This window comes from Rutidosis leptorrhynchoides, chromosome 3 (assembly GCF_046630445.1).
Source record: "Rutidosis leptorrhynchoides isolate AG116_Rl617_1_P2 chromosome 3, CSIRO_AGI_Rlap_v1, whole genome shotgun sequence".
NCBI classification, from domain to species: domain Eukaryota; kingdom Viridiplantae; phylum Streptophyta; class Magnoliopsida; order Asterales; family Asteraceae; genus Rutidosis; species Rutidosis leptorrhynchoides.
The window spans coordinates 673801443-673873531 of NC_092335.1; the positions used below are offsets into that span (position 1 = coordinate 673801443).

General features: G+C 33.8%; 1 protein-coding gene across 1 annotated transcript; it reads left to right on the forward strand.

Moving 5' to 3' along the window:
• Positions 1 to 26920: 26920 nt before the first annotated feature.
• LOC139899383 (monothiol glutaredoxin-S2-like) lies at positions 26921 to 27229 on the forward strand. Its single transcript, XM_071882213.1, has one exon. It carries the CDS (start codon positions 26921 to 26923, stop codon positions 27227 to 27229), a length of 309 nt encoding a protein of 102 aa, XP_071738314.1.
• Positions 27230 to 72089: the final 44860 nt, after the last annotated feature.

The window sequence follows — 72089 nt, forward strand, 5'->3', positions numbered from 1 at the left end:
GCAAACGAACAACTCAGTTATAGACTAGACTCACTAATGCATCCTAACTATTCATGTTAGTCACACTAATGTAACCTAGTTCCCTATAACCAGAGCTCTAATACCAACTTTAACACCCCGCCAAAATCGCCATTGACGCGGATGTTAACTCTGGTCCCAGTGCTCGGCTTGACTTCTAAGTAATAGCAGAGTTCTACAGCAGAAGCAATATATCTAAGTACCTGAGACAAAACATGCTTAAAGTGTCAACCAAAAAGGTTGAGTGAACAACATAGGTTTAATATATATAGTTTTAGACCACAAGATTTAGTTATCAAAAGTAAATGCTGAAGTTATGATATCGAAACGTAAACAAAGTTACCCCTGGACACCTTGAACTGTCAGTGTCGTAATCATTATTATGTAACCAAAGACCAACGGTCAAATAGTTAGAGACGTCACTCTCAATAGCGCTATTACCAATTGTAGTGACCCGAACTTTTCCATGTTTATATATATTAATTGAGATTGATATTTACATGATTAAATGTTTCTAACATGTTAAGCAATCAAACTTGTTGAGACTTGATTAATTGAAATATGTTTCATATAGACAATTGACCACCCAAGTTGACCGGTGATTCACGAACGTTAAAACTTGTAAAAACTATATGATGACATATATATGGATATATATATATAGTTAACATGATACTATGATAAGTAAACATATCATTAAGTATATTAACAATGAACTACATATGTAAAAACAAGACTACTAACTTAATGATTTTTAAACGAGACATATATGTAACGATTATCGTTGTAAAGACATTTAATGTATATATATATCATATTAAGAGATATTCATACATGATAATATCATGATAATATAATAATTTAAAATCTCATTTGATATTATAAACATTGGGTTAACAACATTTAACAAGATCGTTAACCTAAAGGTTTCAAAACAACACTTACATGTAACGACTAACGATGACTTAACGACTCAGTTAAAATGTATATACATGTAGTGTTTTAATATGTATTTATACACTTTTGAAAGACTTCAATACACTTATTAAAATACTTCTACTTAACAAAAATTCTTACAATTACATCCGCGTTCAGTTTCATCAACAATTCTACTCGTATGCACCCGTATTCGTACTCGTACAATACACAGCTTTTAGATGTATGTACTATTGGTATATACACTCCAATGATCAGCTCTTAGCAGCCCATGTGAGTCACCTAACACATGTGGGAACCATCATTTGGCAACTAGCATGAAATATCTCATAAAATTACAAAAATATGAGTAATCATTCATGATTTATTTACATGAAAACAAAATTACATATCCTTTATATCTAATCCATACACCAATGACCAAAAACACCTAAAAACACTTTCATTCTTCAATTTTCTTCATCTAATTGATCTCTCTCAAGTTCTATCTTCAAGTTCTAAGTGTTCTTCATAAATTCTACAAGTTCTAGTTACATAAAATCAAGAATACTTTCAAGTTTGCTAGCTCACTTCCAATCTTGTAAGGTGATCATCCAACCTCAAGAAATCTTTGTTTCTTACAGTAAGTTATCATTCTAATACAAGGTAATAATCATATTCAAACTTTGGTTCAATTTCTATAACTATAACAATCTTATTTCAAGTGATGATCTTACTTGAACTTGTTTTCGTGTCATGATTCTGCTTCAAGAACTTCGAGCCATCCAAGGATCCGTTGAAGCTAGATCCATTTTTATCTTTTCCAGTAGGTTTATCCAAGGAACTTAAGGTATTAATGATGTTCATAACATCATTCGATTCATACATATAAAGCTATCTTATTCGAAGGTTTAAACTTGTAATCACTAGAACATAGTTTAGTTAATTCTAAACTTGTTCGCAAACAAAAGTTAATCCTTCTAACTTGAATTTTAAAATCAACTAAACACATGTTCTATATCTATATGATATGCTAACTTAATGATTTAAAACCTGGAAACACGAAAAACACCGTAAAACCGGATTTACGCCGTCGTAGTAACACCGCGGGCTGTTTTGGGTTAGTAAATTAAAAACTATGATAAACTTTGATTTAAAAGTTGTTATTCTGAGAAAATGATTTTTATTATGAACATGAAACTATATCCAAAAATTATGGTTAAACTCAAAGTGGAAGTATGTTTTCTAAAATGGTCATCTAGACGTCGTTCTTTCGACTGAAATGACTACCTTTACAAAAACGACTTGTAACTTATTTTTCCGACTATAAACCTATACTTTTTCTATTTAGATTCATAAAATAGAGTTCAATATTAAACCATAGCAATTTGATTCACTCAAAACGGATTTAAAATGAAGAAGTTATGGGTAAAACAAGATTGGATAATTTTTCTCATTTTAGCTACGTGAAAATTGGTAACAAATCTATTCCAATCATAACTTAATCAACTTGTATTGTATATTATGTAATCTTGAGATACCATAGACACGTATACAATGTTTCGACCTATCATGTCGACACATCTATATATATTTCGGAACAACCATAGACACTCTATATGTGAATGTTGGAGTTAGCTATACAGGGTTGAGGTTGATTCCAAAATATATATAGTTTGAGTTGTGATCAATACTGAGATACGTATACACTGGGTCGTGGATTGATTCAAGATAATATTTATCGATTTATTTCTGTGCATCTAACTGTGGACAACTAGTTGTAGGTTACTAACGAGGACAGCTGACTTAATAAACTTAAAACATCAAAATATATTAAAAGTGTTGTAAATATATTTTGAACATACTTTGATATATATGTATATATTGTTATAGGTTCGTGAATCAACCAGTGGCCAAGTCTTACTTCCCGACGAAGTAAAAATCTGTGAAAGTGAGTTATAGTCCCACTTTTAAAATCTAATATTTTTGGGATGAGAATACATGCAGGTTTTATAAATGATTTACAAAATAGACACAAGTACGTGAAACTACATTCTATGGTTGAATTATCAAAATCGAATATGCCCCTTTTTATTAAGTCTGGTAATCTAAGAATTAGGGAACAGACACCCTAATTGACGCGAATCCTAAAGATAGATCTATTGGGCCTAACAAACCCCATCCAAAGTACCGGATGCTTTAGTACTTCGAAATTTATATCATATCCGAAGGGTGTCCCGGAATGATGGGGATATTCTTATATATGTATCTTGTTAATGTCGGTTACCAGGTGTTCACCATATGAATGATTTTTATCTCTATGTATGGGATGTGTATTGAAATATGAAATCTTGTGGTCTATTATTATGATTTGATATATATAGGTTCAACCTATAACTCACCAACATTTTTGTTGACGTTTTAAGCATGTTTATTCTCAGGTGATTATTAAGAGCTTCCGCTGTCGCATACTTAAATAAGGACGAGATTTGGAGTCCATGCTTGTATGATATTGTGTAAAAACTGCATTCAAGAAACTTATTTTGTTGTAACATATTTTATTGTAAACCATTATGTAATGGTCGTGTGTAAACAGGATATTTTAGATTATCATTATTTGATAATCTACGTAAAGCTTTTTAAACCTTTATTGATGAAATAAAGGTTATGGTTTGTTTTAAAATGAATGCAGTCTTTGAAAAACGTCCCATATAGAGGTCAAAACCTCGCAACGAAATCAATTAATATGGAACGTTTTTAATCAATAAGAACGGGACATTTCAGTTGGTATCCGAGCGTTGGTCTTAGAGAACCAGAAATTTGCATTAGTGTGTCTTATCGAGTTTGTTAGGATGCATTAGTGAGTCTGGACTTCGACCGTGTTTACTTGAAAAATGATTGCTTAACAAATTTTGTTGGAAACTATATATTTTTAACATGTGAATATTATGTGATATATTAATCTCTTAACGCGTTTGATATTATGTGATAGATGTCTACCTCTAGAATAAGTCCCATTGACTCACCTAATAATAATGAAGAGTCAAATGTAAATTGGAATGATTCGTGGACTGATTCACAAGTTCCCGAAGAGGAACCGGAAGAAGAGTCGGAACCGGAAGAAGAATCGGAACCGGAAGAAGAATCGGAACCGGATGAAGAAATAGAACCGGTGGGGGAAATAATAAAACGGTTAAGTAAAAGAAAATCCTCAACCAACCGACCAAGGTTAATTATGGTCAATGGTGTTTCCGCCAAGGAAGCAAAATATTGGGAGAATTCCGATGATGTTATAGAAATTACCCCAACTGAATTTAAAAAGGCAAAAGAAAATAATAAGGGAAAGGGCATAAAAATAGAGAAATCTAATTCCAACCCCGATGAACTTTATATGTATCGTCAACCCCCGAAGTCCTTAAGTTGTAACAATGACCCGGGAACCTCTAAACCACCAGGTTTTTCTAAACCAATGTGGAAAACGACGGCTCGTATTAGGGGAACATCATATATCCCTAGAAACTTGGCAAAACGAACCAAAACCGAAGAAGAAGAAACAAGCGAGTCGGAATAAGATAGTTGTATTCGTGTGGTGTAATATATGTAATATAGTGTGCTTATGCTTTATGATATATGTAAAAATTGCTTGTATTAATACGTATTTTTTTTTATGAATCTAACTCTTGTCTATTTTACAGTATAAAAACACAAAATGGATAGACAACCCAATATTTTAAGAGACCTACCCGGAGACATGATTGATGAAATCTTGTCTAGAGTCGGTCAGAATTCTTCGGCACAACTATTTAAGGCGAGATCAGTTTGTAAGAATGCCTTGGTTTATAAAAGGCTTTCGTTCGAAAGATGGGGGATATCACATTGGGAAATCCATAAGTTACAATGTGTTTACTTTAACGCATATATTGCGGGGAACCCAAATGCTATTTTACGCAATGGGTTAAGAAATTATTTTGACTCAATATATCCGAATATTGGACTTCGTGATTTAGAAAAAGCGGCTATCATGCAACATAAAGAAGCATGTTATGCTTACGGATTAGTAATGTTCGCTTCTCACCAAAGTGAGAAAAAGAACATCGGGCTACAACTATTAAACAAAACGTTCCCACAAGTGACGGAGTCGGTAATTGGGGTAAGAAATGAGGTTTTTAGATTGTTACGGGACTGTTGGACATTACGTAACCCTCGTCCCTTTGACGACGTTACAACACGATGTCTTATCAACGACCATAACGGTTATGTTCCACAAGACCAAGGATGGGAAGTAATCCTAGTAAAACCAGAATGCATGACTTGTTTCTGGACGTATGAATTACGTGTCTTTATTGCCTTTGCTGAACGACTTGTGTACTAGCTAGAATTATCTTCACAACCATCTTGTATCAAATTTATTGTGTGCTATATTTCATGCTATATGTAAAATAAGCGGTATTGTAAGTTTGTAAAATATTGTGTAAAAGTTTGAACGCGAAATATTATTATAATCAGTTTTTCATATAGAATTGTAGTAGTTGAATTGTATATTAGCTACTAAGTATGAACTTAACGGGTAGGTACTACCCGAATTTAAACTTATAAAACGCTAATATGAAGAAAAAGCTTTTATAAATGAGTTCATATTATGCTACGAAATACTATTAACTACTCTTAATATTCTGTATGATTAACTTGTTCCATTTGACTATTTTGAAGGAAATGGCACCGACTACTCGACACACCGTGAATATGAATGAAGAGGAATTCCGTACTTTTCTAGCTTCAAACATAGCCGCAGTACAGGCTGCGCTACATACCAACAATAACCTTGGATCTAGCAGTACAGGAAATCGTGTAGGATGCACCTACAAAGAATTCGCTGCCTGCAAACCTTTGGAATTTGATGGAACCGAAGGACCGATCGGATTGAAACGGTGGACCGAGAAGGTCGAATATGTGTTTGCCATAAGTAAGTGTACTGAAGAGGACAAAGTGAAGTACGCTACGCATACCTTCACAGGTTCTGCGTTAACATGGTGGAATACCTATCTAGAGCAAGTGGGACAAGACGATGCGTATGCACTACCATGGTCAGCATTCAAGCACTTGATGAACGAGAAGTATCGTCCCAGAACCGAGGTCAATAAGCTCAAAACAGAACTTAGAGGGTTACGAACCCAAGGATTTGATATTACCATGTACGAAAGACGATTCATAGAATTGTGCCTATTGTGTCCGGGAGCATTCGAAGATGAGGAAGAGAAGATCGACGCATTTGTGAAAGGATTACCGGAAAGAATCCAAGAAGATATAAGTTCACACGAGCCCGCCTCCATACAACAGGCATGTAGAATGGCTCACAAACTAGTGAACCAGATTGAAGAAAGAATTAAAGAACAGACTGCTGAAGAGGCCAATGTGAAGCAAGTCAAAAGAAAGTGGGAGGAAAATGGTGATAGGAATCACCAATACAACAACAGCAATTACAACAATAATCGCAACAATTATCCCAACAATCGCAACATCAATCGCAACTACAACAAACGGCCCAACAACAACAACAATAACAACAACAACAACAACAACAATAACAACAGCAACTACAACAATCATCCCAACAACAATAATAACCGCAACAACAACAACAATCAGAAGCAGCTATGCCAAAGGTGTGAAAAGTATCACTCGGGGTTCTGCACCAAATTTTGCAACAAGTGTAAAAGAAATGGTCATAGCGCGGTGAAGTGTGAGGTCTACAGACCAGGGGTTAATAGAACGAAAGGAACAAATGGTGTCGGAACGAGTAATGGCGGAGCAAGTAGTGTCGGAGCAAGTTATGCCAATGTAGTTTGTTATAAATGTGGAAAACCGGGCCACATTATTAGAAATTGCCCAAACCAGGAGAACACGAATGGACAAGGCCGCGGAAGAGTTTTCAATATTAATGCGGCAGAGGCACAGGAAGACCCGGAGCTTGTTACGGGTACGTTTCTTATTGACAATAAATCTGCTTACGTTTTATTTGATTCGGGTGCGGATAGAAGCTATATGAGTAGAGATTTTTGTGCTAAATTAAGTTGTCCATTGACGCCTTTGGATAATATATTTTTACTCAAATTAGCAAATGGTAAATTAATTTCAGCAGATAATATATGTCGGAATCAAGAAATTAAACTGGTTAGCGAAACATTTAAGATTGATTTGATACCAGTAGAGTTAGGGAGTTTTGATGTGATAATCGGTATGGACTGGTTGAAAGAAGTGAAAGCAGAGATCGTTTCTTACAAAAATGCAATTCGCATTATACGAGAAAAAGGAAAACCCTTAATGGTGTACGGAGAAAAGGGCAACACGAAGCTACATCTTATTAGTAATTTGAAGGCATAAAAACTAATAAGAAAAGGTTGCTATGCTGTTCTAGCACACGTCGAGAAAGTACAAACTGAAGAAAAGAGCATCAATGATGTTCCCATTGCAAAAGAATTTCCCGATGTATTTCCGAAAGAATTACCGGGATTACCCCACATCGATCCGTTGAATTTCAAATAGATCTTGTACCAGGAGCTGCACCAATAGCTTGTGCTCCTTACAGACTCGCACCCAGCGAGATGAAAGAACTGCAAAGCCAATTACAAGAACTTTTAGAGCGTGGTTTCATTCAACCAAGCACATCACCGTGGGGAGCTCCTGTTTTGTTTGTCAAGAAGAAAGATGGTACATTCAGGTTGTGTATCGACTACCGAGAGTTGAACAAACTTACCATCAAGAACCGCTACCCACTACCGAGAATCGACGACTTATTTGATCAACTACAAGGCTCGTCTGTTTATTCAAAGATTGACTTACGTTCCGGGTATCATCAAATGCGGGTGAAAGAAGATGATATTCCAAAGACTGCTTTCAGAACACGTTACGGTCATTACGAGTTTATGGTCATGCCGTTTGGTTTAACTAATGCACCAGCTGTGTTCATGGACCTTATGAACCGAGTGTTTGGACCATACCTTGACAAGTTTGTCATTGTTTTCATTGATGACATACTTATTTACTCAAAGAATTACCAAGAACACGGTGAACATTTGAGAAAGGTGTTAGAAGTATTGAGGAAGGAAGAATTGTACGCTAAGTTTTCAAAGTGTGCATTTTGGTTGGAAGAAGTTCAATTTCTCGGTCACATAGTGAACAAAGAAGGTATTAAGGTGGATCCGGCAAAGATAGAAACTGTTGAAAAGTGGGAAACCCCGAAAACTCCGAAACACATACGCCAGTTTTTAGGACTAGCTGGTTACTACAGAAGGTTCATCCAAGACTTTTCCAGAATAGCAAAACCCTTGACTGCATTAATGCATAAAGGAAAGAAATTTGAATGGAATGATGAACAAGAGAAAGCGTTTCAGTTATTGAAGAAAAAGCTAACTACGGAACCTATATTGTCATTGCCTGAAGGGAATGATGATTTTGTGATTTATTGTGACGCATCAAAGCAAGGTCTCGGTTGTGTATTAATGCAACGAACGAAGGTGATTGCTTATGCGTCTAGACAATTGAAGATTCACGAACAAAATTATACGACGCATGATTTGGAATTAGGCGCGGTTGTTTTTGCATTAAAGACTTGGAGGCACTACTTATATGGGGTCAAAAGTATTATATATACCGACCACAAAAGTCTTCAACACATATTTAATCAGAAACAACTGAATATGAGGCAGCGTAGGTGGATTGAATTGTTGAATGATTACGACTTTGAGATTCGTTACCACCCGGGGAAGGCAAATGTGGTAGCCGATGCCTTGAGCAGGAAGGACAGAGAACCCATTCGAGTAAAATCTATGAATATAATGATTCATAATAACCTTACTACTCAAATAAAGGAGGCGCAACAAGGAGTTTTAAAAGAGGGAAATTTAAAGGATGAAATACCCAAAGGATCGGAGAAGCATCTTAATATTCGGGAAGATGGAACCCGGTGTAGGGCTGAAAGGATTTGGGTACCAAAATTTGGAGATATGAGAGAAATGGTACTTAGAGAAGCTCATAAAACCAGATACTCAATACATCCTGGAACGGGGAAGATGTACAAGGATCTCAAGAAACATTTTTGGTGGCCGGGTATGAAAGCCGATGTTGCTAAATACGTAGGAGAATGTTTGACGTGTTCTAAGGTCAAAGCTGAGCATCAGAAACCATCAGGTCTACTTCAACAACCCGAAATCCCAGAATGGAAATGGGAAAACATTACCATGGATTTCATCACTAAATTGCCAAGGACTGCAAGTGGTTTTGATACTATTTGGGTAATAGTTGATCGTCTCACCAAATCAGCACACTTCCTGCCAATAAGAGAAGATGACAAGATGGAGAAGTTAGCACGACTGTATTTGAAGGAAGTCATCTCCAGACATGGAATACCAATCTCTATTATCTCTGATAGGGATGGCAGATTTATTTCAAGATTCTGGCAGACATTACAGCAAGCATTAGGAACTCGTCTAGACATGAGTACTGCCTATCATCCACAAACTGATGGGCAGAGCGAAAGGACGATACAAACGCTTGAAGACATGCTACGAGCATGTGTTATTGATTTCGGAAATAGTTGGGATCGACATCTACCGTTAGCAGAATTTTCCTACAACAACAGCTACCATTCAAGCATTGAGATGGTGCCGTTTGAAGCACTTTATGGTAGAAAGTGCAGGTCTCCGATTTGTTGGAGTGAAGTGGGGGATAGACAGATTACGGGTCCGGAGATTATACAAGAAACTACCGAGAAGATCATCCAAATTCAAGAACGGTTGAAAACCGCCCAAAGTCGACAAAAGAGCTACGCTGACATTAAAAGAAAAGATATAGAATTTGAAATTGGAGAGATGGTCATGCTTAAAGTTGCACCTTGGAAAGGCATTGTTCGATTTGGTAAACGAGGGAAATTAAATCCAAGGTATATGATGTTATGCGAGGTGTATATAAAATAGCTTTAAATTTCAGCAGGAAATACTATTAAATACGATACAATTTTACACAAGATATTTATTTATTTAGAAAATGGATATACTTAAACCTTGCTACAACACTTATAGGCAGTGTACCTAATCGTACAGTAGTGTAGTTTTTAGTAAGTCCGGTTCGTTCCACAGGGAAAATCTTTAAACAAAGCTTAACGCTATATTAGTTTACTTTTACAAATATATATATAAGTAATATTATTATTATAAAGGGGGGTTTTTACCATTTAATGACCGGTTTGTCGATTTTAAAACTTTAGTCGCAGTTAAAACCAAATGTAAAATAATAAATAAATACAAGACTTAATTTAAAGCGTAAAGTAAATAACGATAATGAAATTGCGAATAATAAAAGTGCGACAAAATAAACTTGCGATAATTAAAAAGTACGATAATTAAAAGTGCAATTAAATACAATAACAATAAAAATTCGATAATTAGAAGTGCAATTAAATATAAAATAAAGGAAATTAAATATGAAATAAAATAATTATGCTTATTTAAACTTCCGTAATCATGATGTTTGACGTGTTGATTTTAGTTTTATGCCCATGGGTTAATTGTCCTTTGTCCTGGATTATTTAATATGTTCGTCTGGTTTTTGTCCATAACAGTCCATCAGTCATAAATATAAAGTGCGAGTGTCCTCGTCAAATTATCCTTATACCCGAAGTTAAATATTCCAACTAATTGGAGACTTAAACTGTAACAAGATTTTAATACTTTGTTTAATAATTACACCAGGATGTCGACTGAGTGTAACCCAAGGTTTTAATATTTTGTTATCAATTATACCAAGTGTCCTTGTACATAATTTCACCCCTGTTTTAATTATTCTAGTGGCTATTAATCCATTCCCGTGTCCGGTTAAATGAACGATTATTCGTACATATAAATACCCCGCCCATCGTGTCCGATCGAGTGTATATGGTAATTTATAGGGACGCCCAATTGTAAATCTTTATATTAACATTAACAAACTATCATTTAGTTAAACAAATATAAAGCCCATTAATAGCCCATAGTCTAATTTCCACAAGTGTCGTTCTTTTGTCCAAACCCCAATTATGGTACAAAGCCCAATTACCCAATTTTAGTAATTAGCCCAACATCATGATTACTTCGGATTAAATAAGCATAATAATAACTTAGCTACGAGACATTAATATAAAAAGGTTGAACATAACTTACAATGATTAAAAATAGCGTAGCGTTACACGGACAGAATTTCGACTTACACCCTTACAACATTTGCTAACATACCTTTATTATTAGGATTAAAATTAAAATTAAAATTAAAATTAAAATTAAAATTAAAATATAAATATTTACGTATAGATATAGAGAGGATGGATATATGAGTGTAAGTATTCCCGCCTGTCACGCGGGTGACCCGGGTTCGATCCCCGGCAGCGGCGCCAAAAATTCTTGATGTTATGCGAGGTGTATATAAAATAACTTTAAATTTCAGCAGGAAATACTATTAAATACGATACAATTTTACACAAGATATTTATTTATTTAGAGAATGGATATACTTAAACCTTGCTACAACACTTATAGGCAGTGTACCTAATAGTACAGTAGTGTAGTTTTTAGTAAGTCCAGTTCGTTCCACAGGGAAAATCTTTAAACAAAGCTTAACGCTATATTAGTTTACATTTACAAATATATATATAAGTAATATTATTATTATAAAGGGGGGTTTTTACCATTTAATGACCGGTTTGTCGATTTTAAAACATTAGTCGCGGTTAAAACCAAATGTAAAATAATAAATAAATACAAGACTTAATTTAAAGCGTAAAGTAAATAACGATAATGAAATTGCGAATAATAAAAGTGCTATAAAATAAACTTGCGATAATTAAAAAGTACGATAATTAAAAGTGCAATTAAATACAATAACAATAAAAATGCGATAATTAGAAGTGCAATTAAATATAAAATAAAGGAAATTAAATATGAAATAAAATAATTATGCTTATTTAAACTTCCGTAATCATGATGTTTGACGTGTTGATTTTAGTTTTATGCCCATGGGTTAATTGTCCTTTGTCCTGGATTATTTAATATGTCCGTCTGGTTTTTGTCCATAACAGTCCATCAGTCATAAATATAAAGTGCGAGTGTCCTCGTCAAATTATCCTTATACCCGAAGTTAAATATTCCAACTAATTGGGGACTTAAACTGTAACAAGATTTTAATACTTTGTTTAATAATTACACCAGGATGTCGACTGAGTGTAACCCAAGGTTTTAATATTTTGTTATCAATTATACCAAGTGTCCTTGTACATAATTTCACCCGTGTTTTAATTATTCTAGTGGCTATTAATCCATTCTCGTGTCCGGTTAAATGAACGATTATTCGTACATATAAATACACCGCCCATCGTGTCCGATCGAGTGTATATGGTAATTTATAGGGACGCCCAATTGTAAATCTTTATATTAACATTAACAAACTATCATTTAGTTAAACAAATATAAAGCCCATTAATAGCCCATAGTCTAATTTCCACAAGTGTCGTTCTTTTGTCCAAACCCCAATTATGGTACAAAGCCCAATTACCCAATTTTAGTAATTAGCCCAACATCATGATTACTTCGGATTAAATAAGCATTATAATAACTTAGCTACAAGACATTAAATTAAAAAGGTTGAACATAACTTACAATTATTAAAAATAGCGTAGCGTTACACGGACAGAATTTCGACTTACACCCTTACAATATTCGCTAACATACCCTTATTATTAGGATTAAAATTAAAATTAAAATTAAAATTAAAATATAAATATAAATATTTACGTATAGATATAGAGAGTATGGATATATATGTTTTTTTTTGCGATCAGAATTCGTTTGCTTTTATAGGGAGTTTCAGAATTTGGGGCTCCGCGACTCGCGGCCCTTTTTGCCTTCAAACTCCGCGAGTCGCGGAGTTTGTAAATACAGCTCACTCCATTTTGGCTCTTTGTTTACCGACGGTTTATTATATAAAAATAATATATATATAATTAATTATATATTATATTATATTTATATACATAGTTAACTTGTAATTTTTAGTCCGTTGCGTCGAGCGTTGAGAGTTGACTCTGGTCCCGGTTCCGGATTTTCGAATGTCCTTGCGTACAATTTAATATCTTGTACTTTGCGTTTTGAATCTTGTACTCTTGTAATTTCGAGACGTTTCTTATCAATAATTGGAACCTCTTTGATTGTCTTATGTACTTTTGAGCTTTTTGGTCGTTTGCGTCTTCAATTCGTCGAATCTGTCTTTTGTCTTCACCTTTTATTATTTAAACGAATATCACTTGTAAATAGAACAATTGCAACTAAAAGCTTGTCTTTCTTGAGGAATAATGCTATGAAATATATGTTCGTTTTTAGCATTATCAGTATATTGGACCATTCAAGATTATTGATCGTGTCGGACCAGTAGCTTACCGACTTGAGTTACCTCAACAACTCGCGGCTGTACATAACACTTTCCACGTCTTGAATTTGAAGAAATGTTTTGCCAAAGAAGATCTCACTATTCCGTTAGATGAAATCCAAATCAACGAAAAACTTCAATTCATCGAAGAACCCGTCGAAATAATGGATCGTGAGGTTAAAAGACTTAAGCAAAACAAGATACCAATTGTTAAGGTTCGATGGAATGCTCGTAGAGGACCCGAGTTCACCTGGGAGCATGAAGATCAGATGAAGAAGAAATACCCGCATCTATTTCCAGAAGATTCGTCAACACCTTCAACAGCTTAAAATTTCGGGACGAAATTTATTTAACGGGTAGGTACTGTAGTGACCCGAACTTTTCCATGTTTATATATATTAATTGAGATTGATATTTACATGATTAAATGTTTCCAACATGTTAAGCAATCAAACTTGTTAAGACTTGATTAATTGAAATATGTTTCATATAGACAATTGACCACCCAAGTTGACCGGTGATTCACGAACATTAAAACTTGTAAAAACTATATGATGACATATATATGGATATATATATAGTTAACATGATACTATGATAAGTAAACATATCATTAAGTATATTAACAATGAACTACATATGTAAAAACAAGACTACTAACTTAATGATTTTTAAACGAGACATATATGTAACGATTATCGTTGTAAAGACATTTAATGTATATATATCATATTAAGAGATATTCATACATGATAATATCATGATAATATAATAATTTAAAATCTTATTTGATATTATAAACATTGGGTTAACAACATTTAACAAGATCGTTAACCTAAAGGTTTCAAAACAACACTTACATGTAACGACTAACGATGACTTAACGACTCAGTTAAAATGTATATACATGTAGTGTTTTAATATGTATTTATACACTTTTGAAAGACTTCAATACACTTATCAAAATACTTCTACTTAACAAAAATGCTTACAATTACATCCTCGTTCAGTTTCATCAACAATTCTACTCGTATGCACCCGTATTCGTACTCGTACAATACACAGCTTTTAGATGTATGTACTATTGGTATATACACTCCAATGATCAGCTCTTAGTAGCCCATGTGAGTCACCTAACACATGTGGGAACCATCATTTGGCAACTAGCATGAAATATCTCATAAAATTACAAAAATATGAGTAATCATTCATGACTTATTTACATGAAAACAAAATTACATATCCTTTATATCTAATCCATACACCAACGACTAAAAACACCTAAAAACACTTTCATTCTTCAATTTTCTTCATCTAATTGATCTCTCTCAAGTTCTATCTTCAAGTTCTAAGTGTTCTTCATAAATTCTACAAGTTCTAGTTACATAAAATCAAGAATACTTTCAAGTTTGCTAGCTCACTTCCAATCTTGTAAGTTGATCATCCAACCTCAAGAAATCTTTGTTTCTTATAGTAGGTTATCATTCTAATACAATGTAATAATCATATTCAAACTTTGGTTCAATTTCTATAACTATAACAATCTTATTTCAAGTGATGATCTTACTTGAACTTGTTTGCGTGTCATGATTCTGCTTCAAGAACTTCGAGCCATCCAAGGATCCGTTGAAGCTAGATCCATTTTTCTCTTTTCCAGTAGGTTTATCCAAGGAACTTAAGGTAGTAATGATGTTCATAACATCATTCGATTCATACATATAAAGCTATCTTATTCGAAGGTTTAAACTTGTAATCACTAGAACGTAGTTTAGTTAATTCTAAACTTGTTCGCAAACAAAAGTTAATCCTTCTAACTTGACTTTTAAAATCAACTAAACACATGTTCTATATCTATATGATATGCTAACTTAATGATTTAAAACCCGGAAACACGAAAAACACCGTAAAACCGGATTTACGCCGTCGTAGTAACACCGCGGGCTGTTTTGGGTTAGTTAATTAAAAACTATGATAAACTTTGATTTAAAAGTTTTTATTCTGAGAAAATGATTTTTATTATGAACATGAAACTATATCCAAAAATTATGGTTAAACTCAAAGTGGAAGTATGTTTTCTAAAATGGTCATCTAGACGTCGTTCTTTCGACTGAAATGACTACCTTTACAAAAACGACTTGTAACTTATTTTTCCGACTATAAATCTATACTTTTTCTGTTTAGATTCATAAAATAGAGTTCAATATGAAACCATAGCAATTTGATTCACTCAAAACGGATTTAAAATGAAGAAGTTATGGGTAAAACAAGATTGGATAATTTTTCTCATTTTAGCTACGTGAAAATTGGTAACAAATCTATTCCAACCATAACTTAATCAACTTGTATTGTATATTATATAATCTTGAGATACCATAGACACGTATACAATGTTTCGACCTATCATGTCGACACATCTATATATATTTCGGAACAACCATAGACACTCTATATGTGAATGTTGGAGTTAGCTATACAGGGTTGAGGTTGATTCCAAAATATATATAGTTTGAGTTGTGATCAATACTGAGATACGTATACACTGGGTCGTGGATTGATTCAAGATAATATTTATCGATTTATTTCTGTACATCTAACTGTGGACAGCTAGTTGTAGGTTACTAACGAGGACAGCTGACTTAATAAACTTAAAACATCAAAATATATTAAAAGTGTTGTAAATATATTTTGAACATACTTTGATATATATGTATATATTGTTATAGGTTCGTGAATCAACCAGTGGCCAAGTCTTACTTCCCGACGAAGTAAAAATCTGTGAAAGTGAGTTATAGTCCCACTTTTAAAATCTAATATTTTTGGGATGAGAATACATGCAGGTTTTATAAATGATTTACAAAATAGACACAAGTACGTGAAACTACATTCTATGGTTGAATTATCGAAATCGAATATGCCCCTTTTTATTAAGTCTGGTATTCTAAGAATTAGGGAACAGACACCCTAATTGACGCGAATCCTAAAGATATATCTATTGAGCCTAACAAACCCCATCCAAAGTACCGGATGCTTTAGTACTTCGAAATTTATAACATATCCGAAGGGTGTCCCGGAATGATGGGAATATTCTTATATATGCATCTTGTTAATGTCGGTTACCAGGTGTTCACCATATGAATGATTTTTATCTCTATGTATGGGGTGTGTATTGAAATATGAAATCTTGTGGTCTATTATTATGATTTGATATATATAGGTTAAACCTATAACTCACCAACATTTTTGTTGACGTTTTAAGCATGTTTATTCTCAGGTGATTATTAAGAGCTTCCGCTGTCGCATACTTAAATAAGGACGAGATTTGGAGTCCATGCTTGTATGATATTGTGTAAAAACTGCATTCAAGAAACTTATTTTTTTGTAACATATTTGTATTGTAAACCATTATGTAATGGTCGTGTGTAAACAGGATATTTTAGATTATCATTATTTGATAATCTACGTAAAGCTTTTTAAACCTTTATTGATGAAATAAAGGTTATGGTTTGTTTTAAAATGAATGCAGTCTTTGAAAAACGTCTCATATAGAGGTCAAAACCTCGCAACAAAATCAATTAATATGGAACGTTTTTAATCAATAAGAACGGAACATTTCAGTTTATTCTCAGGTATGAAAGAAATCTTCCGCTATGCATTTGCTCATATTAGAGATATTACTTGGAGTCGTTCATGACGTATTTCAAAAGACGTTGCATTCGAGTCATCGAGTTCATCAAGATTATTATTAAGTCAATTATAGTTAGAGGTATTATGAAATAGTATGCTTGCCGTCAACTTTCAATGTAAAGAAAGTTTGTCTTTTAAAAACGAATGCAATGTTTGTAAAATGTATCATATAGAGGTTATGAACCTCGCGATGTAACCAACTATTGTGAATCGTTTATAATCGATATGGACTTCGTCCAGATGGATTATGACGGGTCATTTCACTCGGTTTACATCCTAATGCCGCATTAGGATGTAAACCGAGCATACCAACAGTGTTCATCCGACAGTAGCTGATTGGCGGTGCCAATGAGATAATGACTCTTCATCTAAAGGGTCAGTTGGTTCCATTGCTACTTAGGGCTAATGCTATATGGGTTTAATGAGACGATCAATATATTTAAAATTTGAAATTTTAGAGTTAGAGTTATGTTAATACAACTATAAGAGTAGTTTGATGCCCCTAGAGTCGTTTGAGCAGGAAAGAAAAGAGTTGTGTTTTGTTTTCTTTTCTTTCTTTTATGTTGAGTCCATGACATGGTATGCATATTAATCTATCACATGTAATATAATAATCTACTTTTTACATTCAAGAAGAGCATCCATGTTTAAACGTTTGTATGCAGTGGCGGAACCAGACATTTTTTCCACGGGAGAAATTTTTTTTTACAAGCGTTCACAGTGTAACTTTTTTTTCTTCTTCGATTCTTCCATGAAAATACAACATGTTGGGTCATCGGCTTTTGGGCAAAACACAACCTTTTGAGTCATGGGCTTTTGGGTAGGGTGCAAAATATGGTGGCTTTTGGGCAGAATACAACTATTTTTTCAAAGTAAAGAGTCCAACAATGAAAAAGATAAAGGCTTTTGGGTCATGGAGTTTTGGGTTTGGGGCAAAATAAAAAATTCCAAAATTTTAAGCTTAAAAATTTCAGATCCACTAGGGGCATCATCTGAGCGTGGAAAGATCGCGGGTTGGGTAACAGGTCAAAATACTTGCTAAATATGCTTTTCAAACTTAAAGTACCTCATAAATATGAAAATTGCGTTAATCATGAGCAGAAAAACAGTATTACTACAACGGTAATCTATTTTTTTTAAAAAGGTTAGAAAGTTGTATGCATTGAAAATAACTTTGAGTGACTCTTGAACCATTGAGCCAATCCTTTTCGTTTTTGTGATTTGACCTGTTTGAGATATGAAAAAACCCAAATTGACCCGTTTGTGATATCAAAAATACCAATTGTTTGAGATTTTAGAACATCCAAAATGACCCATTTGAGATATCAAAGCATACAAAGCGGCTGTGATAACCCGGAAATTTCCGACTAAATTTAAACCTAACTTCGACTAGTTCCGACGACTCACGAACAATTATTCGTAAATAATTATGCATTTCTGTAATATTATAACTATTAATCTATAAGTAATAAATAAAAACTGACATTTATATAAATAATAAAACAATTGGGAACTAAATAAAAAATAAATACAAGTCATGAATTAGTAAAAAGAAAATAATACTTATCATGTAGTAAATGTAAAAAAATATAATAATAATAATAATAATAATAATAATAATAATAATAATAATAATAATAATAATAATAATAATAATAATAATAATTTTAATATTAATAATAATAATAATAATGAGACTAAAGAATCTTAAACAAATACATCCTTATGTTGACTAAAAATAAAATATATATATATAAAAAAGTATAAACTAGTACCACCTTTTGTTGACTAAAAGAATTATAAATCATAAATTAAAACATCATTATGTTGACTAACACTCTAATACTTGCACTATATAAACACCCCTAGACTCCTAGTTTCTCATTCACAAATTACACCAAAATCCTCTCTCTATAAACTTGAAGAACTCTTGAGGTAATATTTTCTTTTCATTTTCTTATTTATTTTTATTCATTTTATTTATTTCTTGTATTTTTTACCCAATTATTATTTTAAATTATTAATAAATATTCTCAATAGTATTTGTTTGGAAATTATTTAGAACAGTAGTAGTACTTATAAAAATAATTATAATAAGTTTTGGAATAATATTTATAGTTAATTACGAATTAAATACTAATTAAACACAAAAACCATATAAAATTCGTAATAAAAATATAAACAGTAAATAAAAATAAATAAATAATTTTTATGGGTTCATAAACTTTTTCTAGGTCTGAGAAAATTATAAAAATTAATTTATTGGTCGAATTAATAATTATTATATAATTAAACACTATTATTATGTAAACAGGAGTTAAATAAGGAAATAATTGTAAAAATAAAGAAATATTTTTATAAATATTTTTCTACAGGTTATTTAACTCTAATAAACTTATAAAAATTTTAAGAATAATTATTTATGTTTATTTGGTATTTTATGTAGAATTAAACTTGTTTTATGATTCAATTAAGAATAAAAAAACAAATATAAATACAAAATTGTATATGATTATTAGGTATTTAATTAATTATTTAGGTATTTATAATTAACTAAGACTATAAAAAATTTTCTTAAATTTTCTTAAATAAATACAAATTTTTTTTATTTTTAACTAAGACTTAAATTTTCTTAAGACTATAAAACAAATATAAAATACTTTCTTAAATTTTTCTACTGATTTTTTATAATTAACTAAGACTATAAAAATTATGTATATGATTATTAGGTATCTAATTAATTATTTAGGTATTTATGGATAATATTGGGTTAATAAAGTACTATATTATTAAGTATCTTGTAAATTAAATAACAAATAGTATAACCAATTATGTTATGTATTGTATGTGTTAGTAATTAGTATATTATAAATATTAAATTAATCTAAGTCAATATAGTAATTATAACTTGAATAATAATGCGTATATAATTATAAAACTATTAATAATTATGTAATACTAATAGTATATATATATATATATATATATATATATATATATATATATATATATATATATATATATATATATAAATCAAGATAACGCGCACTATATATGAATCTCACCTCTACATATGGCCTAGGGTGGTCCTTGTTGCCTTATGGGAACTACTTGTGGATTTCGAATGCCATGACATAGATTCTGGTCAAGAATCCTGGGCGCCCGGCAACAACTGATCATTCAAGTGACTTGTATGATAGCAACGAGATTTGAGATAGTCGTACAACGTCTTGTTAAAGATTATAACCTGAACTTTCAATAATTGGAAAGTTACTAAAAGTGGAAACTTTCCATAGATAGTAACCTTTCCGAAAATGGAATTTCTTTTAGAAAATATCTGATCGTACATTCTATCTCTAGGTTGAGATTTCTGGTCTACTTCAATTACAGCTACTTCCTAGTAAAATCTTTGTTGTGATATTTTAAGTTGAGTTTTCATAGCTCCCTTTTTATCTATATTTTTGGGCTGAGAATACATGCGCAACTTTTATAACTGTTTTACACGTTAGATTCAAGTACTCAAACTTTTATGCTATATACGTGCTTTGTCATGCTAAATCCCTGCCGTAATATCGTTAATTGCTGAGGTATAAGATGCAAACTTAGTTATTATGAATAGTGCTATTGAGAGTAACGTCTCTAATCATTTGACCTCTGGTCTTTGGTTATATAATAATGATTCAAACTGACACTGACTGTTCAAGGTATTTCGGGGTAAAATTCTGTTTAGTCGCGATATTACAAACAGCAACTCTTTCAATTGATATATTTGGTATTAATCAACTTTAAACTAAAATCTTGTGGTCTAATGCTATATTGAACTATTGGTTTATGATAAACCTATGAACTCACTCAACCTCGTGTTGACTTTTTAAGCATGGTTATTCTCAGGTACTTAAATATTGCTTCCGCTGTATATCTGTTGCTTTGATGATGATTTCTTGCCATGCTTGGAGTCTTCATGCATTACTTACCAATTTATTTAAAAACATTTAATGCTCTACATACAATGTAATCTATTTATCTTCCGCTGCAAAACTCAATAAAACGTCTCATATAGAGTCATTCTCATTTATACAACTATGATTTGATATAATTAGTCACAAATACCCCAGGCCCTATTTGGGGGTGTGACAGCGGCCCATAGCATTTGGGTCAATATTTTTTTGGGGTAAAGGGATTCACCCGGTAAATATTATTTATAAAAAATAATAAAAATATACAATTAAGAACAGCAACCGCAAGCGTGTCTAGCGGCCTCACAAACTACCAAAACAAACCAAGCTAGAACCTACACAACAAAAGGACTAGCAAAACCAATAACACATACGACACACTTAGACCAGGACCAATAATTCCACCTACAACCACCCCGATTTCATGCCAAACGGGGCTGTTGTCTTGGTATCCTTTTTTCCTGCCATAAATCTTGTCCTTTCATCTTCATCATCATCAGATTCTACATCGCTCAGTTCATCAATAAGAATTCCAAATGAATTATTAACCTTTATACCTTTCTCCTTTGTGCTCGTTCCTACATCATCATGATTAGTCACCTTACTCACACTAGGTGCCTTAGGAGCCTTCTTAATAGGACGATATACTACCTTTTGTCTGTTTTTCCCCAGTGCAAAACCATCCTTCTGATTCAGACCATTCACCTTCGCATTCTAATTGTTCACAATAGTAAAACCATCATCATCTACCTTTTTCTTCTCCTCTATGATTGGAACTCTATGAGGGCATTGTAAGTCACAATGTCCGAACACCTTACACTCCGAGCATCTTGGAGGTTTCCATTCATATTCTACCCGAACCGTATCTTACACTTTCTTCTCATTAACCAAATTCGGAGTAGCAACACTAAGAGATTCTTTTAAATCTTTTTCAGCAGAAACCTCTATCATGGCACGCGCATAGTGTGGACGACCCCAAGATTCCAAACACAACACGCTTGTGAGAGAATCCAACATCATCAGACGACCCACTTTCGATGCTATAGCACTCAACCCAACTTCGTTAAATCCCGCAAGAGGAATATCGTGCAACTTAACCCATATTGGCACATTCGTTACATTCTCTTTAGTAAGAGAAATATTCAAAAACCATTTATTCAAAATAACCGGGATGGTTCTAATCATCCAAGGTCCATTCTCCAAGACTTCTCTCATCCCTTTTTCTGAGTTGAACTTGAAAAAGAAAAACCCCTTAGCGTTCATCATCACTTTTTCAATACCGAACTTTTTCCACACATTCATCACATAGCTATTAACCACCGGAAAAGCAATCCGCTTACCAAGAAAATACCCGTATAAAGTATTACTATATCGGCTTGACGCTTCTTGAACAGACTCTATCGGGATTTCCACGTCAATACCATCATCCAGAATCTCATTCGATTCATACAAGTAAAAATTTACCTTACGCTTTTCCGATTGCCCACCGAGCGCCTTCAGATAGTTTTTAGAGTTTATCTCACCTGTATCATGGATCACGTTATTCTGTGAACCAAGCTTCTTCCCATCCTCTTCATCCGACGAACTGGTTGTAGCATGAACACTATACTTATCATCTTGATCCATTAGTTTCCCATGCTCGTTCGATGTATTCAGCACATCATCTTCGATATGCGCATCAGTCTTAACCAGATCCTCATCATCTATACCTGTATTAATAGGTTTATATATAGATTCCACACTAGTCGAATCAGATTTCTCATCAACACCAATCACTCGACTCCGCAACACCTTCGTTTGAGATGGTTGGGGATTCTTCTTATGAGTTCCTCCCGACGATTTACCCATCGTCAAACACCGATCAAAATAGAACAAGAATGAACCAGAAAATAAAATTAATCGTTAAAGAAACTTCAAGCTTTACCTTTTCGGTTTAAGATGAATACAGTTTGGTTCGAGAAGATTCTGAACCTGGTAATCAGATATGAAGATCGACGAAAGTTCGTTTGATGTTTAGGATCAGAGATCTAGTGTTAATTTTGTTTCACAGATCTTAGAAAATGCAATAGAAGGTGGCGGCTGTAAGTAAATTAGGCTTGGTCATTCCATTTGGGTCAATATTGCCACCTCTACAATTAAAGACAATAACAGAACATATAAAATAGTGGGTATATCTTTTCAGGGCATTAAATTATGTTTATAGTTGTGCAAATTATAACAAATTGTAAGAACTTTCTTATCAGCGCAGTAATATAATGCCAAACCAGAAGATACCGATTCACGATCACTTAAACAAAATGAAATGCTATATTTTACAATGTAAATGTAACTATCTACTCTCACCTATGGTGACTAAACATATTGGTCTGTGGATATTAATATGATCAATATCAGTTCAGTAAGTTAGCTGCCAGATGACCTTTCATTACACATATTACTCGTGTGTTAAAACTTAAAACTCTACATTACAACCTGAAACCCAACTAAGGTTCTCACTAGCTGTTAGGGGGTGTTTGTTTTTGCGTTTTGAAGATAATTATTTGATTATTACGTTTTCAAAACGTAAATAATTAAAAAAATATTGTTTGGCAAACTAAAGATTAGAATCAATTAATTGCGATTTGAAGACCTCAAAACGTGAAAATGAAAAAGCAGGTCACCCCTTATTGCAGCAAAACATGATTATTTGATTATCTCATTCTTTCCTTTTTTGCTTATTTTTCCCCTAGTTACGTATTAATTTAATAAATAATCTGATTTGTCAAACACCTAAGAGACTGATTATTATTAGATTATCACGTTATGAAACAGCATAATCAAATCCAAACACCACTAATAATAAATACGTTTTGCTACTGATTATTTGATTATGATTATCCAAATCGCATAATAAATTTTCAAAACGCAAATCCAAACACCCCCTTAGTGTCACACTACATTCTGAATAAATGATAAATATCATGAAAAACTAGAAATACAGATGGATGTCTTATGTGCAACTATCTTAAGTATAAAAAAGCAAACTCTGAAACAGTTTTTGAGGCAGAAAAGACAATAAGTGTTTCGGTGTATAAATGATGAGTGTGTTTTTGTAAGCCACTTTTATTGAAGGAAGTTTTCTCTATCTCGACATGATCTAGAAAAAGCATCAAACAATTAATATAATGTGTTGTATTGGCAATCCTTTTTCACTTTTTGGGTGGCATATATAGATGTGGCGATATTTTCACCTGGAAAATTTTTGGTACTACTTGTACGAATTCCATGTGTTTAACTCATCTAGAATATATGCTTATATATCATCAATGATAGGGCAGTATATCTTCTTTTGGAATATTTCATTTTATTGGCTTTTCGTGTTTTCACAGTGAAATAAAGATGCGCGGGCACATCGGTAAGGGATGGGGGTTGCTAGAATTGGTTAATGGAAAGACTTTGTTCATCAACAACAAATGCTAAAAAGTAATAAATAAATAATACAATAAGAATATCAGAGTATTTATATCAATATAGACGTAGGCATTTCATCATGATAGTAGGATACATTAATGTAATATCAACATAACTAAAATGACTCTTCACTTTGTTCCGAGTCACTTCTGCAAATTCTTCCTCCAGATGATTATTCTTTTTTGGGTAAAAGGTTTTACCCGGTAAATATTATTTATAAAAATACAATAAAGAACAATGAACACAAGCGCGCTTTACGGTCTCACAAACAACCACAAACCTACTTAGAAGCTACACACCTAAAAACAGAACTAGCAAAACCTAAAACATCAACGACACACCCACAACCAGCAATATTTCATGCCAAACGGAGCCATTGCCTTAGTAGTATTTTTCCTCACCATAAACAACAACAGCAAAACCCAATCCAACATATGTGGGGTATGGCAGTAAGATGTAGACAATCATTCTCTTATTCTAATCTGAAGCTGACAAAAAAGACTTTAGAATCTAATATTGTATTCGTATGAACTGTAATGAAATTTGGACTTAATATTCTTTCATTAAAAATCTAAACCTAAAGTTAACCACCCCATTTAATGGAAAAATAATGCAAATTAATGAGTTAAATTGTTCCTGCACTATGCTCATCAGTTAAATCCTAGTTCTTCCTTTCATTTCAGAAGTCTTAATAAATAACGCACTTTAATCAATTTATCAATAAAAAAATGTAATAAAGATATGAATTCGTTGATGAATGGTGTATACATGGTTCTTGATGCACTTTTATATGTTCATGACTTGCATCCAAGTTAAAGGGACATGTGGTGAATCGACATGATGTCGACACAACCAATTGTTATATTCAAAGTTATAACCAAAGATTCGACACCTAAACATGCATAATTTACTAAGTGATGTGAAATAAATTCTGGGTTGATCATGTATAGCCGAATAAAATAAGTACTTAATGTTAAGTATTTACTTGATTGTTAAGTGGTTTAATTTTCACAGTTTTGCATTATATTTTGTGCAGGTTTACTTGATCCTAGAACTTAGTTTTGTCTAAATGCTCACTTGGTGGTTTAATATTAGTTAGAGGACATCTTTTCCACCTCAACATATGCTCTTGGATAAAAAGATGAAAAGACAATATTCATTTTCACACAAAATTACCATATTACCCCTCCATTAGTATTTGCAGCAAGAAGCTTTTCAAAGGCTTTATCAAGGTTAAAAGTGTCATTCTACGTGTAAGATGCTACCGTGCGCATCAATATACAGGAAACAACTTGTTACACTACACTTTGATAACAATATTAAGAAATGTGTGAAGCCTGATAAATGATGGAGTACTACAGTATATTATTCACATTTTCAGTGTCAAGATGGGTTATCTATATATCGCATTCGTAAGAGCTCAGTTTACTCACAACAAAATTTAAATCAATCGGAACATCTATTTTTTGTTTTTATCAAATTCAGTGTTAGTTTTTAGTTTCTATTAACATTTTAGATTTAGGTTTATATGTTGATACAACTACAGGAGCAGGTTGATGCTCCCAGAGTTGTTAGAGCGGGAAAGAAAATAGCTGTTATTTGGCTTTCTTTTTGTCTTTATTAAGGAATCTATGAAGATGATCATTTTGTTGTTAACGAATATAATATATATTAACAACAGTTTACCAAAATAAAATTTTGATTTAAATGATTAGAGCGACTTTTGACCCATTGACCCGTTCCAACTTATATTGTGATTTTACCAATTTTAGATATGAAATGTAAAAATGGAGCTGTTTTACATATTAAAACATGCAAACCGATCAGTTTATAAGATAATGGGTCAATATTGCCACCTCTACAGTTAAAGACAAAATAACAGAGCATTTAAAACAGAACATATATCTTTATAATGCATAAAATCTGTATATGATAGCCTGTTACCAAAGCAACAGGACTTGATTAGTTGATTAATAAATGTGTAGTCTAGGTTGATTGATAGCCTGATATATGTAAGTTGGTGAGTGGCCCTTGGTTATGCCTATAGCCATTTAAAAAATTGATTCCAAATTCAAAAATCAAATCCTGTAACGTTTTCTTTTTCGTACTACTTGTACGTACAATCCCATGTGTTTTAATCATCTAGAATAAATGCTTATACATAAGAGATATCAAGATTGATGATTATGGAATATTATCGCATCAACTTAACATCTTGCTCTAGTAACATTCCATTAAAGATCAGCATCAATTGATAGTCTTGGATATCAACAAATACAACTTTCATATACCTTTTTCCGCTTTTAATGTTCTCAATGTGAGCTATATACAGACTTTAATGGCATTTTCAAATTTCCCAAACACAATCCTCTACCGTCCCGGTCACATTCTTATTGCATTCCTCTTACATCATACAATCATACCTACTATAAAATAATCTTATTATAGCAATGTCGATAGTGGAAAGATTGGTAACAGATAAGGCGGTGGTTATATTCGGCAAAAGTTCTTGCTGTATGTGTCACAGCATCAGGACACTAATATGCAGCTTTGGGGCTAACCCAACTGTTTACGAGCTTGGTGAATATTCAGATGGTCAGCAAATCGAGAAGGAACTCAAAGCGTTGGGATGTAAGCCATGTGTCCCAGCCGTATTTATCGGACAAGAGTTGGTTGGTGGAGACAATGAGATAATGAGCCTACATCTCAAAGGAAAGTTAGTCCCAATGCTCATCAAAGCGAGAGCTATATGGCTCTAGTATAAAATATAAATATAATATAATATAAAAACCATATTATTGTAGACGTAAACAAGGCATTTTATCAAGCTCTGTTATACGCGAGAACAAATATGTGTTATACGCGAGAACAAATATGTAATGTAATGTAAGGGAATAAAAAAAGCATTTTATAAAGCTCTATACTTTGCACCAGTTTTCTTTTTTACTTCATGAGTCTATAACATTGTAAAATTGTATGCCTTTGCAAGATTTCACATGCATTTTCTTAATTTCAAACTTTTGAGATATGAGAAGTAACAAGAGTGTCATATTTTGTAGGACATGTGCATGTTTCTTGAAGGAAATTTATAACCATATGATTTATGTAAGTTAATGGCATTTTGTTAAGCCATGATTTAGTCGCTGAGGTTGAGTAAAAAATCAGCTACCGCCGAACCATCCGAACTATTGGTTGAGTAGTGAAAAGTCTCAGTTGGTTCTGGGCTGGTATCCTTGAAAAAATAGGTGCAAATTTAAATCCTAGGGAGTTTTCGCCAAGGTTGTGCCTCTGGTATCCTTCACTTCTGTGCAGGCCAAGCAGTTAACCTAAAGCATTCCGGGTATGTTTTGAACGATGGATGTGAGGAGTTTCTTCCTAATGGGTGTGTAGGTGGCAAATAAGAGGATTCGATGCCAAAATTGCAGTTCTAAAAAAAGTAAAAAAAATCAGCTGACGTTTTATCTAGCCATGCGTATTTTAACATTCTTTCTTTATAACCAGTAGCATATGTCAATTTGGTTAAGATACAAAACTTAGGGTGCGTTTGATAAAACTGAATGATTTAGCGCTGAATGGTTCAAAATCTGAATGATTCAAAGCCTCTGAATAATGTTTGTTCTGAATGAAAATAAGCTGTTTGATAATCGTTTAGAATGAACGATATAAACTGAGTAAAATTAACTTATCAAAGTGTAACATGAATAAAATATACAATATACTTGTTAAATATACTTGTTAGTTAAGTGTTCAGGATAGAATTTGAGGAGAAATTTACAGAAAATTTAGGATCTTAATGGTTAAGAGAGTGTTTCATCTCTGAATGGTTCAGCATTGAATTCTGAATCATTCGGCACCATATGTCATTCAAATGTCGGAAACAAACGCACTGAATGCTGAATGGTTCAGCATTCAGCACTGAACCACTCCATCAAGAGGCAAACAAACGCACCCTTACTTTGTTAAAACCGTGGGAGGTGAAGTAGTGGTTAGGCCTATCCTACCAAAGTGTGGGTCATTGTTTCTGAATCCGAAAAACTTGATAAATTAATCATTGGCGATTACGAGCTGCCTTTAAATCGGGTAGTCACCTTGGAATTACCCGACTTGCAAAAGGAGTCGGATACACATACGTAACAAAAAATAAAAAATAAAAAAAATAAAATAAAATAAAAAACTTACTTTATTTCCTGGTGATTAATCTTCCATACCTTTTTTCAAAAAGGTGTCAATTTTGTAAATTTGAAAGTTGTTACATAAAATACTTTAAATTGTCCAGAAACTTTAAAAAAACCTGTTAATATTTCCCATAAATTTATATAAAAAGCTTTATCTAGTTTAGATCATAAATATATCCCTTAAATATAAATAAAAGCCTTAACTACCTAGTCTACATTAGTAATAAAATATATCCCATTATATTTAAATATAACCCTTAATTATTTTAGATCATAACATATAAAATACGTTTCATTTAATTTTAGATCATAAAAATTAAAAAATTTATAAAAAGTATTATCTAATTTTAGATCATAAAAATATAAAGTTGTTATTAGATTGTGCGGGGTCTACTTTAGGAGAAAGAATGAGCGGGTATGTCTTGTATTCAATATCGAATTTAACATGTTTGTTAGCCGATGCTATTTTGTATATATGTATTGTTAGCCCATTTATATAAGGGCTCTTTTATTATTATGAGTCCATTAGGTTTGGGTCCCTAGTCTATTTATTTATGTGTATGCTAGAGGAGCAATGATGAACAACACAATCACAATTACTTTGCATCTATCGTCTCTTTCATGGTATCAGCAGCCTTACTAACACTTTAACCCTAAAAACAAAAATCCCACTATCCGTCTCCTATCATTCAAAACTGCCGCTATAAACAAAATCATACAAGAGGGTCGCATAAACCCAATTTAAATATCAATACTATTACGTCATCCAAATCCACGTGAATAAAAATTCCACTATCTCCTCCCTTCTTTTCTTTTTCAATTGTCTTTCATCTTGAAGTGCATCTTGGAAGTGGTTGACACGTGCTCCACCACTATATTTAATTGGGTACATTTTTATTATTTTTTTCTCATTTGTGGGTTGATTCTCACTCTGGTTACTACGGAGTATATATTATAATTGTATTTTTGTTTCTACATTCATCTTCTGTCCTATATATAACATGTGGAACAATCGTCGCAATGAAAGAAAAACAAACCCATATGCCCATATTGAAGCTCAACTGTTAGACATAATAAATGTCAATCAACATAGGTCAGTTAGGCTTGTCCCAACAATACTTAGCCATAGGTCAGTTAGGCTTGTCCCAACAATACTTAGCCCACAAAACCCAACAATCTAGATTTGGAGGATTTGATTCAAATTATGTTGGGTCCAATATATTGGGTTTTAACGGATTACAACAGAATCATCAGTACAAAGTCCAACAGTGCATACAGAATGGGCCGCCATATGCTTCTGTCAGCCAACAGACCAATCAATTTGGGCCTTATCATAACGCATTTAACACAGTGACTAATCAGAATTACGGTTCATCTGGATGGAATATGGATACTGGTGCGACTTCTCACCTTACTTCTAGCACAAATAATCTTAGTACGATTTTTAATCATTGCATGTATCCTTCTGTAGCTGTTGGCGACGGAAATCCCATTCCTATCACCAACACTGGTCATAGCGTGTTGCCTAATATTCATCGACCCCTTCATCTAAATCATGTACTTGTTACCCCAAGTATTGTTAAAAACCTTATATCTGTTCGTAAATTTACTCGTGATAATAAAGTCTCTGTTGATTTCGACGAGTTTGGTTTTTCTGTGAAGGATTATTTGACTCGTCGTCTTCTACTCCGATGTGACAGCACCGGAGACCTCTACCCTTTCACGACTCCTGCTCCGCAACCCATTCATCAAGCTCTTCTCACTACTCCAACCACCTGGCATCAGCGTCTTGGACACCCCAATAACGATGTTTTACGTCGACTTATTTCTTCTAATTCTATCGTTTGTAATAAAACGAAGACTCCCATGCTTTGCCATGCTTGTCAGCTTGGTAAACATGTGAGACTTCCTTTTTCTGTTTCCAATACTAATGTTACTTCATTATTTGACATTGTTCACTCAGACCTATGGACTTCTCCCGTTCCAAGCTTTAGTGGTTACAAATATTATGTTATTTTTCTAGATCATTACTCTCACTACTTATGGGTTTTTCCTTTACGCAATAAATCTGATGTATTTAACATATTTATTCAGTTCCGTACATATATTAAGACTCAATTCAATTCCGAAATTAAAGCTTTTCAATGTGATAATGGCGGTGAATTCGATAATACACAAATGCATCAACTCTTTAAAAACAACGGCATCCAAATACGCTTCTCTTGTCCCCACATGTAACGTCCTCCCAATAGGGTCTGGAAGGAACGTCACTAATATCAAAACATACCAACATATTATAATAAACGAGAACAATACTAAATGATGAATTTAACTTTAATGAGTACGCAGCGGAAAATGAAATATCGTTACAATGACAGGAATAACAATATCGTAAATGTTCACATGCAGAAGTAATAAATGCGATATCTCTTGATCCTATGTCCAAGTAGCATCACATAAGCAGTAAGTATAAGAGCTTGAATCAAACAGCACCTGAGACAAAACATGCTAAAGTGTCAACCAAAAAAGGTTGAGTGAAGTTCATAGGTTTAACAAAAAGTTTGCCGTTGTTTTAGACCACAAGATTTAGTTTGTAAAGTTGATCTCCCGCAGGATCAAAAAGTTATGCCAATGCGTGATATTTAGACTAAACGTTCAAGTTTGCCCCATGACAAGTTGTGTCTGTCCTTGTCGGTTTAATTTCATTATTAAGTAATACAATGACTTGGTCAAATGTATCGGGGACGTTACTCCCGATAGGCCTACCCCTGTAACGACCCGGAAATTTCCGACCAAATTTAAACCTTATTCTTTATATATTTCCGACACGATAAGCAAAATCTGTAATGTTGAGTCTAGAAAGTTTGAAAACTATATTCGGATAATCAATTACCCTTTGACCATGCCCGATGATTCACGAACAATTATTTGTAAATAGATATATATATATATATATATATATATATATATATATATATATATATATATATATATATATATATATATATATATATATATATATATATATATATATATATATTTTTAAATGTGTGTATATATATATATGTATATATATATATATATTTTTTTAAATATTATTGGAAATAATATATAACTTATTTGTTAAAAATAAATATGAAAAAGTATGTTATATAAATTTTAGTTTGCTAAAAATATATTTAAATACCTCGAGCTAAGTTTTAGTACTCCGTATATATTACTTGGAATTAAAAATAATTAATAGACGAACCTTTTTGATCAGGTTTCAAACAATTAATGAGTGAAATAATTTAATATGCTTAATCTTAAAATTTGGGATTTTTAGAGACACTTTTATACGTTAACTGTTTAGCAATTGACACGATATAGCACACTGCAAAGTAAAAATATCTACACCGTCGGCAGATATAATTGGTTGGTAAAATTTGTGGACGTTCTTTTCATATTGGAACCATTATTCAATTATTGATTATTGATATTGAGTTATATCTATATATATATCTACATACAGATATAAATGATATCACATACACATATATCCCATAAGTTTAACCAAGCACCACTCTCCTTTCTTACTCATATCATCCACTACCACCGGATATCGCCTGGATAACAACCAACAACTCGCCACCACCTCTCTATCACTACCACCCTTTAAAACCATCAACCACCTCCTCCATTAACAAACCACCACCGAGACCACCACTTTGATTACACCATGAACCACCCTTATCCACCACTTTTCCATCTCTCTCTATATCACTATATCGCTATATCTCTTCTTTCTATTTTGAAACCGGAAGCAAACCACCAACACACCTCCACTTTGCTCCACCGCCGGGAACTTCCACCATCGATAAAACGTACCACCATGTCTCTCCTCAAAACCAATACGAAAACCACCACCAAACATACACTCTTATAAATCAAGAACCCGCTTAAACCGTTGTTATTCGAGTTCTTACTTTCATGTCTACTGTTTCTGCTTCTGGACCGAAACCCATTACCACATCACCACCATGCTCGATGTTTCTCTTTGACGAACCAATTAACCACCATTTTCACTTGTTCTAGCTATAGTTTAAAGAAACCCACTCAACAAGACAAAACCCATTAACGAACTACTATTACATATGATCACCACCACCGAGAATCTTAACCCTCATCATTTTCCACGTTTCCCTTTCCTTCTCTATTGCCATTGATCACGAGCCACAACCTATCTCCCTCCCCTCTCTCTCCTATACCTGCTACATTTTTTTTTCCCTCTTTCTAGCCTGTTTGATCGAAACATAATCATTGATATTACCTTATTCCTGCTGCTGCATAACTCGATGGTTTCTGTTTCTAATAAAACCGTAGCTGTGCCCGTTATTACAACAAGAACGATGATCTAAGGAAGACGATGAACAGCGATCTTCTACTTCTTTTTATATTCGATTTCCATTACTGTTTTGGGTTAATTTTTCTGGGTTCGGATCTAAGTGATAAACGATAATGATTATGACATAAGGAATATGATGATGATATGTCGGCTGCCTACTTTTTCCAAATCTAGTTTGTTATATTTTTAAACCGATAGAATAATTGGATCAGACTTGGTTTATTAATTGTTGTGTTGGGCCGAGACAAAGGGAGTTGGGCCGTGATTTCATTTAGGCTTTGGGCTGAAATCGAATTCATTGGATGGGTCACCTGATTCGATTTCATATTGCTACACTAATGTTAGTCGACAGGAAGAAAGGATTTAATAAAAATAATACGGGACTATAAGCAGAAAAGGCGAAATGGCTGAATGGTTTAGTGTGTGTGTTGGGTAGCGGGTGGTCCTGGGTTCAATTCTATGCTTGGATAATTATTTTTATTTTAACTCATTCAAAGGTAGTCTTATTTCTTATTATTATTATTATTATTATTATTATTATTATTATTATTATTATTATTATTATTATTATTATTATTATTATTATTATTATTATTATTATTATTATTATGATTATTAAAATTATCATATATTTTTTTAAACTATCATTAGTATTATTATTAGGATTATAATTATAATTAAACTTGTCATTTTTATTGAAAACTTCTATTATTAAAAGTATCATTTTTATTATTGTTAATAAAATTATAATTTTTAGAATTATTATTATTATACATTATTATTAAAAATTAACATTTTTATTTATTTAAGAGTTATCATTATATCATTAAAATTAAAAGTATCATTTTAATTATATTATCATTATCATTTTTATTAAAATATCATTACTATTAAGGTTTAATATTTTTATTAAAGTTATCAAAATTAACATTTAAGATTATTATTATTATTATTAACAATATTAGTATTATTACTATCATTACTATTATTATTTTATGAGATATATAATTCAAAATATAATATATAGATTTGTTCAATTACAATTATGTGTGTTAATATATATATAAATGATATAGGTTCGTGAATCCGAGGCCAACCCTATACGTGTTCAATGATGTTATATGTATTTTTACTACAAAATACATTAGGTGAGTATATAGTCCCTTTTAAACTCCAAATATTTTGGGCTGAGAATACATGCGCTGTTTTATAAATGATTTACGTTATGGACACAAGTGATCAAAAATAAAATCTACGTTGAGTTGTACCATGGCATATCTCTTTATACTTGGTAACTGCTAATTACGTGAGGAGCGTAAACGCAAATCCTGTTGATAGATCTATCGGGCTGACATCCCCAACCGGGTTGGATGACCAGCATTTAACGATTGCACAGTACTTCGTTCTCGTTACTACACTTGGTACGGTGTAGGGTTTATTTAAGAATATGCTGCTGTGACTTTTAGTTAAGTATGGTTACCAAGTGCTCAACTGCTTTTCTATACACGAGGAGTGTATTATGTATAAACTTGAAATCTTGTGGTCCATTGTTATAACGCTGCTAGCATTAAACCTATATATCTCACCAACTTTATGTTGACGTTTTAAAGCATGTTATTCTCAGGTACGAATTAAGTCTTCCGCTGCGCATTTGCTCATGTTAAGGACATTACTTGGAGTTGATCATCGCAATGGAACCAAATGTTAATGACTTCGTCCAGGAGGATTAGGACGGGTCCTCACAGGTGGTATCAGAGCGGTGGTCTTAGCGAACCAGGCCTTGCATTAGTGTGTCTGACTAGTAGTTGTTAGGATACATTAGTGAGTCTGGACTTTGACCGTGCCTACATGTCAAAAAGTTTTCCTTATCATTTCTAGTCGGAAACCATCTGCTTATCATCCTTAGGAAATTGCCTGCTTATCATCCATAAGTCTAGACACGTCTTACTGCATTTAGTGCATCGATAGTGTATAGACAAAATTCATATCTTAGCGTATCTGATAACTCATATCCTAGCACATCCGTAGACTTGCCTGACATATGTCGTAGGTTCCTCTGTAGTCTACGAAATCTTTAGTGTTATATATAGATATTCTATATAGCTAGAATATCATCCGATATCTGAAAATCATTTCACATCGAAGATCTCTTCCATCCACAAAATTTCCCTCTTAGTGATAAACCTGAAGCGCTTACCGGCGAACCTGTTCGAGAAACCATTCTCTCTCATTTCTAGAGTATCTCGTCACGATTATATACTATCCCATATTTCGAATCCTGTTCATTCGCTCGTCCGAACCACCAATCATCTCGGTATAATAGAAGAAATTAACGAACTTCGCACTCGCGTGACAGCTTTGGAGAACATGGTGTGAAGGTTACAAACACCAGCAGCAGCACCAGCAGCATAATCAGTACCACCATTATCAACGTCAACAGTACCCTTATCCCCCCCAACCACAACCGCGTTATGAACCTTAATATCACAATATGTACCTCGGATATCAACATCACACGCCTCAATACCACCGTCTGTTCTTCAAGTATAATCTTCATTCTACATCGATTATCATCGATTATCTTCGCTTTACGAATCGTTCCACCTCATTTATCCTCGTTCGACATGGTGATTATGTAATTCCTAATGTTTTAGAAATTATGTAATCTAGTATTAACGATAAATCAAATGAGTTTAATATCTTATTGACTCATTAAATCTATGATTACATCTGAAGAAAATATATATGCAAGTATATTTTCATAAAGATTGTAATTAAAAATTCCTTCGTACAAACTATTAATGATGAAAATATTTTGACGGGTGGGTAGTACCCGAGGAATATTTAGAATTCACATTAATAAGTTACACTGTACATTCTTCGAATCTGATTCAACGGTTATCTATTATCTTACTTACAACCACCGATATTCGTACCCGCTCACCCCAAAATAACCAATTCCATTTAAATTTCATATTTGGACTTTGACTTATCAGAATCCAACAAGTGGCATAATGAAGAAACATTGGACAAATTAAAAATTGTTAGAAACACGCGAATTAACTAATTGAAAATCTGTTAAGGATTCCACGCTAACTGTTCCGGCTAACTGTTCCCAGCTAACTGATTAACATTTAATTTATCGCAATTTACATTTGTAACGACCCGGAATTTCCGACCAAATTTAAACTTAACCTTTATATGTTTCCGACACGATAAGCAGAATTTGTAATGTTGAATCTTAAAAAGTTTGGAACTACATTCATGTAATCAATTACCCTTTGACCGTGTTTGACGATTCACGAACAATTATGTGTATATAGATATGTATATATAATATATAATATTAACTGAAAACATTAACAAAGTATTAGATATATGATACTTTACATGAACATATTTGTTTCGATATATTTATCGACAGAATTAAGAGATAATATCAAATGATTGAATTATCAGATACATTATGATATGATTACGGGCCTATGTTATGAGGTCCACTGTGATTTAAGAAATCTATTCTTTTTGACAACTCATTACTTAACCAGTATGATAAAGATAACGATATTTATATTTTATTTTATTAAATATATATAACGATTTAAATTAATATTATATATTTTTATACGCATATTATACGTACATAGTTTTATACTTTTACTATACTTTAACTTTACCTTTACTTTACTTTTACTTTACTTTAACTTTAATAATTCATACTTTAATAATTCACTTTAATAATTCATACTTTAATAATTCACTTTAATAATTCATACTTTAATAATTCACTTTAATAATTCATACTTTAATAATTCACTTTAATAATTCATACTTTAATAATTCACTTTAATAATTCAAAAATCTATTATAAATAGAATTAAATAGGTTTCATTATTTCATAGAAACTTGAAAATATATTTCTCTAAACTCTCTCAATCGAATTACATATATATATATTTACTTAGTACTATTTCAAGATATTATTAGTATACACAAAATACTACGACGGAGTTATATTCAGACGATTTCAAAATAAGTTTTCAAATGGGATATAGCTAAGGAAATTATGGATTATAGCTATGAAGGTTATGGGTATTGATCGAGGGTATTGCTCGTGAGGTCAACCTAACGTTTATCATTTTCGTTGCGTCTACGTACTTTCCTGCAATATTGAATCACAATATTGATACGTGAGCATTCATATCTTATCTTTTATATATTAATAGTGTATCCCTGACTAGTGCTCGAGTATATATGATTATGCATGTTTGTATGCTTAGTTTCGTCGTTAAATAGTTTATGATAAATCACAAATTTGATACATATGCTACTGAGATAAGTTATATGATATGCATGTCGTTGAAAAGCTGAAGAAAAAAATTAATAACTTTTCATTTAGAAATCGTGTGGTTTCGATGAACGGATTAAAAGATATGGTCAACTGAATTATCATTAATTTTAATATTATTATTAAAATGATTATTATAACTGTTATCAGTTGATGTTATTACTAAAATTATCTTTATTACTAAAAATTAATATTTTTATTGAAACTATCATTTTATTATTTTTATCATTATTATTATTATCAATATTATTTTATCAAATAAATATGCGTACAAAGATATTTTTACCACACGTAATGTAATTACATTAATAATACATACCACTATATTTTTATGATATTAAGTGAATTTTATAAATTTTATTACTTGAGATATATAAAAGTATATTTTTATCATATATGAATTTTAATATAAATTTTTATTTATTAATAAATGACTTGTATTATTTAGTATAATAAGATCTGATAAATATATTTAAATATATAAAACTACTATATATAAGTTATATACTAAACATGTATAGATTTTGAAAGTCATTTTGGGTCAAGTTGACTTTTGTTGACTTTTGCATGTCGGTCTCGAGCATTAGGATTGTGATACACTACGACTTGACCTAAATTGTTAGACAGATATTGACCAACATATAAATATATATACTTAATATAGGTTCGTGAATCCGAGACAAACCCTGCACTTGTTCAGTGCCGTCATATACATAATTGCTACAAAATACAGTATTGTGAGTTTCATTTGCTCCCTTTTTATATATATTTTTGGGCTGAGAATACATGCGCTGATTTATAAATGTTTTACGAAATAGACACAAATACTAAAACTAATTCTATGTGGGTTTAAACCAGAAATATACCCTTAGCTTGGTAACATTAAACTACTTGTCTATGTACGGTAGGCGCGAATCCTAAAGATAGATCTATTGGGTCTGACAAACCCCATCCTGACTATGGGATGCTTTAGTACTTCGAGGTTATTTTAAACACACCTGATCTGGTGTACTTCAGAGGGTAAAACATGAACGTTAAAGCTTGTTACCGGGTGCCTACAACTTATAGAATACTTTTATACACTTGCGAGTGTACGGATATTTATAGAAACTGAAATCTTGTGGTCTATTACTATTACGGAAATGATGGATTATGATAAACTAATGAACTCACCAACCTTTTGGTTGACACTTTAAAGCATGTTTATTCTCAGGTATTAAAGAAATCTTCCGCTGTGCATTAGCTCATTTTAAGGATATTACTTGGAGTCATTCATGGCATATTTTGAAAGACGTTGCATTCGAGTCATTGAGTTCATCAAGATTATTATTAAGCCAATTATAGTTGGATGTATTATGAAATGGTGTGCATGCCGTCAACTTTCGTTGTAAAGAAAGTTTGTCTTTTAAAAACGAATGCAATGTTTGTAAAATGTATCATATAGAGGTCAAATACCTCGCGATGTAATCAACTATTGTGAATCGTTTATAATGTATATGAACGGGTCCTTTCAGTTGGTATCAGAGCGGTGGTCTTAGCAAACCAGGTCTTGCATTAGTGTGTCTAACTGATAGTTGTTAAGATGCATTAGTGAGTCTGGACTTCGACCGTGTTTGCATGTCAAAATTTTTGCTTATCATTTTTAGTCGGAAATCATCTACTTACCATCCTTAGGAAATTACCTGCTTATCATTCTTAAGTCTAGACGTGTTTTCCTACATTTATTTCATAATAGTGTATAGACGAATTCTTATCTTTGCATATCTGTTACTGTGAACTTTGACTGACATCTTTCAAAGATTCCTCCGTAATTTATGGGATTTTGGTATTATATATACATATGTAAATTATGTATTGAAGAATACCAAATCTAAATTCTACAATCTATTTCATACCAAAAAAATTCTTTCCCTGACCATACAAGATGGATCCCTCAACCAGTTCGAGTTCCTCGGATTTCGACAGCTATGCCGATATGGATTTCCACATGAGCTCTGAAAGCAGCGTGACCGAAATGAATCAACCAATTAGCCATCATCTATTCTGGATGAATTGGGGATGGGTTCGTAATCTACTTAACCATTGGAGACAAGAAGAAGGCGATCCCTTTCATCCACCACATTGCCCTCTTGGCAATGAACCTGAAGCACTTACCGGCGAACCTGTCCGAAACACCATTTTCTCTCTCATTTCCAGAGTATCTCGTCATGATTGTATACTACACCAAATTCTAGATCTTATTTATCCGCTCGCCCGAACCGACAATTACCCCGGTGTAATAGAAGAAGTCAACGAGCTTCGCGCTCGGGTAGTGGCTTTGGAGAATATGGTGCAAAGATTACAAACACCAGCAGCAGCACCAACAGCATAACCAGTACCGCCATCAACAGTACCATTACCACCACCAACAACAACCGCATCGCAAACCTCAACTTCACAATCTTTTCCACGAGCATCGACATCATACGCCATGTAGATACCAAGGAATACCACAACGATGAAGTATTGATTCATAACTTCATTGGGGAAACATTCTACGGCGATTATGTAACTTCTAAAGTTTAGACATTATCTATCCTCGCCTTAACCATAAATTAAATGAGTTTAATTTAATATTAACTCATTAAATCAATATTACATCTGAAGAAATATACACATATATATTTCCATAAAGACTGTAATAAAATTCTTTTGTACAAAATATTAATTGTGAATTTTTTTTAACGGGTAGGTAATACCCGAGAGATATATAAATTCACAATTATTATGTTACATTCTTCGAATCTGATTCATCAAATCATCCATTATACTCCCTACTTTCACAACAATATACATTCTTTTATAAAAATCAAAACAACCATACTCATTCAAAATCTAATTACATATTATGATTTTGAAATCTCATAATTCGATTCAAGATATAACCGAAATCGTCACTCTTAGATTCCTACATCTTTTAAAACTATACTTTGACTTCAAAACTGTCCTAGAACCTCATTTCTATTCATGGAACTCACAAAAATATTTATATCATTCAAAATCTTAGAACATCATATGTATATTAACAATTACAATATGTGTTCAAACACTTCGAAATTCCTAAAGACATGCGAGATGATGATCCAACCACATATTACCCACTGTCATGCATCTGAAAAGCTCTCGAAACCAAAGTTATAGTTTAACACGTATCCATGTCAGATCCTTTGATATTTATTACCAAATATAATTTTTCAATCTCTTTCCAAAATAGACAGTTTTGTCACAGCTCCAGCAAATCACCTTCATTTGTTTATACGAATAAACCTTATTATAACAATTACCCCTTCATCATTGTTACCGGAGAACCTTCCATATCTCGCCACATTAGCAGTAAACTTATCAACAACTTCATTAACCTTCGACTTAAGCCTCTCCGAAAAGCCACTATATTTATTCATTAAAACCCCATCATGTACTCACCTACATCCTGTAACAATAATTGTCACACCAACTACTGGGAATTAGCAATCAGTATTTTGAATTTCGCGACAATTTTACGTCAAAAGTTATATGTATACATATAACGTCTATCTCCTAGACTTACATACTTCGAATGTGAATTTTCTGAAAAACATCCCAAACCATGAACTAGTTCTCCGAAATTGGAAAAATGCTGATGAAGCAGCAAAAATTGTAAACGACTTTAACCGTCAAAAGTTTGATGATAAAGAATAGTATGGTGGTAAAGTTGAGAAAAAGAGAAGGTTTGAAACTGGAAAAAGGATTGAGCATACCATGAAGGAGGCTGTGGACAAATCACAAAGACTAAACCTGCCTTCAAAGGATCCAAATGATTCAGTGTCTACTGAAATCGTTAGCAAACAACTTACTTCTTATTCTAAACCTTCACAGACAAATCTTCTTCATCATCCATATTATCGTATCTTTTATTATAATATCTTCGATATTCCTGAAGATATTTTCACAACTATTCTTATCTGAAATCTTTTATCTCTTCGCAATATCTGCGTTACAACATAAAAAGAAACTGTGTTTGTTTCTAAATTCTAAAAAAAAAAAATTTGAATTTAAAATAGAAATGTTTTTGAAGTAGTGTTGGGAACTGAAGCATGAATTAGTATAATATAATGACACTTGATCAACGTGATTATATTACAGTAAGTCATGCTGAGTTTCTAATGGAACGTGATGATTCACAGAACATACTGTCATCATGTACTGTTTACAAGACTCTTACATTCTACCCAATTTCCAAACATATTAAGAACATATCATCTTGATAGCTCTATATTTTCGGATATTCTGGTAATTTGCCAAATCAAGATCGTGCCATTACGATTTTCTTCTTGGAATATTAACTATGTTCATCCAAAAATTCATATCTACGAATTCTGGACCATTATCCGCTTGACTTAAGGTCGGAAAGAGAAAACGAAAGCATGAAGCTCCGAAATATAATGGAGAATATAAAGCCCGATAACAACCCCGAAATTACAAACCTTGTATATCAATGCGTATAGCAATATAAAGACACGGGAGAATGAAAAACACAATAACCCCAAGGTAATGGTAGAAGAAAATAACTTCCTCCGGTGGTAGATGAAAAAGAAGAATGACATATATGAAAGTTAAGAGTATATCAAGAATTAATACTGGATTAAGCATATTAACGAATGCTTTAAAGTATGAATTGGGGAGAAAGACTAGAAGGTGTGAGATGTGGAAATAAAGAAACGAAGGGGGTGGAATTATAGTAAAATATCAGACAGAGAAATCGAGACAGATTATCGCATTTAATCAAAGAAGATCCTGATTTCCTTAATCGCCGAAGAACCAAATCTTATTGCAAAGATTTTCTTTAAATCCCATGAATTCCGAAAATCAATCATAACTACGTCATCGGTTAAAACGAATATACGTTTACTCATTTCACTCTCTTGCGATAGCTTCACTTATACTCTTCGCGTAATCAAATTATTTTATCTATATTACTCAATGATGATAAAACTCTATTTATCAACTCATATTCATCATGAAAACATTTTTATAGTTAGCCATGACGACCTCGATCAAATTTCGGGACGAAATTTCTTTAACGGGTAGGTACTGTAACGACCCGGAAATTTCCGACCAAATTTAAACTTAACCTTTATATGTTTCCGACACGATAAGCAGAATTTGTAATGTTGAATCTTAAAAAGTTTGGAACTACATTCATGTAATCAATTACCCTTTGACCGTGTTTGACGATTCACGAACAATTATGTGTATATAGATATGTATATATAATATATAATATTAACTGAAAACATTAACAAAGTATTAGATATATGATACTTTACATGAACATATTTGTTTCGATATATTTATCGACAGAATTAAGAGATAATATCAAATGATTGAATTATCAGATACATTATGATATGATTACGGGCCTATGTTATGAGGTCCACTGTGATTTAAGAAATCTATTCTTTTTGACAACTCATTACTTAACCAGTATGATAAAGATAACGATATTTATATTTTATTTTATTAAATATATATAACGATTTAAATTAATATTATATATTTTTATACGCATATTATACGTACATAGTTTTATACTTTTACTATACTTTAACTTTACCTTTACTTTACTTTTACTTTACTTTAACTTTAATAATTCATACTTTAATAATTCACTTTAATAATTCATACTTTAATAATTCACTTTAATAATTCATACTTTAATAATTCACTTTAATAATTCATACTTTAATAATTCACTTTAATAATTTATACTTTAATAATTCACTTTAATAATTCAAAAATCTATTATAAATAGAATTCAATAGGTTTCATTATTTCATAGAAACTTGAAAATATATTTCTCTAAACTCTCTCAATCGAATTACATATATATATATTTACTTAGTACTATTTCAAGATATTATTAGTATACATAAAATACTACGACGGAGTTATATTCAGACAATTTCAAAATAAGTTTTCAAATGGGATATAGCTAAGGAAATTATGGATTATAGCTATGAAGGTTATGGGTATTGATCGAGGGTATTGCTCGTGAGGTCAACCTAACGTTTATCATTTTCGTTGCGTCTACGTACTTTCCTGCAATATTGAATCACAATATTGATACGTGAGCATTCATATCTTATCTTTTATATATTAATAGTGTATCCCTGACTAGTGCTCGAGTATATATGATTATGCATGTTTGTATGCTTAGTTTCGTCTTTAAATAGTTTATGATAAATCACGAATTTGATACATATGCTACTGAGATAAGTTATATGATATGCATGTCGTTGAAAAGTTGAAGAAAAAAAATTAATAACTTTTCATTTAGAAATCGTGTGGTTTCGATGAACGGATTAAAAGATATGGTCAACTGAATTATCATTAATTTTAATATTATTATTAAAACGATTATTATAACTGTTATCAGTTGATGTTATTACTAAAATTATCTTTATTACTAAAAATTAATATTTTTATTGAAACTATCATTTTATTATTTTTATCATTATTATTATTATCAATATTATTTTATCAAATAAATATGCGTACAAAGATATTTTTACCACACGTAATGTAATTACATTAATAATAAATACCACTATATTTTTATGATATTAAGTGAATTTTATAAATTTTATTACTTGAGATATATAAAAGTATATTTTTATCATATATGAATTTTAATATAAATTTTTATTTATTAATAAATGACTTGTATTATTTAGTATAATAAGATCTGATAAATATATTTAAATATATAAAACTACTATATATAAGTTATATACTAAACATGTATAGATTTTGAAAGTCATTTTGGGTCAAGTTGACTTTTGCATGTCGGTCTCGAGCATTAGGATTGTGATACACTACGACTTGACCTAAATTGTTAGACAGATATTGACCAACATATAAATATATATACTTAATATAGGTTCGTGAATCCGAGACAAACCCTGCACTTGTTCAGTGCCGTCATATACATAATTGCTACAAAATACAGTATTGTGAGTTTCATTTGCTCCCTTTTTATATATATTTTTGGGCTGAGAATACATGCGCTGATTTATAAATGTTTTACGAAATAGACACAAATACTAAAACTAATTCTATGTGCGTTTAAACCAGAAATATACCCTTAGCTTGGTAACATTAAACTACTTGTCTATGTACGGTAGGCGCGAATCCTAAAGATAGATCTATTGGGTCTGACAAACCCCATCCTGACTATGGGATGCTTTAGTACTTCGAGGTTATTTTAAACACACCTGATCTGGTGTACTTCAGAGGGTAAAACATGAACGTTAAAGCTTGTTACCGGGTGCCTAAAACTTATAGAATACTTTTATACACTTGCGAGTGTACGGATATTTATAGAAACTGAAATCTTGTGGTCTATTACTATTACGGAAATGATGGATTATGATAAACTAATGAACTCACCAACCTTTTGGTTGACACTTTAAAGCATGTTTATTCTCAGGTATTAAAGAAATCTTCCGCTGTGCATTAGCTCATTTTAAGGATATTACTTGGAGTCATTCATGGCATATTTTGAAAGACGTTGCATTCGAGTCATTGAGTTCATCAAGATTATTATTAAGCCAATTATAGTTGGATGTATTATGAAATGGTGTGCATGCCGTCAACTTTCGTTGTAAAGAAAGTTTGTCTTTTAAAAACGAATGCAATGTTTGTAAAATGTATCATATAGAGGTCAAATACCTCGCGATGTAATCAACTATTGTGAATCGTTTATAATGTATATGAACGGGTCCTTTCAACATTCTCGCAATTTTAATTTCTGCACTGTACATACTGTCGGGACACATGTACAACAATACGTCGGATTAATTCTGAGACAACACGTTGTATAATGGGTCATGATATATATTTATTTATTTTACGCATTTTAAATAATGGGACCCGTATGCAAGGTTTCGACTTATCATATTGACCCATCTATATATATATTTTGGAACAACCATAGACACTCTATATGTGAAGGTGGGAGTTGGCTATACAGGGTCGGAGTTGATTCCAAAATATATATATACTTTGAGTTGTGATCGACACTGAGACCGGTACACGGGTCACGATACGTATTAATAATGTATATTAAATTATATATGAATATATTGAACTGTTGAACTATTGGACCATTGGACAATCGGATTAATAGACTGCTAACTAAGGACAAGTAAAATGAGATAAAATGATGATTATAACATATGAAACTAAACAATTCTTCAAGTTTGCCACTTGATTCTATCTTAAACCTCATTCGTATCTTGGCGAATACAATTCACATTCACAACTTTTCATGATTCTTGAAAACACCTCGATCGGAAAGATGAACCAACCGCACTCCATCTATGGAAGAAAAGATGTATGCATACAGTTATGCACCTGAAGAACTCTCAAATCCAAATTCATAGTTTAACACATATCGTGTTGAATCCTTTGCCATTTATTAGCAAAAACAACTCTACAATTTCTTTTCAGGAAGCTAATTTTGTCACAGCTCCACTTCGACTTCTCAGTGAGACTACTCCTATTATAATCTCGATATTTATACCTTGTCCTTTCGCCGTTGTTACCGGAGAACCTTTTATATTTTACAACATCATCAGCAGATGTACCAGCAACTCGTTATCTCTTTGGCAAAATCCGCAATCAGTATTTTGAAAATCTTGTAGAAATTCTCCCAGTTATACCGAAAACGTCTATCCCTAAGAATTTTATACTCCGAATGTGAAGTTTTTGAAAAATACCCTGAATTGCGAAGTAGTTCTTGGAATGCTGATGAAGCAGCAAAAACCATAAACGACTTTAACAGTCAAAAGTTTGATGATAAAGTATAGTGTGTTGGTAAAGCTCAGAAAAATAGAAGAGGTTGGAATTGGAAAATGGATTGAGCAAAGTATGAAAGAGGCTGTGGATAAATCACAAGAACTGAACCTGTTTTCAAAGAATCCAAACGATTCAGTGCCTGCTGAAACCGTTAGTAAGAACCCTAATCCTTATTCTAAACCTTTCCAGTTGATATTCATCATCATCAACTTATCTTAGATATTATAAGATATCTTCATACCTTCTGTTATACATATTCTCCATATTTTTGGAGATCTTTTCACAACTATTCCTATCTGCGATCATGTATCTCTCCGTAATATAAGCGTTACAACATAAAAGAAACTGTGTTAGTTTCTAAGTTCTAAAACCTTCAAGTTTAAAATAGAAATGTTCTGAAGCAGTGTTGGGAACTGATGCATGAATTAGTATAATATAATGAAACTTGATCAACTTCATTATATTACAGTAAGTCATGTTAAGTTTCTAATGGAATGTGATGATTCACAGTACCGTCATCATATGCCATGTTACACGGCTCTTACATTCTATTCAATTCCGAAACATATTAAGAACAAAACATCTTGATAGTTCTGTTTTCCTGGATATTCTGGTAATTTGACAAATCAAAATTATGCCATTAAGAATATCTTTAAATAAGAATTAAGGAGAAAGAGTAGAAGATGTGGGATATGGAAATAAGGGAACGAAGGGGGTAGTTTTATAAGTGAAATATCCGACAAAGAAATCACAACAGATTTGCTGCATTAAATCAAAGGAGATCATGTTTCCTAAATCGTCAAAGAACCAAATCTTATTACGAAAGATTTTCTTTAAATCTCGTGAATTCCGGAAATCAATCATAACCACGTCATCAGTTAAAACGATACCATATTACTCATTTCACTCTTTTGTGATAGCTTCACTCGTACGCTTCACATGATCAAAATGTTTTATCTATATCTATCAATAATGATAAAACTCCATTATTATCTCATATTCGTCATGAAAACATTCCTATTGGTATTTATGACAACCTCTACCAAATTTCGGGGACGAAATTTCTTTAACGGGTGGGTACTGTAACGACCCGGAAATTTCCGACCAAATTTAAACCTTATTCTTTATATATTTCCGACACGATAAGCAAAATCTGTAATGTTGAGTCTAGAAAGTTTGAAAACTATATTCGGATAATCAATTACCCTTTGACCATGCCTGATGATTCACGAACAATTATTTGTAAATAGATATATATATATATATATATATATATATATATATATATATATATATATATATATATATATATATATATTGAATGTGTGTATATATATATATATATGTATATATATATATATATATATTTTTAAATATTATTGGAAATAATATATAACTTATCTGTTAAAAATAAATATGAAAAAGTATGTTATATAAATTTTAGTTTGCTAAAAATATATTTAAATACCTCGAGCTAAGTTTTAGTACTCCGTATATATTACTTGGAATTAAAAATAATTAATAGACGAACCTTTTTGATCAGGTTTCAAACAATTAATGAGTGAAATAATTTAATATGCTTAATCTTAAAATTTGGGATTTTAGGGACACTTTTATACGTTAACTGTTTAGCAATTGACACGATATAGCACACTGCAAAGTAAAAATATCTACACCGTCGGCAGATATAATTGGTTGGTAAAATTTGTGGACGTTCTTTTCATATTGGAACCATTATTCAATTATTGATTATTGATATTGAGTTATATCTATATATATATATCTACATATAGATATAAATGATATCACATACACATATATCCCATAAGTTTAACCAAGCACCACTCTCCTTTCTTACTCATATCATCCACTACCATCGGATATCGCCTGGATAACAACCAACAACTCGCCACCACCTCTCTATCACTACCACCCTTTAAAACCGTCAACCACCTCCTCCATTAACAAACCACCACCGAGACCACCACTTTGATTACACCATGAACCACCCTTATCCACCACTTTTCCATCTCTCTCTATATCACTATATCGCTATATCTCTTCTTTCTATTTTGAAACCGGAAGCAAACCACCAACACACCTCCACTTTGCTCCACCGCCGGGAACTTCCACCATCGATAAAACGTACCACCATGTCTCTCCTCAAAACCAATACGAAAACCACCACCAAACATACACTCTAATAAATCAAGAACCCTCTTAAACCGTTGTTATTCGAGTTCTTACTTTCATGTCTACTGTTTCTGCTTCTGGACCGAAACCCATTACCACATCACCACCATGCTCGATGTTTCTCTTTGACGAACCAATTAACCACCATTTTCACTTGTTCTAGCTATAGTTTAAAGAAACCCACTCAACAAGACAAAACCCATTAACGAACTACTATTACATATGATCACCACCACCGAGAATCTTAACCCTCATCATTTTCCACGTTTCCCTTTCCTTCTCTATTTCCATTGATCACGAGCCACAACCTATCTCCCTCCCCTCTCTCTCCTATACCTGCTACGTTTTATTTTTTATATTTTTTTTTCCTCTTTCTAGCCTGTTTGATCGAAACATAATCATTGATATTACCTTATTCCTGCTACTGCATAACTCGATGGTTTCTGTTTCTAATCAAACCGTAGTTGTGCCCGTTATTACAACAAGAACGATGATCTAAGGAAGACGATGAACAGCGATCTTCTACTTCTTTTTATATTCGATTTCCATTACTGTTTTGGGTTAATTTTTCTGGGTTCGGATCTAAGTGATAAACGATAATGATTATGACATAAGGAATATGATGATGATATGTCGGCTGCCTACTTTTTCCAAATCTAGTTTGTTATATTTTTAAACCGATAGAATAATTGGATCAGACTTGGTTTATTAATTGTTGTGTTGGGCCGAGAGAAAGGGAGTTGGGCCGTGATTTCATTTAGGCTTTGGGCTGAAATCGAATTCATTGGATGGGTCACCTGATTCGATTTCATATTGCTACACTAATGTTAGTCGACAGGAAGAAAGGATTTAATAAAAATAATACGGGACTATAAGCAGAAAAGGCGAAATGGCTGAATGGTTTAGTGTGTGTGTTGGGTAGCGGGTGGTCCTGGGTTCAATTCTATGCTTGGACAATTATTTTTATTTTAACTCATTCAAAGGTAGTCTTATTTCTTATTATTATTATTATTATTATTATTATTATTATTATGATTATTAAAATTATCATATTTTTTTTTAAACTATCATTAGTATTATTATTAGGATTATAATTATAATTAAACTTGTCATTTTTATTGAAAACTTCTATTATTAAAAGTATCATTTTTATTATTGTTAATAAAATTATAATTTTTAGAATTATTATTATTATACATTATTATTAAAAATTAACATTTTTATTTATTTAAGAGTTATCATTATATCATTAAAATTAAAAGTATCATTTTAATTATATTATCATTATCATTTTTATTAAAATATCATTACTATTAAGGTTTAATATTTTTATTAAAGTTATCAAAATTAACATTTAAGATTATTATTATTATTATTAACAATATTAGTATTATTACTATCATTACTATTAATATTTTATGAGATATATAATTCAAAATATAATATATAGATTTGTTCAATTACAATTATGTGTGTTAATATATATATAAATGATATAGGTTCGTGAATCCGAGGCCAACCCTATACGTGTTCAATGATGTTATATGTATTTTTACTACAAAATACATTAGGTGAGTATATAGTCCCTTTTAAACTCCAAATATTTTGGGCTGAGAATACATGCGCTGTTTTATAAATGATTTACGTTATGGACACAAGTGATCAAAAATAAAATCTACGTTGAGTTGTACCATGGCATATCTCTTTATACTTGGTAACTGCTAATTACGTGAGGAGCGTAAACGCGAATCCTGTTGATAGATCTATCGGGCTCACATCCCCAACCGGGCTGGACGACCAACATTTAACGGTTGCACAGTACTTCGTTCTCGTTACTACACTTGGTACGGTGTAGGGTTTATTTAAGAATATGCTGCTGTGACTTTTAGTTAAGTATGGTTACCAAGTGCTCAACTGCTTTTCTATACACGAGGAGTGTATTATGTATAAACTTGAAATCTTGTGGTCCATTGTTATAACGCTGCTAGCATTAAACCTATATATCTCACCAACTTTATGTTGACGTTTTAAAGCATGTTATTCTCAGGTACGAATTAAGTCTTCCGCTGTGCATTTGCTCATGTTAAGGACATTACTTGGAGTCGATCATCGCAATGGAACCAAATGTTAATGACTTCGTCCTGGAGGATTAGGACGGGTCCTCACAACCCCCAATAATTAAGCATGCCGTAGCAATTAAAAATATCACTGTAGGGACTTAGTCGGACATAGCCGGGTATAGCATAGTTTAACAGTTTGGTACTTGTGTCTAAAGTGTAAAAAGTAAAAACAGCATGTGTCTCACCCCAAGTAAAGTAAGTAAGTTTGCTAGCAATTAAAGAGGGGCTATGAATTCACCTTAGTAAGTAGAGAGAGTGTTATTCCTCGGAATAAAGAGTTGAACGAGTGAGCAGGAAAGTCAACCTATTGAAATTTAAGAGTAGTTAAGTGTTTTGCCCATGTTTAAATTTAAGTATGTGTTTAAGTATAGTTTGTTTTACTAAGTTTCTATTCCTAGTAAGTTACTATTTTTATAAAGTTTTCATTTTTAGAAAGTTTCTTATTTTACTAAGTTTCTATGACTAGAGAGTTTCTACTTTTATCAATGTTTTCCATTTTAGGATACTTGCCGTATTAGATAAGCTTCTAATCACCCCTTTCCCTTCGAATGGCTAATTTAGATCTAGGGGCTTGAGTCATAGGACCCTTTAAATCGGAAATCCAAACCCTCTGCCTAGAATCTCATAGAAACCATTCGTCAAGAAAGTTCGAAGATCTATACATCTCTAATACATATCCCAAAATGTTTTTATGTTACAATATAAGTAGTAGGTTATAGGTGCTAGTAATAGTAATAGTGTATACATGTTATTTATTTTATTTTTAATTGCATATAATTTATAACATTATTTACATATTTCGGTAAAAATAATAACCGAAGTAAAAAGTAAAAAGTAAAAAGTAAAAAAGTAAAAAGTAAAAAAAATAAAAAGTAAGAAAAGAATACTTACTAGTAGTAATTCTTCAAAGAGAGAATGAGAGAAATTTTGGTGTGAGGTTGAATGAGAAATGAGGGGTATTTATACTTGAAAAAATTAGGTAAAAAGAATAAAATAATTAAAAGAAAAAGAAATATTTAATTCTTAATGGGATTTTAAAATTAAAAAGTATTAAATGTTAGGTCATGGGATAATGCACAAAATAAAATAATAAAAGTAGTTTTTCCATTAAAATTTTTAATTAAAAAGTAATTTATTTTTTTTTTTTAATTTTTTATTTATTTTAAGGATTTTTTTTATATAAATAAACAAATTGATTTAATGTTTTTCCAAGAATATTTGTCAATAATAAATTTTTTTATTTTTTTTGTTTTATTTAATTAATAAATACAAATTTTGCATAAAAATAATAAATAATTCGGTATTTTGTATTTTTAATAATAATTATGATTTTAATTATTAAACTATAGTTTTAGTAAGTTTGTAAATATTATTACATTTATATATAATTGGATTTATTATATAGTTAAATATATAATACATTAACTAAATAATAAAAGTGATACAAAGTTTATATACTTAGTTAAATTATGTCAAATTATATAAATTAATAATATATTATTTATTTAAGCGTACATTGTTGACTAAAAATTACTATTCGGTCAATATTTAATTGTATATAACAACCCTTAATACATATAGTCAGACATATAACCCTAGGGTTAATTCAGTAATTTAGAAGTCGAAAAGTGAGGGTTGTTACAGTACCTCCCCGTTAATAAAAACTTCGTCCCGAAGTTTTAGGTAGACTTCTCGGATGCATCAGCGGTTGAGAAGAGATGGGGATATTTCTGTTTCATTTGGTCTTCACATTCCCAGGTATACTCAGGGCCACGTCGTGAATTCCAACGGATCTTAACAATAGGTATGGTGCTTTGTTTTAAGCGTTTAGCAGATCGGTCCATGACTTCTACGGGTTCCTCTATGAAGTGCATTTTATCATCAATGCGAATGTCATCTAAAGGAATAACGAGAGTGTCATCAGCGAGACACTTTTTAAGATTCGAGACATGAAATACGTTGCGTACACTGCTAAGTTCAGCAGGTAATTCTAATCGATAAGCCACGGGTCCGATCCTTTCAGTAATCTTGAAGGGTCCAACAAAACGCGGACTTAGTTTGCTTCGTTTACCAAAACGAATGACGCCTTTCCAAGGGGATACTTTCAACATGACTTTGTCACTAACTTGGAATTCCAAATCTTTCCGACCTTTATTAGCATAGCTCTTCTGTCGGCTGCGGGCAGTTTCTATTCGTTTCTTAATCTGAACTATCTTTTCGATTGTCTCGTGTATGATTTCAGGACCAGTTAACTGTCTGTCCTCTAATTCATCCCAGCACAGTGGGGATCTACATTTTCGTCCGTATAAGGTCTCAAAAGGTGCAGCCTTAATACTTGAGTGGTAACTATTATTGTAAGAGAATTCAACCAAAAGCAAATGTCTATCCCAGCCTTTGCCGAAGTCGATAACACAAGCGCGAAGCATATCTTCCAATGTTTGAATGGTTCGTTCACTTTGACCATCGGTTTGCGGATGATAAGCAGTACTCATGTCGAGTTGAGTTCCAAGAGCAGATTGTAAGGATTTCCAGAATCTGGAAGTGAATCTACTGTCGCGATCGGATATGATTGATATAGGAACACCATGACGAGAGACAATTTCTTTGATATACAGTTGAGACAATCTCTCCATCTTGTCGGTCTCCTTGATCGGTAAGAAATGAGCAGATTTAGTAAGACGATCTACTATGACCCATATAGTATCATTGCCACTAGAAGTCTTGGGCAATTTAGTAATATAGTCCATAGCGATACATTCCCACTTCCACTGCAGAATATCGGGTTGTGTCAACAGACCAGAAGTCTTTTGATGTTCAACTTTGACTTTCAAACAAGTGAGACACTTACTAACATAAGTAGCAATGTCGGCTTTCATATTAGGCCACCAGTAGAATTCCTTCACATCGTGGTACATCTTACTGGAACCCGGATGAATAGAATACCTAGTCTTATGCGCTTCATCCAAGACTAGTTCACGGAGATTACCGAAGCGAGGACCCCAAATTCTGTTGCCAAAGTACCGTGTACCATTAGCTTTCACTTGGAGTTGGTTCTCAAAACCGATAGGTCCTTCACCTTCGATGAGTGTTAGTTTAATAGCTTCAATTTGAGCTTCGCAGATTCGTGATATAAGATTTGATTTGATTTTCAGGTTTAAGGCACGAACACATTTAACATCGTCTTTTTTGACTGAGGGCATCGGCAACTACGTTTGCCTTGCCAGGATGATATTCCATCTTACAGTCATAATCGTTCAATAACTCGAGCCATCGGCTTTGCCTCATATTCAGCTGTTTTTGATCAAAGATGTGTCGAAGACTTTTATGGTCAGTGTACACCGTAAACTGGGTACCATATAGATAATGTCTCCATATCTTTAATTCAAATACCATGACACCTAACTCAAGGTCGTGTGTGGTATAGTTCTCCTAGTGTTTCTTCAACAGTCTAAATGCGTAGGCAATAACCTTTTCACGTTGCATTAAAACACAACCAAAGCCTTGCATTGAGGCATCGCAGTAAACAACAAAATCGTCAGTACCTTCAGGTAAAGATAGAATCGGGGCTGTGGTCAACTTCTCTTTTAGAATCTTGAAAGCAGATTCCTGTTCTTCGGACCACTCAAACTTCTTCCCTTTTTGAGTTAGCTTCGTAAGAGGTTTGGCAAGAAGGGAAAAATCCTTTATGAATCTCCGATAATAATCGGCAAGTCCCAAAAATTGACGAATATGCTTCGCAGTCTTTGGTATCTCCCAGTTCTGGATAGCGGTAATCTTAGCTGGATCGACATGTATTCCATTACTATCAACAACGTGTCCGAGGAATTGTACGGTTTTGAGCCAAAACTCGCACTTAGAAAACTTAGCGTAGAGTTGTTCCTTTCGTAAGAGTTCAAGAATCACGCGCAGATGTTGTTCATGTTCCTTCTCACTCTTGGAGTAGATCAAAATGTCATCAATGAAAATAATGACGAATTTATCGAGATAAGGTTTGTAGACACGGTTCATGAGATCCATGAAAACGGCAGGAGCATTGGTCAAACCAAAAGGCATGACACAGAATTCATAATGCCCATAACGAGTGCGAAAAGCAGTCTTAGGAATATCAGATTCCTTGACTCTAAGTTGGTGATATCCGGACCTCAAATCAATATTTGAATAAACAATTGACCCTTAAAGTTGGTCGAATAGATCATCAATACGTGGCAACGGATAATGGTTCTTGATAGTAAGCTTGTTAAGTTCGCGGTAATCAATGCACATCCTTAACGTACCATCCTTCTTTTTAACAAATAGAATAGGAGCTCCCCATGGGGACGAGCTTGGACGAATGAAACCTTTATCCAATAGTTCTTGGAGCTGGTTGGAAAGTTCCTTCATTTTGGAAGGTGCTAAACGGTATGGTGCTTTAGTAATAGGAGCAGCACCGGGAGCTAAATCAATTTGAAATTCAACTTGTCGAGGAGGTGGAAGACCAGGAAGATCTTCGGGAAACACATCGGGAAAGTCTTTAACCACTGGTACATCTTCAATACACTTCTCTTTCGATTCGATCATCTTAACGTGGGCTAGAATAGCCGGATAACCTTTCATAAGGTGTTTGCGGGTTTTAATACAGGAGATAATATTGAGATTGGAACCACTCTTTTCACCTTGGATGATAAGAGTCTCTCCATTTCCCAATGGAACATGAATGGTTTTATCATAACACATGATGGCAGCTCTCAATGGACGTAACCAGTCCATTCCAACTACAACGTCAAAACTCCCGAGCTCGACTGATAAAAGGTCTATCTTAAATTCTTTATCGACTAAGATTAGGTTGCAGTTTTTATAGATTTTATCGACTTGCATGACCTTTCCATTGGCTACTTCTACTAATCTTTTAGTTTCTAAGGGTTGAGGCTTTTCAGCAAATAGGGTACAAAAATCACTAGACACGTAACTTCTGTCGGCACCAGTATCGAATAAAATAGTTGCATAGAAATTATTGACAAGATACGTACCCGTGATAACTTCATCTTCATCTTGGGCTTCAGCAGCAGTAATAACAAACGCACGACCCTTCGCAGCAGTAGCATTAGCTCCAGTAGCGGGATTATCTTTCTTCTTAGGACAATTTGGACTAATGTGTCCCTTCTCTCCACAAGTATAGCATGTAGGAGGAGCTTTGGCTGGAACAATAGCCTTATCCTTCGGAGGAGTCTTACACGTCTTAGCAACGTGTCCCACTTTCTTACACAACGCACAAACCGCAGTACACTTCCCCGGGTGATGCCTCTCACAACGAATACAGAAAGGATAAGTACCCTTATAATTCGACCTTGTACCATCCGCAGGCTTCTTATTATCATTCTGAGCCGAACCTTGAGATGTCTCAAACTTCCTCTTACCATCATTACCCTTGGTTTCAACTTGCTTATTGGTCGACGCCCTTCTTCTCTTGGCCAACATGAGATTTTGTGCCATGAGAATCACAGCATCCAAAGTAACCTTCTCAGCAGCAATAACATTCCCTTGAACATCCTCGGGAAGACCTTCAATATACCGCTCAATTCTTCTAGCTTCAGTAGGAAACATTTCAGGACATAGAGTAGATAGCTCCAGATAACGATTGGTATAGTTTTCAATGTCAGTACCCTTGACCTTGAGTTCCCAGAACTCAGCTTCAAGTTTCTGAACTCGACTTCGAGGACAGAATTTGTTGACCATCATGCTTTTGAGTTTATCCCATGGAATTGCATTAGCATTATCAATTCCTACGGACTTGGCATGAGCAGTCCACCAAGTTAAAGCATTGCCACCCAATGAGCTAGTGGCATACTTTACTCGATCGTTATCACCACAGTTGCAAATACGAAAAATAGATTCCATCTTCTCGAACCAACGGACCATCTTCTCGAACCAACGGACTAGTTCGACAGCTTCTTCAGTCCCCTTAAATACAGGAGGATGACAGTTTGAAAAATCCTTGTAGGAACAAGGTTTCGGTTGAGTATTAGCATGATTAGCTTGGGCGTTGCCTTGGGCGGCAGCGAGTAACTGTTGGAATTGTTCAGTAGTTAACACAATGTTGTTAAAGGTAGGTGCAGCTGAACGAACCATGATGTCACTACATAAAAGTGAACATATGTTTGATAAGTTTAACAAGTTATAAGTTTGAGCAATCACAAGTATGAATAAAATAAAGTATTGATATCGCATGATATTAATAAAACACTTTATATTATTAGAATGAGGCATTAAATAAGCCTTTATTACACGATTCGGAAATAGAAATAGTTTAAGGCATAGCCTTTACATAGACAAGGAATTGGAAAAATAATCTAGGAAATATTAAGATTGAAGTAATCTTCATATTTCTTCTTCTCATCCTCCACCTTCTTCATAAACTCATCAACTTTCTCGTTCCTCGCCTTTTGTTTCTCATGCAGGAACTCGAGATTATCATAAAGGTTAGAAACTTCATTGTTGATTAAATGGTACTTGTGGTCCCTTATAGAAAGTTGATTATTCACGCGGTTTTCCTCCATCTTCAATCTAAGGTCAACATCTTCTCTTAGGCAAGAGAGAGATTGCTTCCCCCATCGGGTATTTCTATCACCTTCATACTTCACCAACTTTATCTCTTTCTTTAGTTCAGCATTTTCCTCCATGAGCTTCTTGATCGCTAGGTCTTTTTCCTTCATTTGAAAATCGATCCTTGCAATATGGCGAATTAGGTCATTGGTAGTTTTTCGCAGATTCATGAGCTCGTACTTGGCATCAACTTCATCGTAGAAAGGAGATCGGGATCTTTTCTTTGAAGGCCCAGTTTCTTCAAAACATTTCCTCTTGTCTTTATTCCTCGGGGTTGGATAGTATTCAGGAGACCCATGTAACTTTAGAGTAGTATTTGAGCTATAATTTGGTGAGGGAGGACCACCAAAGCCATAAGGTGGACTTTGGACTGGCCTTTCTGTGGAAGACTTTTCAGTATCTTTTTCGGTTGGCTTGAAAATATTCATTTTGGTCATTTGATGATAATTAGACATCCTAACATTAGGAAGGATATTTTGATTAGAATCTTTAAGTCAAGTTTATTAAAGCATAATCGTTAAGATTATGGGGCAATCCTAAGTGCTTTAATTCTAAGGCAAGAAAGGTTATAGTTTCCTAGATTGCTAAGGCACCCTAGCTAACAAGTAAGGCACAAATAAAAATGCAATCCTGGTTCTCTATAACAGCCTGGTTATGCTCTGATACCAATCTGTAACGTCCTCCCAATAGGGTCTGGAAGGAACGTCACTAATATCAAAACATACCAACATATTATAATAAACGAGAACAATACTAAATGATGAATTTAACTTTAATGAGTACGCAGCGGAAAATGAAATATCGTTACAATGACAGGAATAACAATATCGTAAATGTTCACATGCAGATGTAATAAATGCGATATCTCTTGATCCTATGTCCAAGTAGCATCACATAAGCAGTAAGTATAAGAGCTTGAATCAAACAGCACCTGAGACAAAACATGCTAAAATGTCAACCAAAAAAGGTTGAGTGAAGTTCATAGGTTTAACAAAAAGTTTGTCGTTGTTTTAGACCACAAGATTTAGTTTGTAAAGTTGATCTCCCGCAGGATCAAAAAGATATGCCAATGCGTGATATTTAGACTAAACGTTCAAGTTTGTCCCATGACAAGTTGTGTCTGTCCTTGTCGGTTTAATTTCATTATTAAGTAATACAATGACTTGGTCAAATGTATCGGGGACGTTACTCCCGATAGGCCTACCCCCAATAATTAAGCATGCCGCAGCAATTAAAAATATCACTGTAGGGACTTAGTCGGACATAGCCGGGTATAGCATAGTTTAACAGTTTGGTACTTGTGTCTAAAGTGTAAAAAGTAAAAACAGCATGTGTCTCACCCCAAGTAAATTAAGTAAGTTTGCTAGCAATTAAAGAGGGGCTATGAATTCACCTTAGTAAGTAGAGAGAGTGTTATTCCTCGGAATAAAGAGTTGAACGAGTGAGCAGGAAAGTCAACCTATTGACATTTAAGAGTAGTTAAGTATTTTGCCCATGTTTAAATTTAAGTATGTGTTTAAGTATAGTTTATTTTACTAAGTTTCTATTCCTAGTAAGTTACTATTTTTATAAAGTTTTCATTTTTAGAAAGTTTCTTATTTTACGAAGTTTCTATGACTAGAGAGTTTCTACTTTTATCAATGTTTTTCATTTTAGGATACTTGCCGTATTAGATAAGCTTCTAATCACCCCTTTCCCTTCGAATGGCTAATTTAGATCTAGGGGCTTGAGTCATAGGACCCTTTAAATCGGAAATCCAAACCCTCTACCTAGAATCTCATAGAAACCATTCGTCAAGAAAGTTCGAAGATCTATACATCTCTAATACATATCCCAAAATGTTTTTATGTTACAATATAAGTAGTAGGTTATAGGTGCTAGTAATAGTAATAGTGTATACATGTTATTTATTTTATTTTTAATTGCATATAATTTATAACATTATTTACATATTTTGGTAAAAATAATAACCGAAGTAAAAAGTAAAAAGTAAAAAGTAAAAAGTAAAAAAGTAAAAAGTAAAAAAAATAAAAAGTAAGAAAAGAATACTTACTAGTAGTAATTCTTCAAAGAGAGAATGAGAGAAATTTTGGTGTGAGTTTGAATGAGAAATGAGGGGTATTTATACTTGAAAAAATTAGGTAAAAAGAATAAAATAATTAAAAGAAAAAGAAATATTTAATTCTTAATGGGATTTTAAAATTAAAAAGTATTAAATGTTAAGTCATGGGATAATGCACAAAATAAAATAATAAAAGTAGTTTTTCCATTAAAATTTTTAATTAAAAAGTTATTTATTTATTTATTTATTTATTTTAAGGATTTTTTTTTATATAAATAAACAAATTGATTTAATGATTTTCCAAGAATATTTGTCAACAATATTTTTTTTTATTTTTTTTTTGTTTTATTTAATTAATAAATACAAATTTTGCATAAAAATAATAAATAATTCGGTATTTTGTATTTTTAATAATAATTATGATTTTAATTATTAAACTATAGTTTTAGTAAGTTTGTAAATATTATTACATTTATATATAATTGGATTTATATAGTTAAATATATAATACATTAACTAAATAATAAAAGTGATACAAAGTTTATATACTTAGTTAAATTATGTCAAATTATATAAATTAATAATATATTATTTATGTAAGCGTACATTGTTGACTAAAAATTACTATTCGGTCAATATTTAATTGTATATAACAACCCTTAATACATATAGTCAGACATATAACCCTAGGGTTAATTCAGTAATTTAGAAGTCGAAAAGTGAGGGTTGTTACACCACACCTCCCAACAAAATGGTAAATCCGAACGCATGCTTCATACAATAAATAACCTCATCCGAACTTTGCTCTTCCAAGCTCGCCTTCCTCCCACTTTCTGGGTTGAGGCTCTCCATATGGCCACCTATCTCTTAAACCTTCTACCCTCATCCGCCATTAATTATGAGATTCCTCACACCTGACTATACAAATACCCTCCAAACTACTTCACTCTTCGTGTCTTCGGATGTTTATGTTATCCTCATCTTCACACCACAAATAAACTCGATCCCCGATCCACTCCATGCATCTTTCTAGGGTACCCGTCCAATCACCGCGGGTACCGTTGCTATGATCTTTCCACCCACAAAATCATCCTGTCTCGTCACGTCACCTTTGACGAGACTTCTTTCCCCTACGGCTCCACTACTACATCTCCTCCATCGTCTTACGAGTTCCTTGATCCTCCTCCACCCAATCTCTTCTCTCGAGACATCTCTGATACACACATCACCACTCCCGAGCAGCCAACTCCACCTCCTCCTCCACACACTACTCCTAATACTCCCACTCCTCCTACTTCAACTCCCGAACCACCGCCAGCTGCCCCTCCTCAGAACACGACCTCCACTCACCCCATGATCACTCGCCACCGGCTTGGCACAACTAAACCCGTTCAACGCCTAAATCTTCTTGTCTCGACACAGTCTCCTGCTCCTAAAAACTATTCTCATGCTCTCAACGACCCTAATTGGCATCACGCTATGATCGAAGAATATAATGCTTTGATTAAAAATGGTACTTGGACTCTTGTGCCTCGTCCCTCGGACACGAACATAGTTCGCTCTATGTGGTTATTTAAGCACAAGTTTAATGTTGATGGTACTTTGAGTAGATATAAGGCTCGACTTGTGGCTAACGGTCGTAGTCAACAGGTTGGTATTGATTGTGACGAGACCTTCAGCCCGGTTGTCAAACCGGCTACTATCAGGACTGTTCGTAGCCTTGCTATTTCTCGACACTGGCCTATTCATCAGCTAGATGTCAAGAATGCGTTCCTTCATGGTAATCTTGCAGAGACTGTCTATATGCATCAGCCCCCTGGTTTTCGGGACCCTACTCACCCCGATCATGTTTGTCTTCTACATAAGTCACTTTATGGGCTCAAGCAAGCCCCCGGGCTTGGTTTCAGAGGTTTTCAGAATATGCCCAACGCGTTGGTTTTCAGCATAGTAGATGTGATTCCTCCCTGTTCATCTACAAACAGGGTGCTGACACTGCTTATCTATTATTATATGTGGACGATATTGTTTTGACAGCTTCAACTCCTGCATTTCTACAGCATGTTATTGCATCATTACATACGGAGTTCTCGATGACTGACCTTGGTCCGCTGAACTACTTTTTGGGTATCTCTGTTACTCGCACATCTTCTGGGATGTTTCTATCCCAGAAGAAATATGCTACCGAGATTATTGAGTGTGCCGACATGGGTAATTGTAACCCCAGCAGGACACCGGTAGATACTAACACCAAACTTACTGCATCTGGTCCACCTGTTAAGGACCCCACTATGTACCGTAGTCTCGCAGGAGCCCTCCATTATCTCACGTTTACTCGTCCTGATATCTTTTATGCGGTTCAGCAGATTTGTCTATTTATGCATGATCCCCGAGAACCACATCTGGCAGCTCTCCGGCGCATTATTCGGTATGTTCAGGGGACTATTGATCTCGGCCTTCAATTATTAGCATCCTCCACCACCTCTTTAGTCGCATACTCCGACACCGACTGGGCAGGTTGTCCTTCTACTCGACGATCCACTTCAGAGTACTGCGTGTTTTTGGGTGATAATCTACTATCTTGGTCCTCAAAGCGACAACATACTCCGTCACGCTCCAGTGCTGAAGCAGAATATCGCGGGGTAGCGAATGCTGTTGCCGAAACATGTTGGATTCGTAATCTTCTACGTGAGTTGTACTGCCCTTTATTCTCTGCTACAGTCGTTTATTGTGATAATGTTAGTGCTGTATACATGTCTGGTAACCCGGTTCAACATCAGCGAATCAAACACATTGAGATTGACATACACTTTGTTCGTGATCTTGTCACGAAGGGTCAGGTTCGAGTACTTCATGTACCTTCTAGCTACCAGTATGCCGACATCTTCACCAAAGGCCTTCCAACAGCTCTTTTTGACGAGTTTCGCACCAGTTTGAGCGTGCGGGAAACTCCCGCTCCAACTGCGGGGGGATGTTAGCCGATGCTATTTTGTATACATGTATTGTTAGCCCATTTATATAAGGGCCCTTTTATTATTATGAGTCCATTAGGTTTGGGTCCCTAGTCTATTTATTTATGTGTATGCTAGAGGAGCAATGATGAACAACACAATCACAATTACTTTGCATCTATCGTCTCTTTCAATGTTGAGCTCACATGATTTGTGTTGGTGAGCAAACAATTGAGTGCCACACCGAGTAGCTAGACCCACACAAACAACTTGAGTCAAAGTAGCCCTAGCTCCTCACCCTTCAACAACTTTAATGCTTCCACTTGGATCACATGCTCACGTTACAAGACCTATCGAGAATGAAAATCTAAACAACATTTAAATAATGTCCATCACTTTTATTTGTAGTCGACGTGGGATTAGTGATTTCTTTTGAATAATATTTTATTTTAGTGCTTTTTACCCTGGAGATATGTTTATTATTTTTGGGCACAAGTTTTGGCGGTAAAAACAAAAGGACTCGAGTAAAGGTTTCTGTAACGTATTAATAAGCTATACCCATGTTGCGTGTTGTTTTATGCCATAAATAAACTCGAACACTCAATAAATCTGTTGGGCAGACGTATTCATATCTCTTGCAACCCACACAATCCTCTATTCTTGGAGGGGTATCTTAAAAGTTTTCTATTAATCTTTTTAAATATGATTGGGTATTCGTGATTCAACTTGTTGCTTTGGTTAAAATTGAGTTTATTTAATATGTAGTATGCTTTTCAGTTTATATTGATGACGTTTAACTTGTTCTACTCAATTTCTTCGTTATATTTTTATATGGACTTTACCTATCTACACACGAACTGTATAATGAAAGAGATAATAGTCTTGTTTTCAAGTAATTAAAAGATTTGGAAATGTATATTATGTATGAATCTGTTATTTCAAACAAAAAAGTGAGTTTTACAATGTTTATGAACATGTATATATATATATACAAATGCTCTAACAGTTTTATTCCTATTGAAGTATGGATCCAAATACACTTTGAAACCACTTTAACATAAAGGGAAAGATGCTGGTTGTTGTAGCCGTTTGACTGGTTTGGTTCTGCTGCTGAATCTGACTTCTGTTGTTGACTTCAGACCTTCTCAACTTGGAAGTGATGAAGACACCCTTCTTTTGATCCAAAGTCCAATTACCATAAATGGTAATCCTCCAAAAGTAAGTATTCTTTTTTTTTATTATTATTTTTTAACACTCCCCCTCAAGTTGAAGAGTGAGATTGCCGATGTTCAACTTGTAAAGGACTTCGCTAAAGAGTCTTCCGTTTACTGACTTTGTTAGAATGTCAGCTAATTGGTCTTCAGATCTGATGTAGGGAAGAGAGATTATCTCAGCATCTAGTTTTTCTCAGATAGTGTCTATCCACTTCAACATGTTTTGTTCGGTCATGTTGAAGTGGATTTTCTGAGATGGCGATTGCTGCTTTGCTGCCGCACATAATATGAATAGTTTCTTTTGGTGGGAACCCAATTTCCGTTAGTAACTTTTTAATCCATTAGGCTTCAGCCACTCCTTTCGCTATCCCTCTGAATTCTGATTTGGCACTTCATAGTGAGACAACTTTTTGTTTCTTACTTCTCCATGCAACTAGATTACCTCCCACGAGCGTAATAAACCCTGATGTAGATCTTCTACGAGTGTAATAAACCTGTGTAGATCTTCTATCTCCTTTTTCTCCAGCCCAGCTAGCATCTGTATAAATTTTGGTTTCTAGATGTCCATTCTTCTTAAAAACAACTCCATGATCCGATGTTTTCTTTAGATATCTGATGATTCTGATTACGGCTTCCATATGGTGAACTTGTGGTTGATGCATGAATTGACTCACAACCCCAACTGCGTGTGCAATATCTGGTTGAGTGTGAGCAAGATAGATGAGTTTCCCTACAAGTCTTTAATATCGCCCTTTATCGGCAAGGTCAGCTTCGTCTTCCATGTATAACTTTTGGTTTGAGATCATAGGAGTATCAGCTGGTTTACAATCGATCATCCATGTTTCTGCAAGAAAATCAAGAATATACTTCTTTTGTCAGATAAATATTCCCTGTTGGGATCGTAATACCTCAATCCCTAAAAAAATATTTAAGTCTGCCCAAATCTTTCATTTCAAATTCGTTAAATTTTTTTAGTTTTGAAATTTCTTCTTTATCATTTCCGGTAATTATCATGTCATCAACATAAATAATCAAGCATGTGATGAGATTATCTCTTTGTTTAAGAAATAGGGTATGGTCTGAATTACTTTATTTAAAACCATAATTTTTTATTGCTGATGTGAATCTCCCAAACTAAGCCCGCGAAGATTGTTTTAATCCATATAAAGCCTTTTTAAGTCGACAAACTTTCCTGTTTTTGAAGTTGTCGGCGAATCCTGGTGGTGCTTCCATATAGACTTCTTCTTTCAGTTCGTCATGTGGGAATGCATTCTTTACATCAAACTGATGCAATGGCCATTCCTTGTTAACAACGATCGAGAAGAGAACCCTGATGGTATCAATTTTTGCAACTGGTAAGAAAGTTTCGGAGTAATCAATCCCGTATGTCTGAGTGTATCCTTTCGCAACCAGTTGAGCTTTATATATTTCAATAGTACCATCTGGTTTGTGCTTTATCGTAAATACCCATCGACATCCCACTAGCTTCTTTCCTTGAGGTATGACACATTTTTCCTAATTGTCATTATCATTCAAAGCTTCCAATTCAACCTTCATTGTTTTTTTCTAGTTTTTTGATTTTAAAGCTTGTTCAACATAAGTTGGAATATTTTCAGAGTAAATTGCGGAATTAAATTGTTGAGCTTCTTTTGATAGATTTCCTTGTGCTATATTAGCCATAGGATATCTAGATCTTTGCGCTTCTTTTTCTGGAGAGTATGTTTTGGTGGGACACATCTATTGGCTCTTTGAGGTAGTACATATCGTTGGGTGGTTTCATTGAAATTTGAGTCATTTTGTTCCTATTGAGTTTGATGCTCATTATTCGAGGAGGTTTCAGTGGTCTCATGGTTTGGTGGGATAGTTTCTATAGGTTCATGGTTTTGTGTTGGCTCATGGTTTGGTGTCGAGGTTTGTATAGGTTCGGGGCTTTGTATTGGCTCGGGGTTTGGTGTTTGAGATGGTACCCATGTCATCCAACTTAGAGTGTCATTACCTTCATTCTCCCCTTCATTCGTGAGTTGGGTGTTATTGTAAAAATATTCAGTTTCAATAAAATCAAAATTCATTGTAGTAATGATGTTCCGTCTTTTGGGATTATAACATCGATATCATTTTTGGTTGACACCATAACCTATCATAACACACTTTTCGGCACATGGATCAAGTTTTGTACGCTCATGTTTTGGAATGTGAACAAAGACTGAGCACCCAAAAACACGAGGTTCAAGATTAAGTGAGGACGGAAGAGTAAAAAATTGAGATAAAACGTCCCGAGGGGTTTTTGTGCCAAGAATCTTAGTGGGTAACCAGTTTATAAGGTAGGTTGTGGTAGCACGTGCTTCGGGCCAAAAACTTTTCGGAACTTTGGATTCAATTATTAAAGCTCTAGTCATTTCTAGAAGTATTCGATTTTTTCGTCGGCTACTGTAATACCCCATCAGAATCTACCAACGGTGTATTAACTCTGGTCCCACAGTTTACGGTCACGCCTTCTATATGAGACGTTTCCGAAAAGTGTTCGCATTAAGTTTCAAAAGTAAAGTCAATTATTAAAGAAATAATTCTGAAAAACAGTTGACGTAAATGACCAACATAAGTAAACCAAAGCATTATTTGACACAAACGGTTTTCAATGCGAATATAAGTTCTTGAAATAAGTCATAACGAAAAACATGTTGGGCATCACTCTAGTACTAGCAGCAAACAAGCAAGACATATTCAACACGCGGAAGCATACCTCTAAGGACCTGAGATAAAAACATGCAAAAACGTCAATGAAAACGTTGAGTGAATCTACAGGTTTAGTAAATCATTTAATAAGTTAGGCTACGAGATTTCTGAAATAAAAGCATCGTAAAAGTTATACATTGTTATGAGCACTTGATTATAAGACTTTAAACCTGCGGATAGCTAAAGCGCTACACGTCTTCCTTTTACCCTTTCTAAGCATACACCAATCAAATGTACAAGTTACAATAGAATAAGTACCTCGTACGTTGAGGCGAGGTTTGTCAAACCTAAAGGTACCGTCCCTATAAGTCGAGCTTACGTAGTGTAATTAATATAATCAAGCTAAGGAATTTATGATCTGAACTCATATGTATATGTTTAAGTTACTCGTGCCTAATATGTAAAACATTTGAAAAAGCATGTTATCTCATCCCATGTAAAAAGTAATAGGGACTGTAGACTCACCTTAGCAAAGCACTCAAAATCTCTTAGTAACAACCGTACGGTAGTCGGATAATCACGATCGATAAACGCAACCTAGTCAAATAGGTCATCTTAAGTAAATACATAGGTGACACTATATTAACTCACAGTGTATGCATAGTCCTAGTGCTCAGACTGATTCAACACGCAAGAAAAAGTCAACTAGTCCAAGCAAGTCAACAAAAGTAAACCAAAGTCAAACCAAAAGTCAAACTTGGTCAATGTGGTCAACTAAAGTCAAACATCTCAGTAAGTCATGAAATCTTGGTCAACATGTCAATCCTAAGTCAAGTAACATGTTATAGCTTAGAGTTCATCAATTTACGCGTACACAGTTTATTTCATGGCATCGAAAATACGCACATCTTAGAAGCAACGAGCACAAATCATAGCACATAAATTATGATAACGTGGAAAACTCCTTATCACAAGTAGACTCAAAAAAAATTCCAAAAAGTCCAGCCAGACCTCATATGATGTCTACAAGTCGGGTTTCAGAAAGGGTCTAGTTACGGTTTACCAAATCAGTTTCTGCACGCGCATTAGTTTTAGAAAAATTCTCATTTAAAATCGAAAATATCTTTTACCAAACAGCCAATTGGAGCTTACTCCAGACATTCCAAAGTTTTAGTGATAAAATAACCAAAGACTTTCATATAGCCAATTTGTACAGTTAATTCAATGAAGTCAGACTCTCAGTTTTTGAACAACAATCAGACATGTCATTTGGCGTAACATAAAACACATAGCAATTCACATTTTCAGAAGTTAGCATACAAATGTAACATGCTTAGCAACATATAAGTAATCATATTCCAGAGTATCAAGGCCTCAATCAACTTATAGTTCATGTTAGATCATTTCTCGTGACTACGAAAACAGTTTCAGCTCGTTATAAAACGTAAATCTTCATTTTATCGCACCGAGAGTAATACAAAACCTTTTGACGCAATTCTTAAGTCCAACTTGAGTAATTTTTGACAAGGAATACAATGGTTACTATTTCAATAGCCAATTCATAAAGCACATAATCCAGAAAATTCGTATAGTAATGGTGTATCCTATCGTATACACACATAAAAGACATAATGGTTGAATAAAAATAGCATCAGGAAGGCTGGAAACAATAGTTCTGTGGAATTATCCATCCAGCGTTCTCCGCTGTATAGGCTGCTCCGTCATGCGTAAGCCCTGAAGGCCGCCTAGCGTGTAAGCCCTCGCCGGAGAACGGCACTTTCAGCATAAATTTCGGACCACGAATAACAGAACGTATCATCATCTGACACGTGTCCCCGAGCAATCTGGTGGATCTAACACTATAAATAGACCCCTTGGGTCGTCATTTTACACAGTTCAGACATTCTGACAACTTTAAGAGCTGAGACTTCACCTCTCTCTTTCTCTCTCTACTTTCTCTCACTAGAAGTCATCCGGCTAGCACTTATACGCTCTGCGGATGACAGATTGATTAAGCCACCCCACAAGTTCTTACACTTGTGTACCGGGTCTGCAGGGATTATTTCCCGAGGGTAAAAATCAATCGGCAACACTCCGCCCTCCTAAAAGCTAGATCACTTCTGGTCTCTTTTTGACATACTAAGCCTTACCTCATAAGGAAATAGGTGTTAACAATGGCTCCATCTATTATTAAGACGAATCATCTCACCAATACTGATAAAAACGATGAGGATAACGAATTCATACCCATAGAAGTGGGCATGATACATCCATGGAAAGCTGGACAACGAAGGAAGGCAGAAGTATTAGAAGATTGGGAAGAACAATTAATATCATTTCCTTCTATGTGTAACACAAACCCATCTGATGGTCCAGTAGTTATAGAAGTGCGAGTTGAAAATTGCTTAATACGCAACATTTACACTGACACAGGAGCTGGAGCAGACATTATGTATGAACATTGTTTCATACAGCTACCCAAAGATGTACAAGAGAGAATGAAGGAAACATATGTGCCGTTGGCAAGTTTTACAAGTGAGCCATCGTGGTCTGAGGGAAGTATTTTGCTTGAAGTAACCTTGGGCAAGCTACCCCTAAGACGTACAGCCAACATTGAGTTCTTGGTAGTTAAAGCAAATTCACAGTACAACATAATTTTGGGAAGAACTGCTTTAATGACGTTTTGAGCTGTAACGTCAACTGTACATGGTATGATGAAGTTTCCAACACCAGGCGGAGTGGCAACGTTATATGCAGAACGGCAGAAGTCAATTGAGTGTGCCCAAGTAACAAAGGCAGTAATTAAGCCAATCATACACGATGATGGGTCAATTTCACCAAATCTTAAATTTCCAGATCAGAAAATCATAATTGGGCATACGTTGTCCACTGAATGTAGAGAAAAATTATACAATATTTTGACAACAAATTTACACGTTTTTGCATGGCAGCCGTCCGATATAACCGGTGTTCCAAGGGAAATTGCAGAGCATAGGCTAAATGTGAACCCCAATGTACATCCTGTTTGTCAGAAAAAGCGTGGCATGGCGCCAGAAAGAAGCAAGTTCCTTCGTGATGAGGTACGAAGTTTGGTAGATGCTGGGATCTTGCGAGAGGTCAAATATCAGACATGGGTAGCCAATCCAGTCATGGTTAGGAAGCCGGATAATTCATGGCGGATGTGTGTGAATTTCACGGATATCAATAAAGCATGTCCAAAGGACAATTATCCTTTACCTGAAATTGATTGGAAGGTTGAATCATTAGCAGGAAGGCATATTCTGTTATATGAAAATGCCTTTTGGTTTGAAGAATGCAGGAGCAACATATCAACGACTTATTGATATGGCATTTAAGGATCAAATTGGGCGAAACTTAGAAGCTTACGTTGATGACATTGTCATCAAAAGTCATACTGAAGAAAAGATGTTACGAGATATACAGGAAACTTTTGCATCTCTACGAAAAATTAACATGAAATTAAATCCCAAGAAGTGCACGTTTGGTGTGGAAGAGGGAAAATTCTTAGTTCATATTGTCACAGAACGTGGAATTAAAGCTAATCCTAAGAAAATTCAAGCAATTGAAGATATGAAGTCACCAACTAGCAAGAAGGATGTTCAACGGTTACATGGATGTCTACCAGCATTAACAAGATTCTTGTCCAGAGCAGCTGAAAAGTCACTTCCATTCATGAAGGTGTTAAAGGGCTGTCTGAATAAAAAACATTTTATGTGGACGGCGGAAGCCGAAAATGCATTCCAAGAGATCAAGCAGTTGTTAAAAACATTACCTACGTTAACAGCACCAAAAGAGAGGGGGAAACCCTAATTTTATACTTAGCTGTCTCAAAGGAAGCAATAAGTTCTGTTCTAATCGCAGAACGGAGCGGCGTGCAAATGCCCATATATTTTGTTAGCAAGGTGTTGCAGCTTAGTGAAACAAATTATCCACCACTTCACCGAATGGTTTATACCCTTGTGCATACTGCACGACGTCTACGAAGATATTTTCAAGGTCATCCCATCTTAGTGTTGACAGATCAACCATTGAAGCAAATACTCCGGCACCCAGAATCATCTGGCCGTTTAGCAAAATGGGCCATCGAGTTGGGGGAGTATAAGATCAATTTTGCTCCTCGAAATGCAGTTAAAGGGCAAATTTTGGCAGATTTCCTCTTGAAGACAAATGAAAAAGTAGAGTATGACAACAAAATGGCACCATCACAGCATGAGTGGGAGTTACACACTGATGGGGCATCCAGTGAAGAGGGAACAGGTGCAGGGCTAGTTTTAACAAGTCCAGATGGTGAAGAATATACTTATGCACTGAAATTCTATTTTTATGCTTCAAACAATGAAGCAGAGTATGTGGCGTTACTCTCCGGCCTCCGCATAGCGGTAGAAATGGGCATAACAAATTTACGAGCGTATGTTGATTCTCAAATTGTTGCCCAGCAGGTTAATGGAACATTCGATGCAAGGGATGTATCCATGAGGCAATATGTAAAGTTGGTGAAAGCAATTTCAAAGAAATTTGATAACCTTGAAGTCGTGCAAATCCCTCGAAATAAGAACAAAAAAGCTGATGTTTTGAGCAAGTTAGCCACGTTAACATTTGATCATTTGCACAAACGAGTGTTGGTTGAAGAACTTAAGAAGAAATCAATACATGGAAAACCAATTATTGCAATAGTTGAAGAAGCTAAGGAAACTTGGATGACTCCGTATTTGAGATATTTGCATGACGGATGGTTACCTGTTGATAAGACGGAAGCAAGAAGAATAAGAGTGACTGCACCAATGTATGAAATAGTTAGTGGCGTCCTTTATAGAAAATCATACAATGGTCCGTTGTTAAGGTGTCTAACCGATGATGAAGCGTTAAAGGTGGTCAAGGAAATGCATGAAGGAGTCTGTTCGCAACATTCTGGTTTCCGTACTGTGGCGTCACGGATCATGCGACAAGGGTATTTTTGGCCTTCACTTTATCGGGATGTTGCAGAAATCATCAAAACATGTGAGAATTGTCAGATGCATGGAACAATTCAGCGTCTTCCAAAGTATGACTTAATACCGGTATCATCCGCTTGGCCGTTCTGTAAATGGGCTATTGATATTGTGGGGCCATTCAATAGGAGCACTGGTAATGCTAAGTTCTTGGTGGTAGCAATCGATTTTTTCACGAATTGGGTTGAAGCAAAGGCTTTAGCAAAAATCACAGGAGAAAATGTCAAGAAATTTGTTTGGCATGATATTATATGCCGTTATGGGGTGCCAAATGAAATAGTTAGCGATAATGGCAAGCAATTTGCAGAAAATCCATTTCGGAGTTGGTGTGAAGAGCTGGGCATCAAACAAAATTTTACATCTGTTGCTCATCCTCAAGCGAACGGACAAGTGGAGGTTACCAACAAGGAAATTGTTGCTGGCATTAAGGCATGATTAGGTCTAAGTCAAACTGGATGGGTGGATGAATTGCCAAATGTATTGTGGGCACACCGGACGACGCCAAAGCGGAGCACGGGGGAAACACCTTTCAGTCTGGTGTATGGAACAGAGGCAGTGATACCGGCTGCGATATGTGTGCCAACGCAACGTATTATGGCATTTGATGTTGAGGTTAATTCTGAGGCGTTAAGAGAGAATCTCAATTTATTGGAGGAAAGAAGGTTGATGGCCGCCATCCGGCAAGCGGATCATAAACATAAAATGGCAAAATATTATAACAAGAAAGTGCAGCATGTGCAATTTGAAGTAGGTGATTTAGTGCTACGTGATAATGAAGCAAGCAGGCAAATCAAATTTGGAAAGCTAGCTCCAAAATGGGAAGGACCTTATAAGGTCACGAAAGTAAATCAGAACGGATCCTACATGCTTGCTGCGCCTTCCGGCGAGCAATATGAAAGAGCTTGGAATGCAATGAATTTAAAGAAATTTTATGCGTAGCACTATATGCATGGACAGCTTGATCAACTGTCAAATGCATGAGATATAGTCATAAATGTAAAAATTTCTTTAAAGAATATGAATAATAGCAATTATTC

Excerpts from the sequence above, each read along its gene's own strand:
- LOC139899383 (XM_071882213.1), top strand. The coding sequence starts at position 26,921 with ATGTCGATAGTGGAAAGATTGGTAACAGATAAGGCGGTGGTTATATTC.